We start from the raw sequence: 72,089 nt of genomic DNA on the forward strand, positions 1-72,089 counted from the left end.
TCCTTGACACCTGTGTCCATCACATAACGCAGGACAAGTGCCAGTTGTGCTACATTACCCACGTCTGTCGTTTCGTCCACCATAACAGCGACAAAGGGTGCTTTTTTAATCTCCATTTTGATCTCTTCTCCCATCACTTCAGCAATAGCATAAATCAGGTCGTTTTGTATTTTGCCTGACGTCCCAGTAAACACTTTGTTTGTGGACAGGTGGTAATGCAAGTCTGTGTTGTTCTCAGCAAGCAAAGAAAGAAGCTCCACGTAGTTTCCTCTGTTTCTGGACTCGGCGCTTTCATCGTGTCCCCTAAATGAAAGTTCCTGTTTACCCAAAAACAGGACACAATCAATCAGTCTTTTCAATATTTCCCTATTTTTGTTCACCCTTTCGTTGTGGAGCTCCGTTTCCCGGCGCACTTGTTCGTTGAGCTGTAGATCCACTCGGGTGTCCCCAAAGGTTTTCAAAAGCACCATTGCTTGTAAGTGCCCAGCCGTGCTTTGGTGTCTCGTTGCTGCCTTGGTTAGACAACTCAAGTTTGCAAATCCAGTGTGGCTCCAAACACCAAATCGATCAGTTGCAAATAGCAGGCATTCCCAGCAGTACAATTTGCAGTGCCTCTCGGAGGCTGTGAGCCAGGGGTACCGCTCGTAGTTAGTGATTTGAAAGTGGCGGACAAACCCTTTCCCCCGCTGTGATAGGCTCGCTAGCGTCGGGGTTGGCCGTTCTCTTCTCACGATGTCTAGCTTTTCTTGAAAAGTTCGTCTTGAAAATGGCGTTGTAATTATATCTGCGACCAAATCGATCTCTTCTCCTCCTTCAGCCATTGTGGGTTGAAAAAAAACAGCTTGTAGAAATCTACACAAATTAGCTCATTCAAATTCAAGTTCAGTTTGCTAGCTCTACATAGCTCTGCCTCTCAATAGTGCGTATCCAATCAAAAGACGTGCACGTGCTAACGTCATCGTACGCCTGCTAGCTGGCCCGTTGTCGCCAACTCAAAATCTGATTGGTTAACGCCACAGTTTTGTTTCCGTTCACTTTAATCTACAGGCGCCCGCACTGTTGATTCTGAAGGCCTAAGGGCAGATTTCTTGGACCCTGGCAACACATTATGGCTGAAATATGATTGGATAAAAGCTCTAACATAAAGGCCAACCCTCCAAATCTCGTTCTGAGGCTGGAAGCAGCGCAACCAAGAGGAAAGCTATGAAATGAAGAGAATAGACTACAGGGAATAATTTAATACATATTTGTGGAAAAAATATATCAAAATTTAATTTATATTCTGATGATGTTTAGGCCAGCAGAGAAGGCCTTGCTGGCCCTGACGGCCCACCACTGTATGTACCCCATAACTAACATAATGTGTATGTGTGTGTGTGTGTGTGTGTGTGTGTGTGTGTGTGTGTGACCCTCACCAGGCGGTTGGCCAGCAAGATGGTGCAAGCGGTTGACTCTGCTTCCTGTTGGCACTTCAGCTTTACGGCCCGTCCACACAGCAGCTTTGAAAAAATCTTGAAAATCTTGGAGGTGGGCGTGTCTGAAAGCTTGGGGATTTTTTGCGACCAACAACCAATCACATGAATCTCCCGCCCCCGACATACAAAGCAATAGCAATGTTAAAACGAAATAAACTGGATATAAAATCCCCAAACAGGCGAAAACCTACCAGTTTCACCCACTGTCTCTGCCACCTCCCTCCATACCTGGTTCCTCCGGTTTATATCCCAGTAAATAGTCTGGTCGTAAAAAACCGGGTGATTTGCTTTCGTAATTTCTCGTTTGGAATATGAGGAAATGAACTGCGGTATGTCTCTCCCAGCTTACACACGGTTTTATTGGCTAGCGCTTGTACTGTCAGATTTGCATAAACGGGATTTGATTAGCTGACGCTTCCACCTCAGCTTCAAAAGTTGAACATTGCTCAACTTTTGAATCCTGAAAATCCTGGAAATCCTGGAAATCTTCGCTTTGCTTCCCCACAATGCAGTTTGGCTAAAAGCGAGGCAAAGTGACGTCACCCCATTCAAAGTGAATGGGCAGAGAAGCGTTGGAAGATTTTTTTAAAGCTGCTGTGTGGACGGGCCGTTACGCCTTGTCCACACAGCAGCTTGGAAAAAATCTTGAAAATCTTGGAGGTGGGTGTGTCCAGGGGCGCCGTAAGGGGGTGAAAAGTTAGGACGATTCTAAGGGCGACCGTGACTGAAGGGGGACCCAAAATGTTTAGAAGATTAAGAAAAAAAAATTTAAGTAACCTTTCATCAATCCTCAATAATAAAAATTAATAGAACGTTATATTGATAAAGTACTCACTAAACTTACGATTAATTTAACTTATTTTCTTCCAAAAGTTAATTATCCAAAGCCTCTGTACACCCCCTTCTGTTTACATGTAATGGTTTGGTCCTGCCTCCAAACGCGGTGCGGCACCGGCACTTGCAGAGAGTGAAAACATGTGAGGAGGGATGCTAGTACTTAGCCTACACTTGTGTTGTACCATGTCTCAACGACTCAAAAAGTCAGGCTCTAAGAAAAGAAGAGAAGGGAGAGAAAGACAAGAGAGAGGGACTAAAGGGCGACAGTATGTCACCCAGTTTTACACAAAAAAAGGTGTGGTCCATGAGTGGTGGAAATTATTCTGTTCGCTAATGTTTTGTTTTTACTAAGCTGACATTAAGTAGACTACTGTTAATATCTTTACAGAAAATTCAGAGGTTTTTCATTTCACTGCTCTTTTAGCTGACATTTAAAGGTAGGGTAGGTAATTCACTTCAGAAACACTTTTTGTTATATTCCATGGAATGCTCTTAAAGGCCCAGTGAAGTGCATGTTTTTGCACCAAAATGAAATGGCAGTTTCATTCCTTACATATCATTGTGCCTGTTCATGGCTAAAATAATTTTTAATAATTCATAATTAATGAATTAATGAATTATTAATTTTGCCGTCTGAGCCTAACGGAAGTTGCAGACGATAGTGGCTGTGACGTCACAAGATGTACCCAGTTGCGATTGTAAACATGGCGGAGACTCTGGAAAGTGATACTAGTGTGAGAGAAATGATTGATTTGGACAGCTTTTCGGACAGGATAGATGAGGAAAGTGATCAATTTGGTGCACTTTGAGGGCAACATTAAGAGATTTATGGATACAGCTCTCAACACTCATATGAAACATATATTTCAATAATCAAAAAACATTGGAATGATTTCTTAACCTATTTTATACAACTAATATTACATAGATGGAAATATTTGTTTACATAGATGACCGAACCCACTGAGATAACTTAGGCTACAGTTTACCTCCCTGAGCTGACGTTATCTCTCTCAGTCCCACAGGAGAGCACTCTCCCTCTCCTTATTGTTGAAACAGCTAATCTCCGTTAGCTCCGAGCTAGCACCAGATGCTAACAACAACCCTGTAACTCTGTCAGTCTCTCTTTCTCTCTCTCTCGAATCGACCACTGGCCTTTATTTATCATGATCAATCAAATAATCTACGAAACAATGACACCAGCCAGGCTCACCTTCATCTTTTGGGAACAGAAACATCGCCACTTCGGCAGACTTGACATTACTACAGCCAGCGGCAATGCATCGTTTCCCCTGTGTTTTTCATCCCTCTTTCTTCACTGTCGCCTCCATTGTCAGGTTTTCTCGATTGGCAATCACTTCCAGTCGACTCCGACACACTTTCCAGGAAAATACTAGCTCAAAAACGTTGAGAAATTCGACTTTGAAAAAGAGAAAAAACGAACGGTGGTGAATGTAAACAGTGCAGCGGCGTCCATCTCGTGACGTCACGCAGTAGATCGCAAGCCACGCCCACGAAGGCGAAGGTCGACTGCAGATTTCCCCGGAAAATTCAAAACTCGTCAAATTTGTTGCTATTCCAACATTTTTTGATATGGGTTCCAATGGACAATTTTGGTCATTACTATACGTATTAGCATAACAGATCATGCACAGGTGCACACTTCACTGGGCCTTTAACATCCCAATAACAATGAATATATTAAATGCTTTGACAATAAATACATACAAACATTTCATCTGTGGAAGCCTTGGCGCAGCCTGTAAAAAGCACGACCAATCATCTGAGCCGGCCCGGCTAAAATAATTGGATGGCCTACCTGCCTGTCAGCCTTCCAACTGTGCACAAACTTATATCGTGCCCTCATTGGTCATGTGCGCGTTTGTGTGTGTTGGAGGAGGGGCTCTGTAAGGAAGTCTGAAGGAAGGGGCAGATTTTTTTCGGTTGTGTACTTTCAGATTCTAGCGCACTCGAGCTGGTTTTTCCATTCTTACCTCCTTACCATTAATAAATGCAGGCACATTTTTAGCGCCTATTCATACTAAATCAGTTGTCCCTCCCCCTGGTGCCAGGACCAACAGATCCATCTCTAAGCTCAGCAGCCCTGTCCCCCCATAATGCTGAACCTGAACCAGCTTTTCTCCCAATTGAAGGAGGTGAGCAGCATTGTGTTGAATGACATGCCACTTAACATATTTGAAGGGAGACTATATATATATATATATATATATATATATATATATATATATATATATATATATATATATATATATATATATATATCTATAAAAACTAAAAGCTAACATCTAATTTTAATTATACATTTCAAACACAGTATTTTCCCACATAGCCAATGATCTATATAAAACAAAAAACTGCTTTTAGTCTATTTGGATGATGGACAGTTTGAAGCGTTGAGTGAGTCTGTATTAGGTAAACTACATGTTAATCACCGACATTTTGGTTATGATATTAATACTAGGGCCGGGACTTTAACGCGTTAATTAAGATTAATTAATTACACAAAAATGTACGCGTTAAAAAAATTTACGCATTTTAATCGCACTTATTTTTGCACCGCGGAACGTTTCTCACTGGATGAGTTTCAGGGGTACAGATTATATTGGAGCACCAACTAACGTTCATGACTTCAGACAACAAACCACAGTGAACAATAGTCAAACATGAACGAAGAAGCTGATGAGACCGCTTTGGTTGGCCCCGTGGATGGGACATTTTGTTTTACAAAACGGACGGATGGAAGCATCGATAAGAGCACGGTTGTTTGCAAATTATGCAAAAAGGAATTTGCATATCACCGCAGCACATCAAGCCTCAAGTATCACCTCAATGCAAAACATATAGCAGCTAGCGTGGAAGCTAGCGTGGACGTTAGCCCGACTCGGAGTACAAGGACCCACACCCAATTCGCGTTGATCAAACAGTGGCCTATGCAACAGAGAGATTTTATTTTTCATCAGGATATTGGAAGAATAGGAGGGATTGAGGTCAATCACTGGCACTTTTTATTTTTATTTTAAATGGTACACTTTATGTTGAACTATTTATTATGTTGTTGGTGCAACTGGCACTTTATGTTGAACTGTTTATTGTTTTGGCCAAGGTTATTGAGAGAGTTGGACTGAAATTTATTAGATTTTTTTAAATCAACTGTTGGTAAATCACCAAAGTCTTTTATGGCCTCTGAAGCAACAGAGAGATGTTTTCTAATAGTCAGGGTTTCCAATGTTCTGAATGTACTTGAAAGTATTGTGTTATACTTAAAAAACAAAGTGTTATAGTTTACAGAAGGTCTACCTACCTATAGGCTACCTGAATCTCTGAAATGTACTATATTCCTAAATATGCTATTGCTACACTTTGGCAAAAATTGCACTTTTCTGTTGGTCTTGGTTAAGTACCACCTTGAAAAAAATAAACAATGCTTTGTTGCTTAAGCTTATGTATTCAGTCATAATTCAATGGTATACTAAAATCCATGAGAAAAAAATTGCTTCTCACTGTTCTCAGGTCAAATATTTATATGTGATTAAAAATGCGATTAATTCTGATTAATTAATTACAAAGCCTCTAATTAATTAGATAAAAAATGCTAATCGAGTCCCGGCCCTAATTAATACTAATGTTATTATATTAAAGCAGGGGTGGGGAACGTCCGGCCCCCGGGCCGTATACGGACCGCTAGACCATTTGGTACGGCCCTCGAGGTAATTTATAAACAAAGTGGCCTGTGCCTGGTGGTGGGGCCCAATGTGATATATTTTCATGGGGCCCAAAATCCCTGGCGGCGCCCCTGGGTGTGTCTGAAAGCTTGGGGATTTTTTGCGAGCAATGCGACCAACAACCAATCACATGAATCTCCCGCCCCCAACATACAAAGCAATGGCAATGTTAAAACGAAGTAAACTGGATATAAACTCCCCAAACAGGCGAAAACCTACCAGTTTCACTCACTGTCTCTGCCACCTCCCTCCATGCCTGGTTCCTCCGGTTTGTATCCCGGTAAATAGTTCTGGTCGCAAAGAACCGGGTGATTTGCTACCGTAATTTCTCGTTTGGAATATGAGGAAATGAACTGCGGTCTGGCTCTCCCAGCTTGCACGCGGTTTGATTGGCTAGCGCTTGTACTGTCAGATTTGCATAAACGGGATTTGATTGGCTGATGCTTCCAGCTCAGCTTTGCTCAACTTTTGAATCCTGAAAATCCTGAAAATCCTGGAAATCTTCGCTTCGCTTCCCCACAATGCAGTTCGGCGAAAAGCGAGGCAAAGTGACGTCACTCCCATTCAAAGTCAATGGGCAGAGAAGCGTTGGAAGCGTTGGAAGATTTTTTTTAAGCTGCTGTGTGGACGTACCGTTACTGCCGTGGCTTTCTCAAACTTGGCTGTCAGCTTAGCAAAGTTCTCCTTGAGGAGCTGATGGGACACACACACACACACACACACACACACACACACACACACACACACACACACACACACACACACACACACACACACACACACACACACACACACACACACGGCATACAGAATGGTCAAAAAGCATGTTGGAAGACAGAACATACAGAGCTGGGTATGAAAGGTTCTTTGGAATGTGTGGAAAGAGCAACTTGCAGATAAATGTTGGGTTATGTATGTGATGGTGTGTGTGGTTGAAATTGTGTTACAGATGTAGCACTGAATTTCGGACTCCAGTTTACAGCTTCCTGCCTACGGCCTGCCAAAGACCAGTATAGAGGAATGTTAAGCCCTCCCACTATTTTCCAAGAGGGCGTTGCCAGATTTTCAATTTCAGGTTTTAACCAGGAGAAAATAAATAAATACAGAAAGACAAGTTTCATGGACTTTCAGTTGTGTTTTGAAGAGCATTTGAACACATCAATATTTTAGATCAACTAAAGTATATCTAATCTTGTAATTCAATAATATATAGTCTTTATATATTAAATAATCATAATTATAATGTAAATGTTTACATTACACTTCTTTATTTGTTATGCTCATACTTTAACCTTTACAATCGTTTGCTTTAATATGCAGTATATTTTTGTATTTGCTTCCTCCTGCTCCCTTTCAGACACATACTGTATGATTTATTATTATTATTATTATTAATATGAAGATATTATTAAGATAAGATAAGATGTTACTTTATTGATTGAACATTTTAGTTTAGAATGTGCTGTCCCACGGTAATTCAGAAGGCTCACAGGTCACATTCCGACCATTATTTAAAACAATAGGTGCTTTCACACCTTCTACAGTTTGATTTGTATAGAGGGAGCTCTGTCAGTTTTCGAATTACCCATTTGCTTTCGGGGAGCCCTATTTTTCAGAGCACATCCTGCTACTAAATATGTCACACGCACGCTCTGTTGACTGGCGCAGCAGCGCGGATGCGATCAATTGCTATAAAAACACTCTTCTACTAATACAGACGGTGTCACTATGCCGGCGGATGTGGCCGTTGTGGAAGCCTCTTCAGGCTCCGCATCGGCAGGCCTCTCCCTCGGTGTGGAGCTGTCAAACTCGAACCTAACGCCGCTTACAGCCGGCCAACTAAAAGTTGTTTTCCATTCACGTTGTCATTTTTAGACTCCTTCGCTTCTTTGCTTGTGAATCCAAAAGCTGTGACGCTTTGCTGTTTTCGTTTTGCCATATTTTTTTATTACACAGCCAGAGTTAAAAAAATATCATGAACATTTCAAATACCGCGCCGGCATGACCGCCATAACCATAGCAACGTAAGTAAGAATGCAGCGCCGCCACGTACAGATCGCAACACCCAGACATATTCACAAATATAAAAAAAATATTCAGAAACTGTAATGAACAATAACTATTATTTATTTCAAGAACTGTTATTTACAGAAACTCAACATTTCTAATCTGTGTGACACAAATATGCACGATTGTTTTGGGCTCCCCCTATTTATCTCAAAGTCAGCCATCAAGGGAGCTCCCTCCCTCTTCGGGGGAGCCAAGCTCCCCCTAGCTCCCCCCCATTTCGAACAGTGTCTGTGGCTGAATGGCCAACGATTAGGTGCGGCGCATTTATCATAGGTGATCAGAGCTAACTGCCTGCCGTCAGATTTCATTTAAAAAACAGATCTGATTTTAAGACTATTTCTGCGCTCATAAAGAATGATAAGAATAAGAATAATGCGTATTGAACTGGTTTCATTAATTAGTGAGTTTATTTAATACTAGAACCGCCAATCGGGTCAATTTGTGTGATGTGTGTTGTGTGTGTGCAATGTAACTTTTTTTCAATAAAATATTAAAGTCTCCCAGTCCGTGACTTTTCCTGAAAGTGTGTTATGTAGCACCCTGTTGTTAAAAATGGCATTCTAATAGCGGGATTTGACGGGTTTAGGTAGGCCTATACAAAAACCTCTGGCGGTTCTAGTGTTAAGGTAATTAGGTACAGTAGAAGCCCTTTTTTATCAGTAACGAATTTAGCAGTTGAACATAAAATTCAACTAACTGAGGGTCACTTGCAATGACAGTGTTGTGTCTAACTGTAAGCTTGTCACTCAGAGTAACCTACCGTTAATTTAGCTGCTGGAGAAGAAAGATCAAGGGGGGAGGGGGGGAGAGAGTTGTGGTTGATGGGCCATTAGTTGTGTAAATACACAGCTGAGAGCTGCCGTTTCATTCAGACTGTTTAAAAAACTGTAACAACGGACTATTTTTCTTAGCGGGTGCATGTCAATTTAAATCAATACATACAACTATTTTTTTAATCAATACATACAACTATTTTTTAAATCAATAAAAACATTTTCTAAATCCATAAAAGCATTTAAATTAATATTGGGAGTCATGTCGTTACTTTGTTGAGAATGTGGCCGTGTAATAAGCGGGATAATTTGCAGCGACTTGTTCCTTATGGGGAAAATAACACCCGTCATGTGTGTAGTAGAGGTGTGTGTGGTTAAAACACTTTCATGAAGTGAAGGAATTTCCTTCTATAAAACAGCTGTGGGCAGCAGTGAGTGTCACGGACATGAATTCATAGATCAAGGCAGACTGGTGCACACACTCTCCTGTCCTGCCAGGCGACACACCCGTTCTAAGCCGTGTCCCTCACTCTTAACATCCCAAGCATCCCCACAAGTGTATTATGTTGTTACATCGTTTCAGATGTTATGTTTCAGTTGTGCTCTGTCTATGTTCAGTGATGCAAACTTGTCACCTTTCGGCGAAATTCGCCGTTTTGAATCCAAAATAAGTCGTTTGTGTGATTCATGTAGATCTGCAATAAAAATATGTTTGGGGTATGGGGGGGGCTGGGACCCGGAATAATCTGCGGCCGTGAGCTGTTATGTGCCATCATGACACGCATGGTGTTCTTTTTTTATATATTATAATGAAGTACGAGCTGTGTGCTCGAGTCTTCCTGCCTGTCGGCTCTGCTCATGGATCTATAATAAGGCTCTGCTGCTCCGAAATGATGGTCTAGCTTCAGCAGCTACATTACCTACGGGTGCGTTCGTTAATATTAACTGTGCGTCCGGAGTCACTGTGGCAGAGACTGGACCACTGGTGAACAGCTGTTAGAACGGGCTGTTCAGGTGTTCAGAGCAGAACTCCCTGTCGGAGCGGCAGAGCGTGATGTGAACTGAAAAGTTCTGCTAACGTTAGCTTTAGCCTTCTATTTCTAATAGTTTTTTTCATAGGCTATAAAAAGAGGTGGTATAAGTATATATATATTGTACTTGAGTAAAAGTAGAAGTACTCAGATCTTGTACTTGAGTAAAAGTAGAAGTACTCAGGTCTTGTACTTGAGTAAAAGTAGAAGTACTCAGATCTTGTACTTGAGTACAAGTAGAAGCACACAGATCTTGTACTAGAGTAAAAGTAGAAGTATTCAAATCTTGTACTTGAGTAAAAGTATAAGCACACAGATCTTGTACTAGAGTAAAAGTAGAAGTACACAAATCTTGTACTTGAGTAAAAGTAGAAGCACTCAGGTCTTGTACTTGAGTAAAAGTAGAAGCACACAGATCTTGTACTAGAGTAAAAGTAGAAGTACTCAGGTCTTGTACTTGAGTAAAAGTAGAAGTACTCAGATCTTGTACTTGAGTAAAAGTAATAGTCCCAGAATGTAGGAATACTCTGTTACAGTAAAAGTCCTGCATTCAAAATGTTCCTCAAGTAAAAGTAGAAAAGTATTATCATCAAAATATAGTGAAAGTAGCGACAGTAAAAGTAGTCATTGTGCAGATTGGTCCATTTCAGAATAATAGATATGATATGTTTTATAATGATTGATCATGAAAGTGTTCTCAAAGCTGGTAAAGGTGCAGCTAGTTTGAATGACTTTGTATACTGTAGGGTAGCTTGTGGATTTACTCCAGGTGGAACTAAAGTCTGATTTAACACTTGATTATATTTCACTTAATTAATCCAGATCTGTGAAGTAACTAAAGGTATTAAATACATGTAGTGGAGTCAAAGTACACCATGTACCTCTGAACTGTAGTGGAGTAGAAGAACAAAGTAGCAAAACATTGAAATACTTAAATAAAGTACAAGTATCTCAAAATTGTGCCCAAGTATAGTACTTGTTGAGTTTATGAACTTAGTTACTTTACACCATGTGGCTATAAAGATAAAAAGAATTAAGCCTTGCACAGAGGCACGAAAATACATTTTCAAAATGCTCAACAGTGCTGCCAAAATTATAAACTGACTGCTCCAAAATTTAAAATAAATGCTTTTATATATTTCTATTAGATGTGACTCTTTGGCGTTTCTGTTATTATTAAAACTGCTGCTTTAGTTGTTCTGACTGCTAAAATCCTCTGTCATTCCGTCGGGTGGGGGAGCCGGGGGCTCGGATCCTTGTCAACTTTTTCATACCTGATGAGTTTGCATCCCTGTATGTTAAAAAGCCTCAGTCACCTTAATTCATGTAATAAAAACATCTCAGGTGAGTAACACTCAAAGCTAAATGCGCAATACCATGTTCAGCTATGTTACTATTTATAATGTTATTGTTGTTACATCAGAAGATGTTCATATTGAAATTATTTCTTAACTTACAGTAGGCTATTTTTTACAATGTGTGTTGGAAGGATTTATTAAATTACTATGAATATTGTCATTGTTGAAGGCTTTTAGAGAAGGGTGAACTATAAGCTTGAATTACATAACATTTTATACCTAAAAACATAAAAGCCACAATAAATAAGTCACAATTATTCTAGTTATTTTTACCTCCCGTATTGCTTTCAACCCACCAGCTTTTATGGTGTTGTTACGTCACTAACTGTAAGCTTGTCACATACAGTCTATGGTCACTCAGAGTAACCTACTGTTAATTTAGCTGCTGGAGAAGAAAGATCAGGGGAGGGGAGGGTGGGAGAGAGCTGTGGTTGATGGGCCATTAGTTGTGTAAATACACAGCTGAGAGCTGCCGTTTCATTCAGACTGTTTAAAAAACGGTAACAACGGACTATTTTTCTTAGCGGATGCATGTCAATTTAAATCAATACATACAACTATTTTTTAAATCAATAAAAACATTTTCTAAATCCATAAAAGCATTTCAATTAATATTGGGAGTCATGTCGTTACTTTGTTGAGAATGTGGCCATGTAATAAGCGGGATTATTTGCAGCGACTTGTTCCTTATGGGGAAAATAACACCCTTCATCCAAATGAGGATCCCTCCGCTACAATTTGGGATCCTGATCGACCGACGAAGCTCCATTAAAATATACATATTTTTGGTGAATTACTGAGTTTAGGCACGTTAATAACGTTTTAATGAAGTTGAATACAGTATATTCATATGTGTCAGTGATTTCATGTCAATTCGGTGAACATAAACATAAATGATCGTGGTGAAGATGATGATTAAATTAGAATTACAAATCGAGAGCCGGGCTGCATTTCCTCCCGTTAGTTTTTTTCGAATAACAAAATTATTTTGTTAAATAACAACATGGTGATGTTTTGTAAATGATTAAATGTCTCTTATTTAGCACAGTAGTATGATATCCGTGACATATGGATCTTAACAAAGTTCCGCTGTACATCCAGCATACTGTATCTCACTTTATTTCACATGAGCTCCAGTGTGGAACCCACTGCTTCCCCTGGTGGATCAATGATCCATTGCAGCTGGCTTCATTATAATTACATTTATCTATCACGGGGGCGGTCTCAAGTCAAGCTGGAGGTTTTCCCTTGAGCGAGGGCATATCACCTACCAATCACGGCCCTCGCCTTTCAAACTGTCTGAAATGAATCGCTACATCTACATTTTACTTCCGCATAAAAAAAGCTAAATAACGAAATAACGGCCATCGGCGAGAAATGGAGCTGTGGTGTGAGGAGAACCAGTGGAGAACAGGGCAGCTGTCTTGGTGAGTGACCCGGCGTTAGCTATAGTTAATGTTAGCTAACGTCAGTGACATCACAACATTGTAAAGTTAGCTATCATATATCAGGCTATAACTAAAGTAGTATTGATAATATAGTAACGTTACTGGCAGGACTGTTGATACTGATCCATAACAGAAACTAATGCGCTAATCTAACTAATCTAATCAGCCGTATCTCGCGTTTGTTACGGTACTGTATCTGAGAGGACCCGAACGCAGGACACGGCAGAGTGTTGAAAAAGGGTTTATTAGTGGACGAGGTGCGGGAGTAGAATCCGGCTGGAGTGGCGAGGACTTGGCGGCTGGTGATAGCAACACGGCGGTCGGAGAATGATCCTGGAGCACAAGAAGAAAATAAGTTAGACGCTAAAACATCCAGGGGGGTATACTACGAAGCAGGATTTTCGCTTAGCCGGCTAAATTCAGGGAAAACTCCGGCTTTCCGGTCCTACGAAGCTGGTTCTCTTTTTAGCAGGCTAGATCTCCATGGTAACTTATGCTTAGCGGCTAACCTGGTCCTGACCAGGTTAGGTTACGGGCTAAGAGATCAACTCAGTGAAAGCACTGCCTGCTGACCAATCAGAGCTCCGTGTGCGGAGCGGGGTGCGGAATTTAAAGCAATCAAGTCACATTACAGGAGAAAGGAAATACAGTTTAAACTGCCGTTGCAGGAAAGACGGCCGGCAAAAATCACAGACTGTGTGAACGTGAAATTGAATAGAATATCACCTCCCATCTTCAGCGCAATCTGACTATTATAACATTAGCGTTAAGAAAGCTTAATTAAATATCAGCCACAACATAAATAACCGGATCAAAGTAACAGTACAGTCCGCGGCATATCACATCATAATGTATCATTATTTCCTTATCTGAGTCAGCTTCTTGACCCGTATCTGGCTGTGCAACACTTACAGTGTCACATACTGTATGCAGAAGTATTATTTTAAGCAACACATTACGAAACACCCGAGTCAAATGTAATTAAAGTCAGATCGTGTCTTAGACGGGGCATATCATAAACCTGTTAATGTACGCATTCAAAAACTTTTTCTTGTACCAGCTGTATTCACCTTGCAGGTGCAACGATGTGGCTTTTATCCTGGATAAAGTGTTTGAGTCATGGATGTTTAAAGTTTAACGTCTTCATATTTGTCTTATAAAAAGTTGACTTTTGATTCAGGAAGTAAGACGCGCTGCGCTGTCAGTACGCTTCACCATGTTTGTGATTGGTCGAATGCTCCAAATACCACCCCTTTCATGTGAACGCGCACCTAACTAGATAGGGCACGGCTGGCTTGAGCGATCCACTTGATAACCTGTGTCGTAGTACCGTTTAGCGAGAGCGCGTATGTTTTGGATTAGGCCAACCGGCTAACTCAAACATATCCAGGTTAGGTTGAACCAGCTTCGTAGTACAGGCCCCAGGTATGAGAAAATACCTATAATGCTAAGCAGCCTTGAAGTTATACCACTGTGGTTTTACAACGATCTGGCGGAGAAAGGTTGTGGAGCCTCCGTTGATATGCCGTTGTAAATGGCTTGATGGAAAGCAGGTGTGTAGTCAGGGAGGGTGCACAGCTGATTGCAGCAGGTGAGTGGAGGTTGAGCCGGGAGCCAGGAGTGACAGCCACCACGCACACACAAACAACACAGACAGGGGGAAACAAACAAACACAAAGGAGACGGCTGGAGCAGTACAGCCACCACAGCGTTACCTAATGCAACTCCACACTACGTCTTACGGTGCTGTGTACCGGAGGGGAGAGAGAGAGGAGCGAAGGGGGGGAGAGAGATGTCATACAGTTTCCTGATAAACGTTTTGTTTTGTAATACGGTTTTCTGATAAAAGTTTTGTTTGATAGGCTTCAGCTGTGGAGAGTGCTGCAGGGAGGTGGATGCACCTCGCACCCAGGAACGAAAGCTAGCTCCGGTCCTTTTCCTGTTTGGGAAACTGTGGACTCGATGTCCTGACAGGCTGGAGTTTGTGCAACCTGCACAAACTCCAGCTCACCATGATTAAAAATGGTGAAATGCAATGTAAAATTACCGAAAAAATACCAGCTCACTAAATCACAACCGCTCAAACCAACTACAAACTACTACCGCGGATTGGGCAGAGAAGGAGTCCGAGAAAGTGTGACGTAATATGGCGCGTTTCACGTATGACGTTAAAAAAAGCAGTTTTTAGTAGCAGAGCTCAAAACGGCTCCTTTCCCTCTGAATTTCTGCCCTTATGTCTTGTAAAATATACCAAATCCTGCATTAACTTTTTTAATTGTAATTTTCAGGCAAGGTTAAGCATAAATCTAGTAAAAGAAAAAACCTGCAAATTGCTCTTTAAAGGTCCCACGTCATGCTTTTCCAGTTATTACCCGTCCCCTTGTTTGTTATGAAGGTTTTTCTGCATGTAAACGGTCTGCAAAGTCACAAACCCTCAAAGTACACCCTGTAGCGAGTAAAACTCTGACACAGAAAAGACCTGTCTATGCTGCCTCAGAACGCCTCGTTGGACATGTATCTTTTTCCATTGTTTTCTTCCTGGGTACAGTGACGTGCCCATACCCAAATGGACCCATTGGTCCAAATGGACCAAATGGGGGGTTGCGGGTGCTAGTGGAGCCTCGCAGATGGGGGTGGTGCAGCCCCTTCTCAGCATCCCCCCCTACCCAGCTCACACTGTCCGCTCCTCGCAGCAGCGAGCCGCGCAACGTCCCGCCAACACGACACCCAGACCCCGCGCAGCATTCTCATCTGTTTGTCATTACTGGTTGCTATCGCCATTGTAACACATAATCACTGATGTTCCGCTGTAACGGTGGTGGACTCATCAGAACAGAGTGGGCGAGCTGACCAATCAGAGCACACTGGGCTCAGAGGGGGGTGGGGGGGCAGGAGCTCCAACAAGCCGTGTAGGACAGAGAGTGAATACACATACTATACAGAGATGCTGTATGAGAAACCAATGTGAGTTTGGAAAATTGAACAATGTAAATCTATTCTAGTAGACCCCAACAATGGAATTATGATCAGTAGAAATGGCCATGACATGGGACCAGGCTTGGAATTTCGTCATTTTAGGGGCAAGGCCATTTGGCATTTGGTGTTACACATTTTTTCAGGGTGCAAAGGCCACATGCCAGGGCACAAAGGCCATTGAGGGAAACATTTGGATTTGGAGCTTACAAATAAATAACTTCACTTTTTGATAAGAAAAACACACGAATGACATGGAAAACAAATCACTCTTTTAATATCAATAATGTTAAACATGATATCATCATATAGGCCTATGCCTCCTTAGTATTACCGTATATAAAATAAAATACTCTACTTTGAATAATTAGTGTTTTGGTATGTTTTCCATCTACTACTTCTCCCATTCACAAATCCAAAATCAAATCAAAAAATCTAAAATTCTATTAATATGTAACAAATGTATTCCATTTCAGAGCAGAAGAAACAGCCTTCAAGGGGCAAACTCTGCACCATTCAGCAGTGCACAGTGAAGTGTGTGTGTGTGTGTGTGTGTGTGTGTGTGTGTGTGTGTGTGTGTGTGTGTGTGTGTGTGTGTGTGTGTGTGTGTGTGTGTGTGTGTGTGTGTGTGTGTGTGTGTGTGTGTGTGCGTGCGTGCGTGCGTGCGTGCGTGCGTGCGTGCGAGAGTGTCTTTAATCAACTCCTCACAGCTCTGGTCAGAAACTGGACAAAAGTTAAACATGTTCAAACTGTGTCATGGCAAATACAGTCGCTGCTTTAATTATGTCTTTAGGATGTTGTTGCGAGTGTGGACGGAGCAGCTACAGGTTAGTTTAGCAGCAGGGGACGATCTAGAAAAATATTCATGGGGTGGCAAGAGGGTGGCAGGAGAATTTCAGGGTGGCATCCCCTGGCAGAAGTATATGCTGATTTAATCGCAGTCATATCAATTAATGTTAACTTGGAAAGCCACAATATTGATATTTTAACTCAATATCATTAGGTGACATTATTGTGGCCCATCAGTAAAGCCATAAATATATAAGGTGGCAGACATAATTTAATGAATTTTAACTGAATAAGTTGGTTTCACTCTTAGACCAGCAGGGGTACCAAATCTAGGCAGACTGCTGCAATAAGTACATTAATTAACTGTCTCATCGATGTGTGTCTGTATGAATATGATAATATTAACAATCATATTATTCCTATCAGCTGTCAATCACTGTTATGATTCACATATTCAGTGTTATTATTAAATAAACTATATTTTTTGGGGGAGTTAATGATGAACGTTCCTCAAGATGCTTGCTCACCCTCCTTCAAATTTGAAAGACCAGTAATTACTATAATCATTCAAAAGAATCAAAGGAACAGTTCAGCGCCCCACAACTTCATTGCAAACACTTACAACCTTGACTTTACATCAGAAAGAACAAACATTAAAGAAGTGACTAACTGCATCAATTAGGGTTAAAAAACGTGTATTTAGCTAAAACATATACATCGCTGCAGTTATGATCCAGTGGAAAGTCCTTACCTACTGGCCTAGTTAAATCAAAGTGGTTACCAGTAAGGTCATCATCTTAACAGTTTTTTATGCTCATCGAGTCATCTGTGAGCAGAGCATCAAGTTGGCATGCCTATAACAGCTGAATGTGGCGATTACCATCTTGTTCAGCAAAACGCCACACAAACTTATTAAGATTTAAAGCTATGGTGCGTTTTGATTCAATGCTGAGTACAGCCCAACTTGACAAGCTCTTCTCTGTCATTGTAGACCGCAAACAGTGGCGGCGCCAGAGTATTTGTGTTGGGTAATCTATGGTAGGGCTAACCCATACAGTGGTGTGGCTCAAGTCAGTATTTGCAATGTAATTCACTTAACAGTGAAATGCCACGCGTGAGGTTTAGATTATTTCCCTGTCTTAATCCAAATTGAACTGTATGAATTAAAAAAGGCACATTTCTCTTGTAGTAAATAAAAAGGGTGAACTGGAGCCAATCCTGCAATTTCCCCACAGGTGAAAGAGTTGACGTGCTGAAAACCCAGCCCCTGCAGGGGGGTCTGGGTGGATTCTCCCCCAGGAGATTTTTTGAAATAATAACATAAAATACACATTCTGGTACTCTCTTGAGAAGAAAAATAAACAAATATATTACTCCACGACATATTTAAAAAAATTCATGCCATTTTAGTTTTTTGTTACTTTGTTCTGAAAGCTGAACCTGCTGCTCCTCACAGAGAGAAGAGGCTGTGTGAATGACTTTACTTTGTGGATAAGGGTCGATGTGGATAGCCCCCATTGTTCTGTGTGTCAAAATGAAAGACAGCCCACACACCTATCAATCATCAAACTGTGGGGTCTTACTTCATTACGTGTTGATTTCTATCAACACGTAATGTTGTATCGATGTATATAGATGTACTACAGCAAAAGTATTCTCCGTCGGGACTTCCTGCAACAACACCACGCCGTTATCGTGATTCTGATTGGCCAGAAGATATTGTCAAAGATGTTCTATTGAGAAGACGATCACTACGTGACAAAAGTTTTCAAAACCGTTTCTAGTCTTCGGTATTTCCAGACAAGTGGCTACTGAAATCAATCTTACTAACTGCTGTCTGTGCAATTTACGAGTTGGCAGACTTTATCTTGCTTACTTTAACATCATTGTTCATGGTGGGGCTAAGCCATTTCTTGGTATGGCTGTAGCCTACACCAGCCATACCCTGACCGCAAATATCTCATTCCTTCTGTCTACTTGGATACGGAATGCTTCTCGTTTTGCGCTGTCCTCCCGTTCAAATGAAATCGCCGCCAATCATATTTCAAAGCTCGCGCCAGGGTGGGGGAGGGGTTACAAGGCTGGCGTCTTGTGCTGCATTCACTTGCACTTGGACATTAGAGATTTTCTCTAATAAATGTCCGATGAGCCACAACTTTTCTTTCAAAACAAAGATGCCAACTGGGGTGGCAAGGCATTTTTCTGAGGTGGCAGCTGCCACCCCGTGCCACCCCGTAAAACCGCCACTGTTTAGCAGCCTGATTGATCCATTCAGAAAACGCGCATTTTAAAAAGTTTTTCGCCTGCCGTCTATCTGCAGACTTGTCAAAGCATTAATTCATGATTTTTACTAACCGGTATCAGTATGTAGTTACTTCGGCTTCATTTTGAAACGTGTATTACAATTAAATCACTGTAAAATAGGTTAATTTTGTCGTAGTTGGTTTCCACCACAGTATTTACATGGAAATAAGCCCCGCCCCCTCTCCAGCGCGTCCTGTTTGAATGACAGGAGTAAACACAGCTGACAGCCACGGGGAAACTCCAGGGTGAGAATATTCGCATTGCTTCCGTTGTGAACGCAGCACAATGCAGTTCAGAAAACACTGTTCTGTCGCTTTTAAAGCAACTTAAGATTTTAACAGTATCAGGGCCATGGTGGCCGTAGGACGTACAATTATTTTTGGGGCATAACGGCCAGACCGAGGGGCTACGACAGCCATGGCCGTCATGGCCGCCGTGAAAATCCTACCCTGCATGGGACCTTTAAGTAAAACGTATAATTCCCTTGCAACAGATCTAATTCGCATATGGAAGCAATTAACACAAGGACAAACAGGATTAATGGCAGGAGTTCACGCAGGTTGAGTAGACTAGCATGAGGATGGTTAATCCCCCCCGCTCTGTGCTCAGTGACAGCAGAGCGTCACTCTGAAGGCTGAGGGAAACTATTATTTACAGCTGCTTTTATCAATAGCCTTTTTAGACTTGGTTTTAGATTAATAAACAGTAAAAGTCTTTAATAGCACTCCCACCAACTTTGTATTGATGAAATGAAAATTGTACAGATGTAGCGATTCATTTCAGATAGTTTGAAACACGAGGGCCGTGATTGGTACGTGATCTGCCCTCGCTCAAGGGAAAACCTCCAGCTTGACTTGAGACGGTCCTCGTGATAGATAAATGTAATTATAATGAAGCCAGCTGCAATGGATCATTGATCCACCAGGGGGTGCAGTGGGGTTCCACACTGGAGCTCATGTGAAATAAAGTCAGATACAGTACGCTGGATGTACAGCGGAACTTTGTTAAGATCCATATGTCACGGATATCATACTCTGTGCTAAATAAGAGACATATAATCATTTACAAAACATCACCATGTTGTTATTGAACAAAATAATGTTGTTTTGTAAAAAAAAACTAACGGGAGGAAATGCAGCCCGGCTCTCGATTTTTAATCCTAATTTAATCATCATCTTCACCACGATCATTTATGTTTATGTTAGCCGAATTGACATAAAATCACTGACACATATGAATATACTGTATTCAACTTCATTAAAACGTTATTAACGTGCCTAAACTCAGTAATTCACTAAAAATATTTATATTTTAATGGAGCCCCATCGGCAGATCAGGATCCCAACGCGCAGCGGAGAAATCTTGGTCTGCATGACGGGTGTTATATTCCCCATAAGGAACAACTCGCTGCAAATTATCCCGCTTATTACATGGCCACATTCTCAACAAAGTAACGACATGACTCCCAATATTAATTTAAATGCTTTTATGGATTTAGAAAATGTTTTTATTGATTTAAAAAATAGTTGTATGTATTGATTTAAATTGACATGCATCCGCTAAGAAAAATAGTCCGTTGTTACCGTTTTTTAAACAGTGTGAATGAAACGGCAGCTCTCTCCCCCCTCCCCGCCTGATCTTTCTTCTCCAGCAGCTAAATTAACTGTAGGTTACTCTGAGTGACCATAGACTGTATGTGACAAGCTTTAGTGATGCAAATTAGTCGCTTTTCGGCGCCTCCCGCTTTTTTAACGCTGATTTGGGTGACTTGTGTAATTCGCGGAGAACCGAAGAGTTTTCGTTTTTGGGGGGGGGGGTCCGTCCGCCCGTCCGTCCGTCAGTCCGACTAACGGACAACTTTTCACTTCAAAAAAGAAGAAGAAATCTAGACCGCAAAATAATTAAACAAGCGAGTGCCTGTTTTTCCTGGCCAAGGGCAGGTTCCTTGAACACAACACGAGCATAACGTGTCTTCGCGGAGAGCACCGGAACGCCGCTCCAGCTCTTCAAATATTGCAGTACCCATAAGGAGCCGTACACATACCGCAGTGTTTGCGTGGCTGTCTTTAGTTGTAAGCACAGTGACGATCTGTTGTTATTAGCATCTGGTTAGCTAGCTATGCTAACGAATTTAAAGAACTTTTCTACAACCAGGTGGAAGAGAGCTCTCTCCTGAGAGGCTCAAATAACCTCAGCTCAGTGAGGTTAAGGCACACCTTGATGTGATCATTATTATTAATGAGACATTAGAGACTAAATGAAAAACAGGTATAAAATACTATATGACAGTAACAAAAAAGTTGTTAAAAATAACAAGAATAGAGTTTAAAAGGGGAGTGATTTGTAAAATATCCAAAAAGAAGAATCTGCCTACAGTTCTGTTTCATAATGGGTGTTGAGATGTATCCATAGATCTCTTCATGTTGCTCTCAAAGTGCACCAGATTGATGCTTTTAACTTCAATATTAAAAAAAAAAATCTTCCCGGGGGAGCATGCCCCCGGACCCCACTAGAGGAGGTTAGTTCCCCCCCACTTAAATCATGTTCACATGGATAGGATACTAAATACATTTGCACACATCTTGTGTCCATAAGCAGTTCAATAATTTGTAGGGCCCTCTGAGGATGTTGAAAGGAAAAAGGTTCCCCACCCCTGCTGTAAATAATAATAAAACCCCTTGATTTATAACTTAACATCTCTGTCTCCTATTGATCTGAGTATATTATAAAGAATAGCCAGTTAATTGATGCATTATAGCACAGGCCTTTGTCAGATGGTATATTACGTTGTTTTTTTCCTGCTTCGAATAGTTCTCTCTTTTTTCACCATACGTGTGTTTGCATCCCTGAAGCTTACAGTTAGTGACGTAACTACACCATAAAAGCTGGTGGGTTGAAAGCAATACGGGAGGTAAAAATAACTAGAATAATTGTGATTTATTTATTGTGTCTTTTATGTTTTTAGGTATAAAATGTTATGCAATTCAGGCTTATAGTTCACCCTTCTCTAAAAGCCTTCAACAATGACAATATTCATAGTAATTTAATAAATCCTTCCAACACACATTGTAAAAAATAGCCTACTGTAAGTTAAGAAATCATTCCAATATGTACATCTTCTGATGTAACAACAATAACATTATAAATAGTAACATAGCTGAACATGGTATTGCACATAAGCTTTGAGTGTTACTGACCTGAGATGTTTTTATTACATGAATTAAGGTGACTGAGGCTTTGGGATGCAAACTCATCTGTATGAAAAAGGTGACAAGGATCCGAGCCCCCGGCTCCCCCACCGCACGGAATATCGGCTTTAAAATGAGGAATAACAGAGGATTTCAGCAGTCAGAACAACTAAAGCAGCAGTGTTAATAATAACAGAAACGCCAAAGAGTCACATCTAATAGAAATATATAAAAGCATTTATTTTAAATTGTGTAGCAGTCAGTTTATAATTTTGGCAGCACTGTTGAGCATTTTGAAAATGTATTTTCGTGCCTCTGTGCAAGGCTTAAGTCTTTCTCTCTTTATAGCCACATGGTGTAAAGTAACTAAGTTCATAAACTCAACAAGTACTATACTTGGGCACAATTTTGAGATACTTGTACTTTATTTAAGTATTTCAATGTTTTGCTACTTTGTTCTTCTACCCCACTACAGTTCAGAGGTACATGGTGTACTTCTAATCCCCTCCATCTATTTAATACCTTTAGTTACTTTACAGATGTGGATGAATGATGTGAAATATAATCAAGTGTTAAATCAGACTTTAGTTCCACCTAGAGTAAATCCACAAGCAGTATACAAAGTACAGTACAGTATACAAAGTCATTCAAACTAGCTGCACCTTTACCAGCTTTGAGAACACTTTCATGATCAATCATTATAAAACATATCATATATATTATTCTGAAACGGACCAATCTGCACAATGACTAATTTTACTGTCGCTACTTTCACTATATTGTTATGAGAATACTTTTCTACTTTCACTTGAGGAACATTTTGAATGCAGGACTTTTACTGTAACAGAGTATTCCTACACTCTGGTACTTCTACTTTTACTCAAGTACAAGATCTGAGTACTTCTACTTTTACTCAAGTGCAAGATCTGAGTACTTTTACTTTTACGCAAGTACATGAACTGAGTACTTCTACTTTTACTCAAGTACAAGACCTGAGTACTTCTACGTTTACTCTACAAGATCTGTGTGCTTTTACTTTTACTCTAGTACAAGATCTGAGTACTTCTACTTTTATTCTAGTACAAGATCGGAGTACTTCTACTTCTACTCAAGTACAATATATATATACTTATACCATCTCTGTTTATAGCCTATGAAAAAAACTTTTAGAAATAGAAGGCTAAAGCTAACGTTAGCAGATAGTGACAATGTATGCTAGCTAGCTAGCTCAACGATTCCTTAAATCAGGGGTAGCCAACGCGGTGCCCGCGGGCACTAAGTCGCCCGCAGGGGGGAAATTGGTCGCCCGCGTGCATGTTCTAAAAATAGCACAAGTCACCATGGAGCTCCGTCTAAAAAAATTATTGAATACATTTTTATTTTTAAAATGACAATATTGAATATAACATTTTAAAAGCACACATTCTGTATGTACATATGTAAGTGAAATGGAGATTTGGTGCGTGAAATTGAACTCTGACCCCAGATAGGTTCAGAGTTGAACTCCACGCACCAAATCTCCGTTCCACATTTAGCTGAGACAAGCTAGCATGAGCAGCTACGAACATGGGCGTCATCACCACACCGCAAACAGACAAACACACACACACACACACACACACACACACACACACAGCAGTGGTGAGGATCTCAGCCTGCCACTGACGTTCAACCAGAAAACATCAGCAGTTAGCTGTTAGCAGTTAGCAAACAGAGATCACAGCTCCTCATATCTTTTCAGAAACTGGACAAAAGTTAAACTAGTACAAACCACAGACTGTCTGTGTCATGGCGAATACAGTCGCTGGTTTATTTATGTCTGTAGGCCGTTGTTATGAGTGTGGAATGAGCATATACAACGTTAGCTTAGCCTGGTCGACCCAATCTCCATTCAGAAAACAAGCATTTTAAAAGGTTTTTCGCCTGCCGTCTTGTCTGCAGACTTGTCAAGCATTAATTCATGGTTTTTACTAAGCGGTATCAGTATGTTGTTACTTCGGCATCATTTAGAAACTTGTATTACAATTTAATCACGGTAAAATATGTTCATTTTGTTGTAGTTGTAGCTCCAGAGCCAGCGCGTCTTGTTTGAATGATGCGAGTAAACACAGCTGGCAGCAGCGGTGAAACTCGAGCGATTAGAGCGAAGTCTTGTCCGGTGTGAACGCAGCATTACAACGACCTCTGATAGATCTCGCGAGAATGTGTATAAATATAGATACATTTTCATAACAAAACAATGGGGTTGCTATAGCAATGGTAAATCATTGTTAATAATTATTGTAAGGAATAATTAACATTAACATGTGATCAGACAGTCCTTCACATACAGTAAATTAATATGTATTCTGATTATTATTAATAATAATATTATCGTTAAAGGTGAACCGTGCAATTATGTTATTCAGGAAGTTTGTATCAAACAAGTAGCCCTTCGTATTACTCAGTACCCTTGAAGTAGGCCTCGGTGACAAAAAGGTTGGTGACCCCTGCCTTAAATAATATTGCCACAGAAAAACTTTTTAGTTCGCATCACGCTCTGCCGCTCCGACAGGGAGCTCTGCTCTGAACACCTGAACGGCCCGTTCTAACAGCTGTTCACCAGCGGTCCAGTCTGTGCCACAGTGACTCCGGACGCGCAGTTAATATTAACGAATGCACCCGTAGGTAATGTAGCTGCTGAAGCTAGACCATCATGTCGGAGCAGCAGAGCCTTATTATACATCCATGAGCAGAGCCGACAGGCAGGAAGACTCGAGCACACAGCTCGCACTTCATTATAATATATAAAAAAAGAACACCATGCGTGTCATGATGGCACATAACAGCTCACGGCCGCAGATAACTCCGGGTCCCAGACACCCCCATACCCCAAAAATATTTTTATTGCAGATCTACATGAAATGACAGGAAATCACTGACAAATATGAATATACTGTATTCAACTTCATTAAAACATTATTAACGTGCCTAAACTCAGTAATTCACTAAAAATATTTATATTTTAATGGAGCCTCGTCGGCAGATCAGGATCCCAAAGCGTAGCGGAGGGATCCTGATCTGAAAAATAGTCCGTTTTAAAACCTGAAATTGAAAATCTAGCAACGCCCTCTTGGAAAATAGTGGGAGGGCTTAACATTCCTCTATACTGGTCTTAGGCAGGTCGTAGGCAGGAAGCTGTAAACTGGAGTCTGAAATGAAGTGCTACATCTGTATATCACTACTGGCAGAGCTCATGTATCAACTGTCACTCAAGCACAATACAATAATTCATAGTGTTTGTCTTGTGGCTTAGTCTTTGGCTTATGACCTCTACTTGTTTTACTTTGATTTCTGAGGCACCAAACTGTTGTAGTCGTGCATATCTTCTGGGTTTGATATAGTTGTTCTTGAGGAGGTGAGGACCCAGGAGTGTCAATCCCCCGTACTCTGTAGTATGGGCCCCCCCCAGGGGACGGTGCTGGCACAGTTTCTCTTCCCCCTCAACACTGCAGACTTCACCCGAAACACTGCAACCTGTCACCTGCAGAAGTTCAACAACTCCACCATCGTTGGCCTCATCTCCAACGAGGACGACAGGGAGTACAGGGAGCTAACCTCCAGCTCAATGCAGGGAAGACCATGGAGCTGGTGGTGGATTTCAGACGGCGCCAACACTCCCCCCCGACACCAGTGAACATCCAGGGAGCGGACATTGAGATCGTGAAATCTTACAAATACCTGGGTGTTCATCTGAACAATAAACTGGACTGGACTGATAATTCTGCTGCTCTGTACAAGAAGGGACAGAGTAGAGTCTTTCTGCTGAGGAGACTGAGGTCTTTCGGGGTGCAGGGGGCACTCCTTCAGACCTTCTTTGACTCTGTTGTGGCATCAGCCATTTTCTGTGGTCTGCTGGGGCAGCAGCATCTCGGCTGCTGACAGGAAGTGACTGAACAGACTGGTAAGGAAGGCCAGCTCTGTCTTGAGTAGTCCTCTGGACACTGTGGAGGAGGTGGGAGACAGGAGAATGGCTGGACAATATGTCCCACCCCCTCCAGGACACCCTGTCCTTACTGTGCAGCACCTTCAGTGACAGGCTGCTGCACCCCATCTGTCACACGAGATACCGCAGGTCCTTCCTTCCTGCAGCGGTCAGACTATACAACCAGCACGGCCCCAAGTAGACCCCCCCCCCCCCCTCCCCTACACACACCACAACACAGACTATATCACCCCTTGCTGTTAAACACCAACCAACTATGTGCAATATGTGCAATATATATATGCTGTTAATAACTGTGCAATATATACCTGGCTGCTAATCCTAAGGACTGTTACAGGATGTGTATTTGGTAAATTGTGTAACTTTTTATTTTTATTATATTTTTTATTATAACTTTTTATTTTTTTACTTTAATACTTTGTAATGCATGCATATGTAACATATGTAACAACAAGTTGTCTATGGCTCTTTTTTCTGCTGTAACAATGTACATTTCCCCTCTGTGGGACTAATTAAGGTATTCTGATTCTGATTCATGTCTCAGAAATCATTTTAAGCTATTGCTGAGATTTCTGCCACACGATCATCAAGTTTAACGACTCTCTTTGGTGTTTGTCTCTGGGACTTCAGAGAACAGCAAGTCCTTTATCTAATATTATATCTGGTGGATTTCTGAAATAGATATTAACTTTTCATGTGTATCCTTAGTGTGATGCTCACAGTGATCTTACTCTTGATGGCGGAGAGCTTCCTCTGGGCAGCAGCCAGCTCTGCGTTGGCCTCGCTCAGAGCCTGGCGCTTGGGCTCCACCTCGCAGTAAACCTCGTAGAATTTGACGATGTTTAACCTATTAAGCCCCGAGCCTGTCTTCCAGGTCTCAGGCTCGAAAATGAAATTCCCAGAACAAATCTTTTTTCTCAAAGCAATGATAAACCTGTGAGTTGGATGTAGAAAGGTCAGAATCAATATAGATTGACTTTATAACAGGGGTTTTCAAAGTGTGGGTAGGTGAGCCTCCCCTCAGAGAACATAAGAACAGCCGCGCCCCCCCTCCCAATTATTATTGCTGTTATTATTATTATTATTGTTGTTGTTGCTATAATGCCGGGGTATTCAATTGCATTTCAAAGAGGTCCAGTAAGAGAAAATGTAATTAAATGCTCTGTTTTCGCTGTCTACTTTCCGCCATTTGAAATTACTCCGACTGTTTCTCTCCTCTTGTCTCGTCTCTGTGTGTGTGTGTTTGAATCTATCGTGCTGACTGCACCGATTTGATTGGCTGAGTAGCGTCACCTCCTTAAAACATTAAACAATAACTTTTTTAAACCTTTTTATTTTTATAACATATTGTATAAAACTCCCCCACTACTTGGACCCCTCTAGAATAAGCCCGAATGGTCTCAACCATATTGCATCAGTAACGTGCACTTGTTATTATAACAAGATCGCAAGGACACTGGTAGCGATCGGAAAATTGAGTGTTGTTCAGTTTGTGTGTTGTGGAACATGCGTGTCCGTGCATGAAAATATACCACACACCCAATTACAATTGCATGTTCAATTCACTACCCTGGAAGTTAATACAGTTGTTAAAGTTGGAACAGCCTGTGGACAGCCGTTCTTCCTTGCATGTCAGTCGCCGACACCTTCTTACAGAGCACAGGCACATCTAGCTGCAGCACGACCCGTATATTTCCGCACGCCATGTTCTCAAGAATTTTTTTTTTTTAACATTTTCAACATGGTGGATAAATCCTTATATGCTCCCGGTAACACACTGAACGTCAACTTTGCCTCCTTCTTACACTCACCCCTACTTTAGTGGGAACAATGAGTCTGCGTCTTTGATGCACACAGGAATAAACGCAGATCATACTCTGGCTGCAGCCTTGACCGGTACTTGCTTTTGATCAAAGTCAATGCGGAAAACCTGCACTCACACAGGTAGGTGGAGGTGAAGGGAATGAGCACTATTACAGCCTTTTTGGCGAGGTGGGGGAACTCGGTCTCCACAGACAGCCACAAATGGGCAAGTGTCACTTTACTCGTCTTTTTCTCGTTATTTTGTGTCTCACGCTGCGCCTCCCCTGTAGCTCTCTGGCACCCCCAGGGGAGGCGTGCCTCACACTTTGAAAACCGCTGATATATAACATATAATAAGTACCCTCTATCAAGATTGATTCAAAACAAGTGACATTTGACCTTTTTAGAGAGGTTTAGCACCAAAAAACCCACTTCTGGGGTCATTTGGGTGGATTTTCCATACTTCCGACCCCCTGGCTCGATTTCGGTCAGAGCCAATAGAATCGAGGGGAAGTTCCTAAATCCACCTACACCAAATAAGGAGTGAGAGTGATGCGTAGCCAGAATACCCAAAACAGGAAGCTGTCATACACTCTGCTATCATAGCAGCTAATATGAAAACTCAGTTTTTGACAGAACAATGGAATGATGGATTATCAGTAATCATTTCAAAGTGACAGACACATTGGATTAACCTATGGATAAACCTTCAGCAGCGTTTTTCTCGTTTTAATGCCATTGAACACAACTTTTGATCAGAAACAGCTAAAGGTAAGATATTTCTCCCGTTTTTGCTCCATAAAGCTCTGTGTTGTGATGTCTGTGTTTGCTTCCCCTGTCGCAAGCTCTGATCGCTCAGTGATGATACTAATACCTCTAGAATCTGTTTAATCTCAGTTTGCTAGCTAATATCTTGTTTGTGCAGATCTGATAAGTAATAAAGTATTTATACTGTTATTGTTGTTACATCAGAAGATGTACATATTGAAATGATTTCTTAACTTACAGTAGGCTATTTTTTACAATGTGTGTTGGAAGGATTTATTAAATTACAATGAATATTGTCATTGTTGAAGGCTTTTAGAGAAGGGTGAACTATAAGCCTGAATTACATAACATTTTATACCTAAAAACATAAAAGCCACAATAAATAAGTCACAATTATTGTAGTTATTTTTACCTCCCGTATTGCTTTCAACCCACCAGCTTTTATGATGTTGTTACGTCACTAACTGTAAGCTTGTCACATACAGTCTATGGTCACTCAGAGTAACCTACTGTTAATTTAGCTGCTGGAGAAGAAAGATCAGGGGGGGAGGGTGGGAGAGAGCTGTGGTTGATGGGCCATTAGTTGTGTAAATACACAGCTGAGAGCTGCCGTTTCATTCAGACTGTTTAAAAAACTGTAACAACGGACTATTTTTCTTAGCGGATGCATGTGAATTTAAATCAATACATACAACTATTTTTTAAATCAATAAAAACATTTTCTAAATCCATAAAAGCATTTCAATTAATATTGGGAGTCATGTCGTTACTTTGTTGAGAATGTGGCCATGTAATAAGCGGGATAATTTGCAGCGACTTGTTCTTTATGGGGAAAATAACACCCTTCATCCAGATGAGGATCCCTCCGCTACACTTTGGGATCCTGATCGACCGACGAAACTCCATTAAAATATACATATTTTGGGTGAATTACTGAGTTTAGGCACGTTAATAACGTTTTAATGAAGTTGAATACAGTATATTCATATGTGTCAGTAATTTCATGTCAATTCGGCGAACATGAACATAAATGATCGTGGTGAAGATGATGATTAAATTAGGATTAAAAATTGTGAGCCGGGCTGCATTTCCTTCCGTTCGTTTTTTTCGAATAACAAAATTATTTTGTTAAATAACAACATGTTGATGTTTTGTAAATGATTACATGTCTCTTATTTAGCACAGAGTATGATATCCGTGAAATATGGATCTTAACAAAGTTCCGCTGTACATCCAGAGTACTGTATCTGACTTTATTTCACATGAGCTCCAGTGTGGAACCCCACTGCACCTCCTGGTGGATCAATGATCCATTGCAGCTGGCTTCATTATAAATACATTTATCTATCACGGGGGCGGTCTCAAGTCAAGCTGGAGGCTTTCCCTTGAGCGAGGGCAGATCACGTACCAATCAAAGCCCTCGCGTTTCAAACTGTCCGAAATGAATCGCTCCATCTCTAGGTCACCTTTTAAGTATGTTTCTGTAGTGTGTTTTCATTGATCTTGAAAGGCGCCAACATAGATGTTTTGACTGTGGAGTCAGCTAGTAGTAATATATGTTGTAATTTCAATGGTTACTCACAGTACATTTGGAATGTTTTTTTAACGCTTTTAAGTATCTGAAAATGCTGTTGCCTGATGCTGGAATGAGCATGGTTTTGAATGCTTTTGTTGTGGGGTATTTTCCATGACTTGTAGAATAACACTTCAGTCGAGTACAACACAAAGCTAACGTTCCCTGCCTCTTTGTGTTCTGATACAGAGGTTGAGTTTGTTCTTGCCCAGGTTCCCCTAGGCCTGAGGCCAGCAACATTTACCTTGTATGTGAATTGTGATGCTAAATTGGCTACCCTTATCGTTATCTATTGTGTATGACGTGAGAATGTATAGCTTGATGAAGCAACAGCGAGTTAACAGTCATTTAAAAACAGCTTCATCTCTCAGGCTGCTCAGCAATCATATTCTTGAGATTCCTGAGTCTGAAAGGAAGCTTCTTACCTGTCTGTCAGAGGAGTGATGACTAATCGGGGCATTTTGCTCATGGGCGTCGCAGCCATTATATCAGGGTGGGACAAGTCCCCCCCACTTTTTCAAATGATTAGTTTAGACCCCCCCACTTCTACCATGTGGAAAGTCCGTGAATCGGTCTATCCACTCGCCGCACTTTGTAGAGCGCTGTGTCAGTGCTTCACTATCAAATCCATTCCACTTGCTTATTGAGAGAATGCCCAAATCAATGAAACTCCTTACCATGTTTTCACTGGTACTTTGTACAAAGGCAGATTGTCCCATAGCGAGCGCTTATTCAAGGAGTGTTGTCATAGTTGGACAGCTCAGATCTGTTGTATGAAGCGATGCCGGTAGCGGAGGTAAGGCACACACACCAAGTGTTCAGGACATTGTTAATACAGCGAAAATCAAAACTGACGATCTCTTGGTTTGATATGTTTTCTCCCCCAGACAACATGGACATAAGAAAAAAAATGTCAAAGAAGAGGAAAGTAAGTCTTCAGCTGGTAGCAGTTAATCAGTTAACAGTGATGGCGGCGGCGGCAAAAGGGTCTCACTTCTTGAGAGGAGTTTTGTCTTTATGTCATGATAGAGAGATACAAATACTGAATAGTTTGAGTCTTCAAAATGTCCAATGTCACAGACTGGGACTTACTTTAGAGTCAGTTGTATTTACATTCAGTATGACTTGTTATGATTCAATGTGAAAGAGTATACTGCTCAATAAATAATGATCACTTCACCACCTCTCTTGAAATCTAGGCGCTTGAGAGTGAGTCAGAGGCAGAACACAGGGACAGTGGAGAGAGGTCCATTGCTGAGGTGAGTGATGAAAGGGTAATAACAGTTTAGAGTAAATTGTGATGTGGACTCTTATCCCAGAATGTTAAGGAAATCAGTGGGGATATTGAACAGGAAACATTTCAGTCAAGGGGCATCGTATGACCAATATAGACAGAAGAGCAACATTTATTTGAACATTTAAGTCAATGATACCATTCCTAGGTGAACTTAACATCTGTATGGAGTCAGATCAGTGTCAATATTAATAAATGCTCACAGAAGGATTCACAAATGTATTTTGCGATTTATATATAAATGACTCTCCACAACAATATCTCTCAATGCACTCACAAATATTTATTGTTGTATATAAATGTATAAAAAATGGGCATTTAAACTGCTTTTTATTAATTCAAAGACGGCTCTGAATTAATAATCAAATATGTTTCCTTTCTTTGCTACTGGATGAAATTACAAAATGTACCCATCATTTTCCTCATGCTAGTATAGCCACATAAAAGTATCAAACCACTTGTTAAAATGCACCAGAATTTTTTTGTTTCGTGGGGGGGATCCCCAAATCCCCCGTTAAAAATGTCCCCCCCACATTCACGATGCTTCCTACGCCCATGGTTTTGCCCAGGTATTCATAAGAGTAGAGGAACTGGGCATCACAGATGTTGGAAAAACAATGTTTGTCCGTCTCATCCAAATGGTGTCTCAGCTGGGAGATCCACACAAAGGCCTGAGAGTTCTCCACCTTCAAAAGCAAGTGAAAGGCAGAGGGAGGAACGGCCCGTCCCCACGGCGGCGTGCATTGATTCTTGGCGGTGGGCGTGGCTGATGCTTGGGGGTTAAATGCGACCAAGGCGACCAACAACCAATCACATGAATGTCCCGCCCCGGACATACAAAGCAAAAAAGCCCGGTTCTTCTTCTCCACTATAGCCAAAATGGATGCCAGTTTGGTAGCAAGGGTGGCTTTGATTTATGCACTGTATCGCAGGAGGCGACGTGGTGTGCGTCGCTGTTGGGTACATTCCATAAAGAAAAAACGTCAGGAACGGGGGGAATACCACGTTCTGGTCCAAGAGCTCCGTCTGGATGGCGTACTGTTTCAGCAGTACTTCAGGATGAGCAAAGACCAGTTTGACAAGTTGCTCTGCAAAGTGGGTCCACTGATTACAAAGGCAGACACCAATATGCGTTTGTCAATTGGACCCGCCATCTGCCTACGGTACGTTTTGTGTATTTCTACTTCTTTAATCTGACTCTGTATAGAAAGAGAGAGAATGCATGCCATGGATGAATGATGAATGAAGTCTGCGATTTAATTCCGATGGATAACATGAATTAAGATAGCTAGGTAAACACAGTCTTGCTCCCCCTGTGTACATGGCATATGTGTGGAAAAGTGTGTGTGTGTGTGTGTGTGTGTGTGTGTGTGTGTGTGTGTGTGTGTGTGTGTGTGTGTGTGTGTGTGTGTGTGTGTGTGTGTGTGTGTGTGTGTGTGTGTGTGTGTGTGTGTGTGTGTGTGTGTGTGTGTGTGTGTGTGTGTGTGGTCTGCAATTGTTTTGTTTTTTAATTCATGTGTATTACTTTTTTTCTCAGGTACCTGGCAACCAGTGATTCATACAGGACCATAGCACTCAGCTATCGGGTCGGGCATGCAACAGTGGCTGTCATCGTCATCGTCAGGGAGGTTGCCGTTGCCATCTGGACCGCCCTGGTTGAGGAGACCACGCAGGTACCACAGACGGAGGACTGGAGAGCCATCGCTGCTGGGTTCCAGGAGCGCTGGAACTTTCCAAATTGTGTTGGTGCCATTGATGGGAAGCACGTAGTGATCCAGGCTCCGGCAAATTCTGGGTCCCTGTACTTCAACTATAAGTCCACCCACTCCTTGGTATTGCTGGCTGTCATGGATGCCCAGTACCTCTTCAGGGTAGTGGATGTTGGAGGTTTTGGAAAGAGCAGCGACAGTGGGAGCCTGCGGGAATTCTGCATTTGGAGAGAGCCTCAGAGATGGCAGTCTGCAGCTACCAACTGACACCGTCATCCCAGGAGCAGAGCGGCTGGGCCTTCTTCCCCATGTGTTGTTTGGAGATGAGGCTTTTCCGCTGCTGGACAACCTGCTGCGTCCATCCCCTGGACGTCACCTCACGCGTGAAAGGAGGATGTTCAACTACCGCCTCAGCCTGGCCAGGTTGGTGGTTGAATGTGCGTTTGGCATCCTCTCATCTCAGGGGAGAATGTTCAGGCGTGTCATCACCACCAGCCCGGAGGTAGTAGAGTTGTGTGTGAAGGCCGCCTGTGTGTTGCACAACTTCCTCCGCAGGAAGACGATAGGAAGGACATCACGCACACCTCTTGCAGAGTCCATGGATGAAGCTCCAGCTACTCCAACCCTGCGTGATGCACCAAGGATGGGCTCCAACAATGCCACACGCAGAGCCATCTAACTACGGGAGACCTTCTGCAGCTATTTCAATGAGGAGGGTGCAGTGCCATGGCAGCCGAATGTGGTGTAGGGTCACCATGGCTCTTTTAAGAGCCTCCAAACCAAAAGCTCTTTTAAGAGCTACCCATATTTTCTTTAAAAAGCAAATATTCCAAATGAGCCATTTAAAAATAAAACATTCCTAATAAACATGTTTCTTGAATTGATATTATGATATGACTAACAAACTTTTTCCTTCAGCCCTGTTTTTACTGATCAACCACTCATAATTTCAACAGGTTTTCACATGAACAATTACAGAAGACAGCACATTATATATCGACATACATGAAGCTTCTGGTATGTTGCAACTGACAAACCACATGAACAAGTGCAGACACAGTATAGCCATAACATACTTTAAATAACTTTTATTTATGTAATATTGTGAGTGAAGTGTGTGCAGTGATGAGTGTAAAAACATGTAGTGTGGATCAGTATGTGTGAATAACAAACAAAAACATCAGTCGTCTTCCAACTCCTGCTCTGCCTCATAAATAGCTTTATGGACAATACATCTCACTTTAGCCCTCTTTGCATTTGACAGCCTTCTCATGGAAGGCAAGAGGCTCCAAAAAAAAAACTTGTCCTCGTCTTCCATAACCACTGTTGGGGGTGGTGGAGGACGAGGTTGAGGTTGGGACATACAAAAATGAATTCACTTCTGTTATACACATTCTTGACACAATATTAAACAGTAATATCAACAATAAACATATTTTTAAAGTGATTTCTGTCTTTATAATATTATATAATTTTGAACAGTAATATGAACAATTAACATATATCTTTTGCATTTTTGAAAGCTATTTATAACTTTTTAATATTATATATAATATTCAACAGTAATATTAACAATAAACATATTTTTATTCATATAAACAACAGTCCTTGTAATTTCATTATGTGTGTCTCTTTGTATATACCTGTTCCCTCACTAGTGGGAGGGGTGGGCTTGGTGGCTCCTACACAGTTTATCAATCCTAGGTTTTAGGTTTGTCATTGTCCACTTGCAAACGTCCTCTGAGCTTTGTTTTCAATACCTTCAATGTAGAAAAGCCAGACTCGCTGAGGTATGTGGTGGCAAATGGAAGAAGGGATTTGCGAGCCCTCTCAGCCAGTGCGGGATAGTCTTTTTTTTACATACAGCCAGAACTGTGGGTTTGAAACAGTATGCAAGTTTCCGGAGCCATGAGGCATCTGAAAAACGGTCAGCCAGTAGATGATTTTCAGAAGAGAGGAATTCACTGATCTCCCTTCGCAGTTCAAAAACATGATTCAGCACCGACCCACGGGAAAGCCAGCGCACGTTGGAGTGGAGCAGTAACCCCTCAAACTTTGTGCCCATCTCGTTACACAAAATACGGTTAGCAACAAGTTCCTTGCGATGGAGCATGCAGTGCGTTGCCACTACATTTGGGGCCTTCCGCCTGATCAAAGCTGTCACTCCGCTTTTTTTGCCGGTCATAACCCCACTGCCCCATCTGAACACACACCCACACAACGAGACCAGTCAAGTCCATTTGAGATGATGTACTCATCTAAAACTTGTAAAATGTCTCTTCCAGTGCTTTGCAAAATAATATTTCCTCAACAAAGTTGTCTTCTGAAATAAATCTGCAAGCAATTCTGCAACATTTGCTACATCCGTGCTCTCATCCAGCTGCAGAGAGAAATATTCACTTACTCCAAAAGCTGAGCAAATACTCAGTTTCACTCTCTATAGAGAGGCGAAGTCCCTCCCCTTCCGGGAGCCTCCATGGGACCCCGGAAGCGGAAAATTATACATTGAAGTCAATGGAGAGAGAAAAGTTATCTTTTGATCCCGTTTGAATTGTGCCACGAATGACACATATGATGTTTGTCAATCTTAAACAATCATTTCCATGCAAAAAAAGTCACAGTTTGTCGTAAAAATGCTGAAATATAAGACTATGAATAATACGCAACTAGAAAGACTACAAATCCCAAATGCATTCTGGGTCGCGTAAGTGATGTCATAGGCGATAATGCTCCAAGACTGGTTGTGACTCGCAAAGCAAAGAGGAAGAAGAAGACTGATTTATTCCCTCCAATAAATATAAGAGATTGCTCCAATAAATTCACTTTACAAGATGCCTGTGTGCTTTGTACGAGGTTGTAATCACACCACTTGCTCGTTCTATCGCTTCCCGTCTGATGAAAGGACCAGGAGTCGTTGGACCAAACATATCAGGTAATATACATGTTTTGCATGGAACATAGTCAAGTTAGCTACCTAGCTAGTAGCGAGCATGTTAGTTAGCATTATATTACATTACTTAGCCTTGTCATTTGTATTAGCCTTAACATGAAGTAAACCAAAATGTTAAACAGTAAGAGTAGTCATGATGGTAAGTATTTTGTGAAACATTTGAAGAGTAGCCTATCGCCCCCTCCACCAGGTGCTAAGGGGGCGGGAGGTAGGCTAACGCCACATTAGTATCAGCGATCTTTTCTACTTAATGCTATCTGCACAAATGGTTAACATTGACCATTAAAAGATCAGGCAGTTCAGGGAGAGTCGAAGGAAGGAAGGCAGGCAGCTTTGCATGACATTCTTCTGGACGTGTTTCATTGTGATGATAGTGAGAGTGAGTCAATCTGTTTGTTGGAAAGACAGTAGTTGAGTGATTACTGAGAGAAAATTATTAAAAGAGATAATTATTCAGTGTTGTTACTTTAAAGTGTTGTTACTGACCTTTTTCTCTTTTATTTTCTTTACCTCACCTGTAACTGCTGAGACCCTGAGGAACATGCACACTGGTCTGACCTGCTCTGGTAACCTGATTTCCACTGTACGTAATAGTATTTGGTTATGGTATATTATTTATATACATCAAAGGCACAATGCACCCCTCAGAGACACACATGTATTGAGTGTGATATTTTGCATTGGTCATGTGAAATCATCTTTACACACTAGAAAACTGTAGGAGCGGCAACTTGTTTTGAAATTGAATTTTTAATATCCGATAATAAAGTTGATCTGTTTTCTTTATTCTTCTCTCTTCCCAGCTCCATCCATCACCATTCTCTGTTCCTGCCAGGTCCTGCTTGCTAATCAATGCTCATATTTTTTTTACACAATTACAAATAAAGTCAATGTATTGTATGACATTAAGTTGTGCTTCATTCTGAGTCAATAATAAATTCATTCTGCCTTCAGCTGCAAAATTATTGTGGACTGCACCGACATCCATGTAGCAGCCCCCCCCCCCCCCCCACCCCAGTAAGATGAACCAAGCAAAGCTGACATACTCAACATACAGCTGTGCTCTTAAGTTTACATGAAGAATTTGTGAAATATTGGTAATAACAGGTTTAAATGATTATTAGTAATTAATTACTAGGACTCTCTTGAAAAATAGATTTTTAATCTCAATGAGACCTATCCTGGTTAAATAAAGGTTAAATAAATAAATAAAAAATAAAAATTATATAATTTTCTCATCGTAGATGAGCAGACAGGGAGCAGATGAGAAAAGCAGAATATGCAGCTGCCATTTTCCACATGGAAAAGAGAAAGGGCCAAGTGTATTTGAGTGGACAAAAGAGAAATCCCAAATACGAAAAATAAAATTATACAATTTAGATATGTATACAAATAAATACATATCCTATATACACCATCATGTATAATGATGGTGTATGATGTAGAAGGAAGTGTGGTAGATAACAATTAAATATAGAGTTACATACAGATCCATGTTACAGCAAAAGATGGAATAACTAAGAAGCACACAGTATAATAATAATTACACGCAACAATTAAATAACTGCTCAGCATCTCCACCACAATCCCAATCTGCTGTGTCCGGTTTTCCTCCCCTCTGCATAACACCCCATCACACATACGAAACACAACGCAGAGTCCGAGGGTGTTAAGAGTATGTTTATTTAAATGTCCTCCTCTCTACTGGCCAACACAGGGAGCATATGCTGGGTGTAGAATTGTTCCAGGAGGAGGAGATTTCCATGCCATGCAGGGTCTTTGGGGATGGGGATGATGATCCCCTCCTTCGTGGTCCACAGTAGCAGAGACTCCGGTCTGTGATTTGCAGCTGTTATATAATATACAATACATTTTTTTGAAAAACATTTGATCAAAAAATAAGGATTTGGTCAGGATCTAGAGTCAGTGTGTAGTTTATTAATTAATCAATGCTCTCTACATTAGGAAAACACATACCAGTGTACCAGAGGGAGTCACACACAGCTGTGCCTAGATAACCAAACAAATTGACAACAGGGATGCAAACTCATCAGGTATGAAAAAGGTGACAAGGATCCGAGCCCCCTGACCCCACAGAATATCGGCTTTAAAATGAGGAATAACAGAGGATTTTAGCAGTCAGAACAACTAAAGCAGCAGTGTTAATATTAACAGAAACGCCATAGAGTCACATCTAATAGAAATATATAAAAAGCATTTATTTTAATTGTGTAGCAGTCAGTTTATAATTTTGGCAGCACTGTTGAGCATTTTGAAAATGTATTTTCAGGCCTCTGTGCAAGGCTTAGTCTTTCTATCTTTATAGCCACTGGTGTAAAGTAACTAAGTTCATAAACTCAACAAGTACTATACTTGGGCACAATTTTGAGATACTTGTACTTTACTTAAGTATTTCAATGTTTTGCTACTTTGTACTTCTACTCCACTACAGTTCAGAGGTAAATGGTGTACTTTTACTCCACTACATGTATGTAATACCTTTAGTTACTTTACAGATGTGGATGAATGATGTGAAATATAATCAAGTGTTAAATCAGACTTTAGTTCCACCTGGAGTAAATCCAAAAGCTACCCTGCAGTATACAAAGTCATTCAGACTAGCTGCACCTTTACCAGCTTTGAGAACACTTTCATGATCAATCATTATAAAACGTATCATATTATTCTGAAATGGACCAATCTGCAAAATGACTACTTTTACTGTCGCTACTTTCACTATATTTTGATAATAATACTTTTCTACTTTTACTTGAGGAACATTTGGAATGCAGGACTTTTACTGTAACAGAGTATTCCTACACTCTGGTACTTCTACTTTTACTCAAGTACAAGAACTGAGTACTTCTAATTTTAATCAATTACAAGATATATACTTATACCACCTCTGTTTATAGCCTATGAAAAAAACGATTAGAAAACGAAGGCTAAAGCTAACGTTAGCAGATAGTGACAATGTATGCTAGTTAGCTAGCTCAACGATAATATTGCGACGGGAAAAAAAAACTTTTCAGTGCACATCACGCTCTGCCGCTCCGACAGGGAGCTCTATTGTGAACACCTGAACGGCCCGTTCTAACAGCTGTTCACCAGCGGTCCAGTCTGTGCCACAGGGACTCCGGACGCACAGTTAATATTAACGAACGCACCGTAGGTAATGTAGCTGCTGAAGCTAGACCATCATCGCCGAGCAGCAGAGGCTTATTATACATCATGAGCAGAGCCGACAGGCAGGAAGACTCGAGCACACAGCTCGCGCTTCATTATAATATATATAAAAAAAGCTCGCGGCCGCACATTAATCCGGGTCCCAGACCCCCTCCCATACCCAAAAAATATTTTTATTGCAGATCTACAGGAATCACAAAAACGACCTATTTTGGATTCAAAACGGAGAATTTCGCCGAAAGGTGACAAGTTTGCATCCCTGGACAAGATAACCAAAATCCTTGAATCTACACACAGCAAATAAACTCAAATGACACAACGAGATGTAAAAAGGAGATCACACATATAGTCGATATAGAACTGGCCGCTTCAATCTGAAGAGCAACTAAAACAAAACACGGGAGTGTATCTTGTTCTTGTGAACACTAATGTTATCCACAGCATACACAGACACCACAAAGTTCTTAAGGAGAAAACTAGTTTCTAAAACAAAACACGTTAGTGTACCTTGTTAGCTAGCTGACATTAACCTTAAACATTGCACTCATATTACTCACTGAAACCTTGTAAAGCCGGTCCCGCATGCTGGCTCTTACAGAACCGCTCCCTTTCGTGTATGTACAGCTCTCAACATGCCCAGACTTGTAGTGATTTTCACCTCGTTTTATACTTTTTCGCCTCATTCTGAAAGAAACAGGTGAAATTTACTAACGTGACAGCCATCTTTGTGATGGTGACGCGTATTGTGCGAGACCAGAGACCTGTAGTTCACTGAGCGGTTTCACACAAAAAAAATTGTAACTTCACAGTTTTACGACACATTTTTATTTTTTTGACTTGCAAAATGTTCTTTTAATTTGACAAACATCATATGTGTCATTCGTGGCACAATTCAAACGGGATCGAAAGATGACTTTTCTCTCTCCATTGACGTCAATGTATAATTTTCCGCTTCCGGGGTCCCATGGGTCGGAAGTAGATGGGCGGGACTTCGCCTCTAGCGAAGTCCCTCCCCTTCCGGGAGCCTCCATGGGACCCCGGAAGCGGAAAATTATACATTGAAGTCAATGGAGAGAGAAAAGTTATCTTTTGATCCCGTTTGAATTGTGCCACGAATGACACATATGATGTTTGTCAATCTTAAACAATCATTTCCATGCAAAAAAAGTCACAGTTTGTCGTAAAAATGCTGAAATATAAGACTATGAATAATACGCAACTAGAAAGACTACAAATCCCAAATGCATTCTGGGTCGCGTAAGTGATGTCATAGGCGATAATGCTCCAAGACTGGTTGTGACTCGCAAAGCAAAGAGGAAGAAGAAGACTGATTTATTCCCTCCAATAAATATAAGAGATTGCTCCAATAAATTCACTTTTACAAGATGCCTGTGTGCTTTGTACGAGGTTGTAATCACAAAAGAGATCATACCACTTGCTCGTTCTATCGCTTCCCGTCTGATGAAAGGACCAGGAGTCGTCGGACCAAACATATCAGGTAATATACATGTTTTGCATGGAACATAGTCAAGTTAGCTACCTAGCTAGTAGCGAGCATGTTAGTTAGCATTATATTACATTACTTAGCCTTGTCATTTGTATTAGCCTTAACATGAAGTAAACCAAAATGTTAAACAGTAAGAGTAGTCATGATGGTAAGTATTTTGTGAAACATTTGAAGAGTAGCCTATCGCCCCCTCCACCAGGTGCTAAGGGGGCGGGAGGTAGGCTAACGCCACATTAGTATCAGCGATCTTTTCTACTTAATGCTATCTGCACAAATGGTTAACATTGACCATTAAAAGATCAGGCAGTTCAGGGAGAGTCGAAGGAAGGCAGGCAGCTTTGCATGACATTCTTCTGGACGTGTTTCATTGTGATGATAGTGAGAGTGAGTCAATCTGTTTGTTGGAAAGACAGTAGTTGAGTGATTACTGAGAGAAAATTATTAAAAGAGATAATTATTCAGTGTTGTTACTTTAAAGTGTTGTTACTGACCTTTTTCTCTTTTATTTTCTTTACCTCACCTGTAACTGCTGAGACCCTGAGGAACATGCACACTGGTCTGACCTGCTCTGGCAACCTGATTTCCACTGTACGTAATAGTATTTGGTTATGGTATATTATTTATATACATCAAAGGCACAATGCACCCCTCAGAGACACACATGTATTGAGTGGGATATTTTGCATTGGTCATGTGAAATCATCTTTACATACTAGAAAACTGTAGGAGCGGCAACTTGTTTTGAAATTGAATTTTTAATATCCGATAAAGTTGATCTGTTTTCTTTATTCTTCTTTCTTCCCAGCTCCATCCATCACCATTCTCTGTTCCTGCAGGTCCTGCTTGCTAATCAATATTCATATTTTTTTACACAATTACAAATAAAGTCAATGTATTGTATGACATGAAGTTGTGCTTCATTCTGAGTCAATAATAAATTCATTCTGCCTTCAGCTGCAAAATTATTGTGGACTGCACCGACATCCATGTAGCTGCCCCCCAGTAAGATGAACCAAGCAAAGTTGACATACTCAACATACAGCTGTACTCTTAAGTTTACATGAAGAATTTGTGAAATATTGGTAATAACAGGTTTAAATGATTATTAGTAATTAATTATATAATTTTCTCATCGTAGATGAGCAGACAGGGAGCAGATGAGAAAAGCAGAATATGCAGCTGCCATTTTCCACATGGAAAAGAGAAAGGGCCAAGTGTATTTGAGTGGACAAAAGAGAAATCCCAAATACGAAAAATAAAATTATACAATTTACAGATATGTATACAAATAAATATATATCCTATATACACCATGTATAATGATGGTGTATGATGTAGAAGGAAGTGTGGTAGATAACAAGTAAATATAGAGTTACATACAGATCCATGTTACAGCAAAAGATGGAATAACTAAGAAGCACGCAGTATAATAATAATTACACGCAACAATTAAATAACTGCTCAGCATCTCCACCACAATCCCAATCTGCTGTGTCCTGTTTTCCTCCCCTCTGCATAACACCCCATCACACATACGAAACACAACGCAGAGTCCGAGGGTGTTAAGAGTATGTTTATTTAAATGTCCTCCTCTCTACTGGCCAACACAGGGAGCATATGCTGGGTGTAGAATTGTTCCAGGAGGAGGAGATTTCCATGCCATGCAGGGTCTTTGGGGATGGGGATGATGATCCCCTCCTTCGTGGTCCACAGTAGCAGAGACTCCGGTCTGTGATGTGCAGCTGTTATATAATATACAATACATTTTTTTGAAAAACATTTGATCAAAAAATAAGGATTTGGTCAGGATCTAGAGTCAGTGTGTAGTTTATTAATTAATCAATGCTCTCTACATTAGGAAAACACATACCAGTGTACCAGAGGGAGTCACACACAGCTGTGCCTAGATAACCAAACAAATTGACAACAGGGATGCAAACTCATCAGGTATGAAAAAGGTGACAAGGATCCGAGCCCCCTGACCCCACAGAATATCGGCTTTAAAATGAGGAATAACAGAGGATTTTAGCAGTCAGAACAACTAAAGCAGTAGTGTTAATATTAACAGAAACGCCATAGAGTCACATCTAATAGAAATATATAAAAAGCATTTATTTTAATTGTGTAGCAGTCAGTTTATAATTTTGGCAGCACTGTTGAGCATTTTGAAAATGTATTTTCATGCCTCTGTGCAAGGCTTAGTCTTTCTATCTTTATAGCCACTGGTGTAAAGTAACTAAGTTCATAAACTCAACAAGTACTATACTCGGGCACAATTTTGAGATACTTGTACTTTACTTAAGTATTTCAATGTTTTGCTACTTTGTACTTCTACTCCACTACAGTTCAGAGGTAAATGGTGTACTTTTACTCCACTACATGTATACCTTTAGTTACTTTACAGATGTGGATGAATGATGTGAAATATAATCAAGTGTTAAATCAGACTTTAGTTCCACCTGGAGTAAATCCAAAAGCTACCCTGCAGTATACAAAGTCATTCAAACTAGCTGCACCTTTACCAGCTTTGATAACACTTTAATGATCAGTCATTATAAAACATATCATATTATTCTGAAATGGACCAATCTGCAAAAAAACTACTTTTACTGTCGCTACTTTCACTATATTTTGATAATAATACTTTTCTACTTTTACTTGAGGAACATTTGGAATGCAGGACTTTTACTGTAACAGAGTATTCCTACACTCTGGTACTTCTACTTTTACTCAAGTACAAGAACTGAGTACTTCTACTTTTAATCAATTACAAGATATATACTTATACCACCGCTGTTTATAGCCTATGAAAAAAACGATTAGAAAACGAAGGCTAAAGCTAACGTTAGCAGATAGTGACAATGTATGCTAGTTGGCTAGCTCAACGATAATATTGCGACGGGAAAAAAAAAACTTTTCAGTGCACATCACGCTCTGCCGCTCCGACAGGGAGCTCTACTGTGAACACCTGAACGGCCCGTTCTAACAGCTGTTCACCAGCGGTCCAGTCTGTGCCACAGTGACTCCGGACGCACAGTTAATATTAACGAACGCACCGTAGGTAATGTAGCTGCTGAAGCTAGACCATCATCGCTGAGCAGCAGAGGCTTATTATACATCATGAGCAGAGCCGACAGGCAGGAAGACTCGAGCACACAGCTCGCGCTTCATTATAATATATAAAAAAAAGCTCGCGGCCGCACATTAATCCGGGTCCCAGACCCCCTCCCATACCCCAAAAATATTTTTATTGCAGATCTACAGGAATCACAAAAACGACCTATTTTGGATTCAAAACGGAGAATTTCGCCGAAAGGTGACAAGTTTGCATCCCTGGACAAGATAACCAAAATCCTTGAATCTACACACAGCAAATAAAACTCAAATGACACAACGAGATGTAAAAAGGAGATCACACATATAGTCGATATAGAACTGGCCGCTTCAATCTGAAGAGCAACTAAAACAAATCACGGGAGTGTATCTTGTTCTTGTGAACACTAATGTTATCCACAGCATACACAGACAACACAAAGTTCTTAAGGAGAAAACTAGTTGCTAAAACAAAACACGTTAGTGTACCTTGTTAGCTAGCTGACATTAACCTTAAACATTGCACTCATATTACTCACTGAAACCTTGTAAAGCCGGTCCCGCATGCTGGCTCTTACAGAACCGCTCCCTTTCGTGTATGTACAGCTCTCAACATGCCCAGACTTGTAGTGATTTTCACCTCGTTTTATACTTTTTCGCCTCATTCTGAAAGAAACAGGTGAAATTTACTAACGTGACAGCCATCTTTGTGATGGTGACGCGTATTGTGCGAGACCAGAGACCTGTAGTTCACTGAGCGGTTTCACACAGAAAAAATTGTAACTTCACAGTTTTACGACACATTTTTATTTTTTTGACTTGCAAAATGTTATTTTAATTTGACAAACATCATATGTGTCATTCGTGGCACAATTCAAATGGGATCGAAAGATGACTTTTCTCTCTCCATTGACGTCAATGTATAATTTTCCGCTTCCGGGGTCCCATGGGTCGGAAGTAGATGGGCGGGACTTCGCCTGAGAGGCGAAGTCCCGCCCATCTACTTCCGACCCATGGGACCCCGGAAGCGGAAAATTATACAAACAAATTAAAATAACATTTTGCAAGTCAAAAAAATAAAAATGTGTCTTAAAACTGTGAAGTTACAATTTTTTTTGTGTGAAACCGCTCAGTGAACTACAGGTCTCTGGTCTCGCACAATACGCGTCACCATCACAAAGATGGCTGTCACGTTAGTAAATTTCACCTGTTTCTTTCAGAATGAGGCGAAAAAGTATAAAACGAGGTGAAAATCACTACAAGTCTGGGCATGTTGAGAGCTGTACATACACGAAAGGGAGCGGTTCTGTAAGAGCCAGCATGCGGGACCGGCTTTACAAGGTTTCAGTGAGTAATATGAGTGCAATGTTTAAGGATAATGTCAGCTAGCTAACAAGGTACACTAACGTGTTTTGTTTTAGCAACTAGTTTTCTCCTTAAGAACTTTGTGGTGTCTGTGTATGCTGTGGATAACATTAGTGTTCACAAGAACAAGATACACTCCCGTGTTTTGTTTTAGTTGCTCTTCAGATTGAAGCGGCCAGTTCTATATCGACTATATGTGTGATCTCCTTTTTACATCTCGTTGTGTCATTTGAGTTTATTTGCTGTGTGTAGATTCAAGGATTTTGGTTATCTTGTCCAGGGATGCAAACTTGTCACCTTTCGGCGAAATTCTCCGTTTTGAATCCAAAATAGGTCGTTTTTGTGATTCCTGTAGATCTGCAATACAAATATTTTTGGGGTATGGGAGGGGGTCTGGGACCCGGATTAATGTGCGGCCGCGAGCTTTTTTTTATATATTATAATGAAGCGCGAGCTGTGTGCTCGAGTCTTCCTGCCTGTCGGCTCTGCTCATGATGTATAATAAGCCTCTGCTGCTCGGCGATGATGGTCTCCTTTCAGCAGCTACATTACCTACGGTGCGTTCGTTAATATTAACTGTGCGTCCGGAGTCACTGTGGCACAGACTGGACCGCTGGTGAACAGCTGTTAGAACGGGCCGTTCAGGTGTTCACAGTAGAGCTCCCTGTCGGAGCGGCAGAGCATGATGTGCACTGAAAAGTTTTTTTTTCCCGTCGCAATATTACAGTAGGGCCTGGCTCATTTCGTGGCATCTGCAGGCAGTGGCAAGTACTTCTGGCATCTGCCACAGAGGCCGCTACTCCGTGGTATCTGTGGCAAGTATATGCCACAGATGTGGTATCTGTGGCAAGTATATGCCACAACTTGCCGTGGCAACTATATGCCACAACCATGCCACAACTTGCCGTGGCAAGTATATGCCACAACTTGCCGTGGCAAGTAAATGCCACAAGTTAAGAGAAGGTTTATGGTAGCTGCCACGCGATCTAACATTGTTGACCAGAGGTGGGAAATAGGCTAACTTGTATACTCAAGTAGCCTACTGTACTTGTGATTTAGAAATAGCCTACTTGTGCTATAAGGATAAGGACAACCAAGCGCAAAGCCTACAAGCACTGAAAAGCTGGCAAGGGGAGACGGATGAGCATGACTCAGCGTTCTGTCAAGAACTCGAACAATATAAATTGTTCGCCAGTTTCAAAACGCAATAAAAGGGTGGATAAAAAAGCATGCATTGTGTCTCGATTTTTAATATACTGTCATGATTGTCTTAACGGAATAACATGGTTTGTTTAGATTCACTGATATCAATATCTAATAAGAATAATCTTAAGCATTTAAATAAAAATGTTCAACCAGAATTAAAATATTAAATAACAAAACAGATACAATGACATTAATCTGTTTATTAACAACGAAAATAATACAAATTAAGTACATATGCCTGGATTTAAAATAACACATTTATACATGTGTACAATCAAATATAACTGTCCTTTGCCTCATTTATAAAATATAAATCTTAGCATCTCACTAGCAGTGGCAAATGCAATCAGTTACAGCTGCCCTAAGTCTGTAGCCAAGTCTAATAACACCATTGTACACGTTGCTGTGTCAATACAGATATTTATTTTTTAATTATTTGTCTTTACTAGTAACAATACACCTGGTTATCGTCAGTGCTTGAATTGGAATAAAAAAGGTGCCAGTACTCTAAATCAGCAACAAGTATTTGGCACAAAGTCATAGTATATCCTATAATGCTGGTGGGTTTGTCTCTTTACTGTATATTTTAGAAAGGCTCACTGTACTTAAACAAAATGACTCAGGGTGCATCTGAGATTAGAGGGGGTGCAGTGGTAAAGTGCTAATATTGAAGTTAGATGCATCAATCTGGTGCAATTTGAGAGCAAAATGAAGAGATATATGGATACCTCTCAACATCCATAATGAAACAACTGTAAACAGATTTACTTTTTCTTTATGGATATAAAAGAAAGTAAAGCTTGACTCCTACTGGCTGGTTAAATGACTCCTCGTCCCTGAGGCCACAACCAGTTTTTTGTGCCATTTTGCTGGATTTATTTGCCAATAGTGTCGCTGCACAAAGTGATAGCCCTCTAGTTTAAATCTACTACCCAAAAAGAAACATATGGAGATGGGTTACTATTTAAAAAAAATTGCAAATCTATTTGGGAACAGTGGGGCCGGGCCTCAAATCCTATAGGGGGTCCGGGGGCATGCTCCCCCGGTAAGATTTTTTTTTTAAATGTTGGACTTAAATGCATCAATCTGGTGCATTTTGAGGGGGAAATAAAGAGACTACACCCATATGAAACAAAAATGTATACATTCAAATAATCATAAAATCATAAGTACATGGCCATAACCAATAACATACAATATCCAATATGAAAAAACATTGAAACTTGTTTATTTATTTGTTTTTGGTTCATTTATAGTTGTGAGTGTGTCTGGGCTCCTGAATCGGCCTCTCCTGTCTCCCTCCTCTCCCCCTGCTCCTCTTTGAGGCAACAGCAAAGACTAGTTTTAGCTCTCAACAAGTTTATCTTACCTTTTTTCACCTAGTTAACATTTTGTTTGTATTATTCATGCATATTTTACTAATCACTACCCCCTCAAATGGAAATATGTGTTTACATAAATGGTGACCGAACCGTTTGAGACCCACTGAGATAACTTAAACTAAGTTAACTATCTAAAGACTCAGAGATTAATTTACCTCACCAGAGCTGTAGCTCCTTATATCCGTTAGCGCAGCTAGCTAGCATCATGCTAACAACAATACACGTAACCGGTGCGCGCGCTTTCTCGCTCGCTCGCGCCAGACATACACCAACACACACCCTCCCGAGCTTGAATGACACACAGAGACCAATCGAGGGCATTAGTATGATCTGTATGAAAGTGGCAATGTCTGCAGGCCACGTCATGTAGACAGCCAGTCACCCTCTGTGAGGCAGAGTCAGACCCACATTTGCGCTGCGTTGCGTTTACAATATATACGTATATTGCTGGCGGCTGAGTACCGGCATTTTACTGAGTACCGGCACCTTGCCGGTACTCAGTAAGAAGTGCCGGTACCACATGGGTAAAAATCAGAAGTGCCGGTACTGCGTACCGGTGAGTACCGGCCCAATTCAAGCACTGGTTATCGTAGCAAGCAGTGGAAACTCCCCTCAAGAAGCGACAATTGCCAAGGGCTTGCGTTGCAACGCTCACTTGCCAATATTTCTTTTTTTATTACAATATAGGCCTATGTTTAGCCTACTATCATAGATATAGCACGTTTGTTTATTTTAGCAAACCAAGTAGGCTATTCCAAGTAAAATTGAATATAAATGATAATTTATTATCTTTTTGAAAAATAGAGATCGCACATCAGTCCTGTGATAGTCCAGCGACATTTTACACGATAAATACGAGTTTAAATATCAGCATTTGCCACGGAAGGCGAGTGGCAGCTACCGTAAACCTTCTCTTAACTCTTAACTTGTGGCATTTACTTGCCACGGCAAGTTGTGGCATATATAAGTTGTGGCATATACTTGCCACGGCAAGTTGTGGCATGGTTGTGGCATATACTTGCCACGGCAAGTTGTGGCATCTGTGGCATATACTTGCCACAGATACCACATCTGTGGCATATACTTGCCACAGATACCACGGAGTAGCGGCCTCCGTGGCAGATGCCGGAAGTACTTGCCACTGCCCGCAGATGCCACGAAATGCGCTTGCTGTCTCTCCAATATTATCGTTGAGCTAGCCAACTAGCATACATTGTCACTATCTGCTAACGTTAGCTTTAGCCTTCGTTTTCTAATCGTTTTTTTCATAGGCTATAAACAGCGGTGGTATAAGTATATATCTTGTAATTGATTAAAAGTAGAAGTACTCAGTTCTTGTACTTGAGTAAAAGTAGAAGTACCAGAGTGTAGGAATACTCTGTTACAGTAAAAGTCCTGCATTCCAAATGTTCCTCAAGTAAAAATAGAAAAGTATTATTATCAAAATATAGTGAAAGTAGCGACAGTAAAAGTAGTCATTTTGCAGATTGGTCCATTTCAGAATAATATGATATGTTTTATAATGACTGATCATTAAAGTGTTATCAAAGCTGTTAAAGGTGCAGCTAGTTTGAATGACTTTGTATACTGCAGGCAGGGTAGCTTTTGGATTTACTCCAGGTGGAACTAAAGTCTGATTTAACACTTGATTATATTTCACATCATTCATCCACATCTGTAAAGTAACTAAAGGTATTACATACATGTAGTGGAGTAAAAGTACACCATTTACCTCTGAACTGTAGTGGAGTAGAAGTACAAAGTAGCAAAACATTGAAATACTTAAGTAAAGTACAAGTATCTCAAAATTGTGCCCAAGTATAGTACTTGTTGAGTTTATGAACTTAGTTACTTTACACCAGTGGCTATAAAGATAGAAAGACTAAGCCTTGCACAGAGGCATGAAAATACATTTTCAAAATGCTCAACAGTGCTGCCAAAATTATAAACTGACTGCTCCACAATTAAAATAAATGCTTTTTATATATTTCTATTAGATGTGACTCTATGGCGTTTCTGTTAATATTAACACTGCTGCTTTAGTTGTTCTGACTGCTAAAATCCTCTGTTATTCCTCATTTTAAAGCCGATATTCTGTGGGGTCAGGGGGCTCGGATCCTTGTCACCTTTTTCATACCTGATGAGTTTGCATTCCTGTTGTCAATTTGTTTGGTTATCGAGGTACAGCTGTGTGTGACTCCCTCTGGTACACTGGTATGTGTTTTCCTAATGTAGAGAGCATTGATTAATTAATAAACTACACACTGACTCTAGATCCTGACCAAATCCTTATTTTTTGATCAAATGTTTTTCAAAAAAATGTATTGTATATTATATAACAGCTGCACATCACAGACCGGAGTCTCTGCTACTGTGGACCACGAAGGAGGGGATCATCATCCCCATCCCCAAAGACCCTGCATGGCATGGAAATCTCCTCCTCCTGGAACAATTCTACACCCAGCATATGCTCCCTGTGTTGGCCAGTAGAGAGGAGGACATTTAAATAAACATACTCTTAACACCCTCGGACTCTGCGTTGTGTTTCGTATGTGTGATGGGGTGTTATGCAGAGGGGAGGAAAACAGGACACAGCAGATTGGGATTTTGGTGGAGATGCTGAGCAGTTATTTAATTGTTGCGTGTAATTATTATTATACTGCGTGCTTCTTAGTTATTCCATCTTTTGCTGTAACATGGATCTGTATGTAACTCTATATTTACTTGTTATCTACCACACTTCCTTCTACATCATACACCATCATTATACATGGTGTATATAGGATATATATTTATTTGTATACATATCTGTAAATTGTATAATTTTATTTTTCGTATTTGGGATTTCTCTTTTGTCCACTCAAATACACTTGGCCCTTTCTCTTTTCCATGTGGAAAATGGCAGCTGCATATTCTGCTTTTCTCATCTGCTCCCTGTCTGCTCATCTACGATGAGAAAATTATATAATTAATTACTAATAATCATTTAAACCTGTTATTACCAATATTTCACAAATTCTTCATGTAAACTTAAGAGTACAGCTGTATGTTGAGTATGTCAACTTTGCTTGGTTCATCTTTGCTTGGGGGGCAGCTACATGGATGTCGGTGCAGTCCACAATAATTTTGCAGCTGAAGGCAGAATGAATTTATTATTGACTCAGAATGAAGCACAACTTCATGTCATACAATACATTGACTTTATTTGTAATTGTGTAAAAAAATATGAATATTGATTAGCAAGCAGGACCTGCAGGAACAGAGAATGGTGATGGATGGAGCTGGGAAGAAAGAAGAATAAAGAAAACAGATCAACTTTATTATCGGATATTAAAAATTCAATTTCAAAACAAGTTGCCGCTCCTACAGTTTTCTAGTATGTAAAGATGATTTCACATGACCAATGCAAAATATCCCACTCAATACATGTGTGTCTCTGAGGTGTGCATTGTGCCTTTGATGTATATAAATAATATACCATAACCAAATACTATTACGTACAGTGGAAATCAGGTTGCCAGAGCAGGTCAGACCAGTGTGCATGTTCCTCAGGGTCTCAGCAGTTACAGGTGAGGTAAAGAAAATAAAAGAGAAAAAGGTCAGTAACAACACTTTAAAGTAACAACACTGAATAATTATCTCTTTTAATAATTTTCTCTCAGTAATCACTCAACTACTGTCTTTCCAACAAACAGATTGACTCACTCTCACTATCATCACAATGAAACACGTCCAGAAGAATGTCATGCAAAGCTGCCTGCCTTCCTTCCTTCGACTCTCCCTGAACTTCCTGATCTTTTAATGGTCAATGTTAACCATTTGTGCAGATAGCATTAAGTAGAAAAGATCGCTGATACTAATGTGGCGTTAGCCTACCTCCCGCCCCCTTAGCACCTGGTGGAGGGGGCGATAGGCTACTCTTCAAATGTTTCACAAAATACTTACGATCATGACTACTCTTACTGTTTAACATTTTGGTTTACTTAATGTTAAGGCTAATACAAATGACAAGGCTAAGTAATGTAATATAATGCTAACTAACATGCTCGCTACTAGCTAGGTAGCTAACTTGACTATGTTCCATGCAAAACATGTATATTACCTGATATGTTTGGTCCGACGACTCCTGGTCCTTTCATCAGACGGGAAGCGATAGAACGAGCAAGTGGTATGATCTCTTTTGTGATTACAACCTCGTACAAAGCACACAGGCATCTTGTAAAAGTGAATTTATTGGAGCAATCTCTTATATTTATTGGAGGGAATAAATCAGTCTTCTTCTTCCTCTTTGCTTTGCGAGTCACAACCAGTCTTGGAGCATTATCGCCTATGACATCACTTACGCGACCCAGAATGCATTTGGGATTTGTAGTCTTTCTAGTTGCGTATTATTCATAGTCTTATATTTCAGCATTTTTACGACAAATTGTGACTTTTTTTGGCATGGAAATGATTGTTTAAGATTGACAAACATCATATGTGTCATTCGTGGCACAATTCAAACGGGATCAAAAGATAACTTTTCTCTCTCCATTGACTTCAATGTATAATTTTCCGCTTCCGGGGTCCCATAGAGGCTCCCGGAAGGGGAGGGACTTCGCCTCTCTATAGCGGCAGCTCGATTCTGATTGGCTTGAAGGGCAGTTGTGTGTTTTAAAAACTAAAATATTAAAAGATTGGCATCAAAGGACACATAGATTGATAGATAATCAGTTATTAATAACATCTAAAAATAAATGAAACTTTAAAAACCTTTCAAAGTGGGGGTCCCCCGGGGGATCGGGGCCCCCACTTTGAAAAGCACTGTATTAGATGATTCAATTTATTCAATGTTTTCGTTATATTGTGTATTATTTCAATTCTCTAGTAATATACACCCTTTGCATTGTGAATTTGCATATACTTTCTGATAATGTTTTTTTTTTTTTAATGATATATAGGCCTACTTGCCGCTAATGTACATTTTTTATTATATTTATATCTTGTTGTATTTTGTGTAATATATCCAATGGACTTCAAACAGACTTCAAACGGACCAAACTTTTGGACTTCTTCAAGCCAGGAGGGCTCTGTGTTGGAAAAATGATTTTGATAAAGGACCTTCCGGGTAGTGTTGGTCTGGAAAAGACTGACATACATCACTAAAGGCAAGCTGAAGGACTTCGAACAGCTCTGGGAACAGTATATGAACATTAGAGGGATGGGAATGTTGACTGCCTTTGAAAGGACATTTGTGAAATTCTTCAATTTTTGTATTATATATGTATGCTATTTAGTCTTAGTGTGTGCGTCTGTCTGTCTGTCTGTCAGTCATTCTGTCAGCCACTGCTCTCTGGGTCTGTCCTCGGAGGCCGTCACTGCCTCGCTCAGCTCGTGTCTCACAGTGGAGCGCATGCCGTCCACAACCCGGTTCAGCCACACCTCCACCTACAGTACACACACAAACCAAAGACAGCCATTCAAACAGTGTAGCAAAACAGTTGCAATGTGTGTGACTTGAGCACCAACGGCTCTTTTCGATGCCCCTTAATGATGTCATTAATAAGCATTATAGTGGAAGTTAAATCAGGCAAATAGTATGGGATGTAATGGGAACGTAATGGATTTCTTGGCTTTGATATGCAAAACCCCATGGGCAATGACAGACTCTATCCCATGTCCCTCCCTTAATATGGGCTGTGATATTTATATTTGATGTTTTCATCCGTGAAAAAAGGTTAAGGAAATTCATCATCTATCTACAGAGAGCCATAGTGCCATGGTCAGCAGTAAGTCTAATACAGATATTAAATTAATTCAGCATTCCGCTTATCACACATAAGTTATGGACCATGATTTAAGACACATGAATAAGAGATAGGGCTGTCTGTACCTGTCCGGTGCATTCACAGGGCTGACTGAAGGGGACGTACTCCTCCTCTCTGCTGAACATCCCCACAGTGCTCTGTGCAGGCCTCTCCTCTTCATCTGCATCAAATTGCATCTTAGCCATGTTGTCAAACAGCTTCGACAGATGCTTCTCCACCTGAGCAAACACACAGGCACATTTAGTTGGGCTCTATAGCCTACACTTAGCTCACGTCTTTTTTTACCACTGCGCAAATATATAACGTTTCATTAGCATTTTCATTTATGTAAGTGCAAGACCCATGTTCTGCAGCATGCCTGATGCATTATTTAGGGGCGAGTTGTTCTTAACAGTGATTTATCTCTCCATGATGGAAAGCATTAGACGGTTTCCTAATGATTGAGGTTGAGGCTGGCTGCAAAACTATGAGTGAGACTGCCCCTATGTGGACACTGCAAGTACTACAGCAGTCGACAGCACTCAGCACACTGAACTTAGACTGAAGCATAACATGCATTGTTACCCATCCAATAAGAAGAGGTGAGCCACCTGCTGTGGGTTGGTCCCATTGGACAGGATGTCCAGCAGATCAGCTGAAGAGATGAAGTAAAATCTGGGAAAGGCCAGACGCTTGGTGTCAAGGTTTTCTGACAGAGCTTTTTCACATAGAGACAGCCTACAGAGAAATACAGACTGTGTGTGTGTGTGTGTGTGTGTGTGTGTGTGTGTGTGTGTGTGTGTGTGTGTGTGTGTGTGTGTGTGTGTGTGTGTGTGTGTGTGTGTGTGTGTGTGTGTGTGTGTGTGTGTGTGTGTGTGTTAGACGTCTGAAGCCTGTACTGATAACACTCATTAGAAGTAAAAACAGAGAGAGAGAGTTCTCACCTGCTCTGGATGTCCTCCAGTTTACCAAAGAGACTCACTTTATTAGTGGCCTCCACTACATTGGGCGTTTGATGCACAGCGTTTGCCAGCTCTTTGAAATCAGCATCAATCCCCTCAAAGCGCCTGGAGTCCTGCAGAGGATTTCACAAGGGAGGAATCAGGCTTAATAACAAAGAGCTGGCTTTAAGCACAGCCCCAATGTCTTTGGAGTAAATCAAGAGTTGTTTAATCTAAAAAGACTAAACTTGGAGCCTGCGCTGTAAGACACGTACTGTGACATTCACAGTATTTAACTGGCAACAATTGACAAGTTACTTAAGTAACTTGTCAGTAACTTCGTCGGGCCGAACCATGCCCCTTAGCTGTGATATAATGAGCATATACCACCACGGCCTCTCGTGAGCTATTGCTTAAATATATTGCTTTCCTGCAATGTTAACTATGTTGAAGCACTTATTTTAACTGATATTATACACATTAATTACACTCTCATAAGTATGTAGATAGTATAAGCAATGTACAGAATTTGACAGTTTAATGGTGGAGGTATACACACATATTGATAGATATCTTGTAATGCGCTGTTGAGGAACCTGTGACACAAGTTTTTCATTCATTGCATAACTACACCATAGTTGTGTATATGATATGTCAATAAACCTTTGAAAATCTTGAAATCTTGAAAGGGATGTGCAAAATAGCAATTATATACAGTTTTTAATTAACTATTAGTAGAGAATAACGAGTAATTAATATACTTTATAGAGATCTGCAGATACATGTTTAGTCTTCTCAAGCACCAACTATCAAATATCTCTCCTGATTGTTGGCACTTGACAATCAACTTTCCCTGAATGTTACTCAGGTGTAACTAAAGTCTGCTTTAAGGGTTGTTTATATTTCACATCATTAATCAGAATCTGCAAAGTAACTAAAATAAATGTAGTGGAGTAAAAATACCAGGTTAACCTCTGAATTGTAGAGGAGTAGAATTACAAAGTAACAATGAGCTGTTATGTGGGTATATATTAATGCTGCCCATTATGGATTCAAGCGATTTTCACCCATTTAATAATTACATGTTTTAAATTTGTACACACCAATGTGTGTATCGCCTAAACCTCCAGGGCTGTACACAGTTTAATACTGTCAACTTCAAATTTTTAGAAAAACGAAAACGTCTTTTAAAACTACAATTCCCAGTAGAGACGTACCATAGAGAACATGTTGCGATACACAATAGCCAGCATGTGTAGTTCTGGGGGGGGGCGTTCGAGTCCAGTTTTGAATAGTCTGCCGTGGTTTCGTTCCATTTAAAAGAGCTTGTAGCTCGGCGTAACCTTGGCGCACTGCCACTCCAACATCCAATCCCAGAGCTTGAAGCTTAATCACGGGGTTTGTCGCAAAGCGGACAGGCACAACAATAGCTGGAGATTGTGGGTAGCGTAGTCTCTTTGGTGCTCCACATTTCAGACAAAACAAATTGTTTCTCAGAGTTGAAGGGGAAAAACACAAAAGCATTGTACACAATTTAAACCTATCAATTATGTTTAATTAACAAAGGTAATCTGGTGTTTTAGGGTTGATGAGTAGTGGAGATATCACTGTCAAATCAATCGACAGTAAGGAGAATACTTACTTCCGGGTGTACAATTCTCCGTTATCCAATGGGAATGGATGCTCACATTGCCTTTAAGAGCTGCCGACATAAACGGGTGTGGTGCTTCCCTGAGCGTCAAATACCGCTGCCCATGGGAATACATTGCAATCAGTTGAAAGCTCTTTGCGTCCGTTTATGAAGCTGAAGGAGCCTCGGCGTGTCACAAATGGACGCCACGGGACCCTGACCAAGCGTCGCTCCTGGACGCTTAGGGAGTGAAACTGTGTTGCACAGGCATAGATTGCGCAATAATGTATTGTGCACCTTGGAGGTGCAGTGCAGGCATATTGCCATTCAAGAGATGCGTAGTTCTTTTTGAAAACATGTTTTTCTTCTTGCCTATTTACCTCGTTAACGTAGACAATACTCACATTACATTGACACATGCATTATTTGTGATTAAAATAATGGTTGTTGGTAATGTATTAGCGACCCCCACAGATGTACGATTTCACTGCGTCCGTGGGAGCTCAGGCCCCTCCTTGTGGGAGCTCAGCTCCCATTGGCTCCCACATAACTGGAACCCTGTTCGAGTTATGTGGGAGCCAATGGTCGAGCACTTTGGCTCAACCAAAAATGTGCTATATAAATAAAACTTGATTTGATTTGATTTGCTAACGTACAGAGACAATATTTTTAACAAGAGATGAGCTCGATATATCACTCAACATATACAATCCCTCAGATCTCTCCACAGTTATTCAAAAGGATTTCCAGCATTGCCAGATTTAGCAGCTGGTCTTGGATCAGATGTTGTTCAGACCTGCAGGCTGAAGTTGACGGAGAGGTGCCGGGTCTCGGGGTCCCTGCTGATCAGCGGCAGGCAGAGGTCGTACTGAGAGCTCTCCCTCACGCTCTCTGTCCATGCCTCATACAGGCCACTGGAGTATCTGCAGTACCAAACACAACCAACACAATCAGAAAAACTATTCATACATTTTCCACAGGGTATAACATTGTTCAAATATTGCCATTAAAAGCTGTGGACTGTTATTCCACAAAGCCATGAGTGTGAAAACGGATTGCATTATGGAAATTAACATATTTTTTAAATCTTGTGAAGTTGTAAACAGAATGGAAGGCGAGATTATTTTATCCTTATCAGCAGACAAGGCGTGGGTACAGATAGTGGTAGAGGAGGGTTAGATGTAGGCGGTAGGGGGGTAATGTGAGAATAAATGCTGATTCATCTGAGAGAGACTGGGAACACAGAATATGTCAGGACACAGAACAGCTATATCAATCCGTAAATTGCCACGATTATGATAAAAACTTCAGCGCGCACTGTGTGCTCCTTATTGGATTTCTGCTGTGAGCTTCATTTCCTGATAGTGGCACCGCAGACGCAGAGGCAATCAAAGGCCTGGGTCACGGCCATAAATCACACTGCATTTTGTCTGTGGGGGTAATGAGAGAGCATGCCCGCCCTGTTCCTGAATGCAATATGTATAATAATGGTGGCATTCATTGGAGAGAGCGCCGATGATTATTCCTGCATAACAAGGGCTCTAATTTGTGATGGGAGTAAATTGAGGGCAAATAACTGGTGTTGTTCATCATCGCATTGCTCTGCGGGGGGGGGCATGAAGTAAAGAAGTGCTGGCAAAGCGTAAAGAATGAGTGTGTGTAAGTGCTTCTGTGTTGTGCACTGATATGGATCTCATTCTTAAAATACTTATTAACACACTTCTGTATCATTTTATAATACCATGCATTCCCTAACCTTAAACTTCCACAATGCATACACTGATTCCAACTACTCTCATACTTATAACACTCAAACTTAATCTCTAAAAGGCTTGCAGAAATGATGGTGAACAATTCTCACAATGAAAAGTAAACAGCGGTGTGTAGATTATCATCTTCGAACAATCCCACAATGCAATGCATAATCTTATAGATCACAATATGCAGTCAAGAGGAGACTGTTTCTACACGGACCCTCAATATTGCGGTAAGCGTGTTGTCACTTCCAGTTGTTGTTGTTACATCCGGGTATCCTGTGTGTCTGTTCTGCTGCTGATAGCTTGTATTATCTTAACTTAAATCGATCGTGTTCAAATTCTTGATCACGGCAGCTACCTGACGTTGTAATCACACATTACTACAGCTTAAGCACTCACAACTCCACTTCTCTTAGCGCAGGGGTCTCCAACACGTCGATTGCAAGCTATCGGTAGCTCGCAAGCCCTCAATAAGTAGCTCGCCAAGCAAATCCAAAATGTAAAAAATACATGAAAAAAAAAGGAAATGTAATTAAAAGAATCTACCCTATGCATAAACGAAACCTCAATTATAGCGAACTCTATCTACTTACTACAACTCTATATTGTTAGAAATTAAAATCAATGTTGATATGGCGTAATTTGAATTAAATACACTGTGTTTAATTTAAAGATTCACACATGACTTCCGGTTTTCCGCAAGTGAATTTCGTCATTTCCGGTTAGCATTAGCATGTGGCGAAATGCTACGCTTTCAAAACCGTGAATTGAAGGTAAAATGACATGTGATGTTGTACACTAAACACACTGGGATTAGCACTCATTTATTGACGCTGAATAACGTTTATCAGTCAATGTTTAAATAACGACAGACACCAGAATTATGTAATTTAGCAACAGAAAAGGCAGGAATTGCATTGGACCCACCCCCCGACGATGCCGGCCAATAGGAGAAGACCTCAGATGACAACAGCAAGAGCAAGCCAAGAATCGACCTCTTCTTCTCCTCAACTCGGCTGACCGGACGCATGGGGAGAGAGCCTCCAGCTTGCAATTTCATTTGTACATCACCGCATCTTTTGTGTAATTAAATGCTGTTAACTTTTATAGGTTTCCCTTGACTCTTTTCAGTCGGTCCTGCTCTCAGGGTTCAATAATTACTAACATGTTGGCAACACTGGGTAGACTTTTGGCGCATTTCCACTGCAGCGGGTAGCCCCGTTTAAGCGTACTTAATCGTCCTCAAGCGACCAGGCCAGTTTTTGGTGGCCTTTCCATATAGCGTAGCACCGGCTAGCGGGTACTTTTTCCCTCTTTTTCGGGCCCCATAAAATCGTGGTTCTATCAGGCCAGGGCCAGGGCTGAACTAGTGACGTCAACACTCTCGACTGCTGATTGGTCAGAGAGAATCGCCACAAGATCGCGGAAGAGATCATAGCGTCGCATATACTGTATATCTAGAAGCAAGCTTGCAGCATTTTTATACACAGCATTTTTTTAAACGGAGGAGCAACAAAAATGGCAACGTCAAAGAAAAGCACACCGTGGTCGACCGAGGAGGTGACGACGTTCCTACATCCCATTGGCCAAAAAAAAGCCGATCGCCCCGCCTACACTTCGTTGCTACCCCAGGTCCTAAACTGTAATGGAAATGCGCCACGACCTCGGACGGCCAGCGAGGCAGCCCGAGGCCTGAGCGAGGACGCTTAGGGATGCTTAAATGGGGCTACCCCGCTGCAGTGGAAATGTGCCATTTGAGAGAGGAGAGAGCTGGAAGAGAGAAGAAGTCTACAAACTAACTAGCACCACACCAGGATGCACAGAGGGGAGGACAGGCTACAGACTCACTGCTAGCGTTTGCATACGGCCTAAATGAAAGGTGAGACGGTTACCTGTTTAATTAAAAAACTTTGAAGACCTTTGGCAGGGCTCGACATTATAAATGGCCCGCTGGCCCGGAAGCACTATTTAGACACCCCGGGCCAGCATAACGTGCTTTCCACTTGCCCGCTCGGGCCACTAAAAATATTGCTAAAAATGGTCCTGTGGTATTGGTATTTTGACTAGCAATGTAGTTAAATTGTTTCGTTTATCAACGCTACAACATAGTGCTCCGTGAGTCGGTTGTCGTTGTTGGGTGAAAAGTAAACAGCTGTTTGCTGCGGAGCGCAGCGCGAGCAGGCTCCCGTGAGCGCGCTACTTCACTAGAGACTATCGCGCCACCTAACCATTCGCCAAAAATGTTTTTAATACAAGCGGTAACCGGCCAAGCGCCGGGCAAAAAACAATCTTCAAATAAAAGAAAGTCACCGGAGGAGAAATCCCATTGATTTTTGTCGAGGGAACCAGCAGCTTACTTCCTGGTTTTAGGACGCGTCACTGCACCTCTCAATATGATGCCAATAGAAACAAGGTCTTCTGTCGGCTCTGTACATCAATGCCGACCTATGCTGACAAGTAAGTGAAGAGTAGAAAATATAAAGGTATTGGCTATAGGGAAATGTCCCAGCAGTTTAGGATAATGAAGGGTCTAATCTATTACATAGCCATTACATTTCTAACTCCTAATGACAGGAAGACAGAAAGCGCATTATACAAATAACAATACTCATAATAATAGCAATTTCTTTTTTAACAATGACCACAATATCATTATTTTAATAAACCAAATATGAACAATTGAGAAAAATGAGGAAGAACTGATGATTCAAATGTTGTAGTACAAGTAGTAATGTTGTTAGTGCATAAATTACTATTGCAACAAATGTGTTAATTTTCTTCATTATTAGTCGATTTTTTTGGACGAATGCTCCGGGCCAGTGGTTACAATGGTGGGGCCAGTGATAATACAATTCCACCGGCCCGGAGGGCCAGTGGCATTTTACCCTTAATGTCTACCCCTGCCCATAAGACATTTTACCATAGTGTACCATAGTACGTACCATGGTATACCATGGTACCTCAGATGTTACCATAGTGTACCATAGTACGTACCATGGTACTACCATGGTACCTCAGATGTTACCATGATGCATACCATGGTATAATCCTGGTACATACCGTTGTACCACAGCTGTTACCATGGTACGTACCATGGTACCTCCGATACTATAGTACATGCCGCGGTACCTCAGATAACTGGTACTCCATAGAGTATTCAAATGGTACTACAGACATTACCATGGTATGTATCATGATAATCACTCAAGTCCCATTGTATGCATTTTTTTTTTTTTAAATGTGAATGCAAGTCTTATACCTTGTTTAGTATTTTTCATTGCTGGTTTTAGTTGGTTTCCCTTTAGGTAACATATATTTTCATCTTCTTTTTCAACACATCTTCACATAAAATAGCCAAAGAATTACACTTTAGATAAAAATGTTGTTATTGAATGACACAACTGAGTTCATACAGCGCTTCAATGTGGCGTTTTACTCACATATTTAGAAATATCCATACAGATTTACCCACACTGACACAAACACACATGCATTACAAAATACAGTTAATGATCAAACAGTGAGTTATAAAAAAACAATAATAGCATAAAGAAAAACACATTTAAATCATCATATATGTGCAGACAAATTGAGTCTCAACAGTTTGTGCTAGCCCTCAACATTTAACTTGTCTCAAACACAGGCATTTTCATCACATATAGCTTACCCCCATGTTCAATTGCAATACATTTAGCTATGATGTCCTCACATGTCAATACACACAATTCATTGGAGATCTCTACTTTTACAAGAAATTGGAACAAAGTGGATCTGGACAAATTATACTATTTCATGGTTTGGATCTTCCCCTCCGTCCTCTGATGACCCTCCAGACTGAGAGACAGCAAAAGGCTATAAGATAAGATGGATCTTTATAGGGAACAGGTGTTAGCATGCAGCAACAAAATATATTTAAATGGGAAGGTAGCATTGCGGGTGAAAGTATGTTCATACAGTGAAAATAATGTTAACTATAAGTTATAAAATAACTCCTGATACATTTTGTAAAATATTTGTAACCCAACTTCTTTTGTGTCGGATAAATCTGTATTCTTATCATCATAGAAAACTGTGTTGTCTCTTACTGCTACCTGTAATGTAGCAAAGGTCATGGATTTTAACAGAATACATTTTTTTAAAAAAAAGCAGTGACCAAATAGCAGAGTCATAGTTAAGTCCACCAGTGAGTCCAATTTCTTAAGTCTGTGGATCAGTCAATGCAAAAAACTACCATTTCATGATGTGGATCCTCCCCTTTGTCATCTGATGTCCCGCCAGAATGGTGATCAGCCTGAGTTAAAGCAAAAGGCTACACAATAACTATCCTGATAATATGATAGACCCTCCAGAAAAACGCGGGCAAAAATCCTTGATTATGCAGGCTAAATTCCTTGATTATGCGGGCTAAAATCCTTGATTATGCGGGCTAAATTCCTTGATTATGTGGGCTAAAATCCTTGATTATGCAATTAAACATGCGGGGTTTTTATGTGATTGTATGCGGTGAAATTGCGGGAAGTTGCGAAATATGCGGAAAGTAGCGAAATATGCTAAATATGCGGGAAAAAAGAATAACCATTTTTTTAAATATTGGGCTGTCTTATTTATTCTCTCTCACATACAACCTGCCACTAACGTTAAACCCCTTTACTATTCAATTAAACACATTCAATGTTTATTTATTGTAAAAGCAATTGGGCTATTTTAATCTCATACACACACACACACACACACACACACACACACACACACACACACACACACACACACACACACACACACACACACACACACACACACACACACACACACACACACACACACACACACACACACACACACACACACACACACACACACACACACACACACACACACACACACACACACACACACACACACCCACCACACACACACACACTTCTCCGCCTCATTCTGTTTTCATTTACTCGTTCGTTATCTGACCAGCTTCAATCTTGTAGGCTACTCACTTCGTTTCTTGTAGCCCTCGAAAGGGTTTTGGAGGTTGATGCCTCGGTGAACGTGGGTTGTTTGGCTTTCTTGTCCGCAGCAGCAGAAAGCATTTTCGAATGTTTGAATGAATCACAGTGGGTCGTCACCGTCGATTTTCTCTTATGCTCCAACACACAGTTGCACGGGGTGCAGAATAGTTTCCCCCCACTTTTTGCCCAGTCTTTAGTAGAAATGTTCGTCGGTAAATCAGATGGATTCGATTTTTTCATCTTGGTGTTTTCTGTATCGTGTGAGCCCCACACGTTCAATCTATACAGTGTTGTTTACATTCTGTGATGCGCGAGCTGATGACGTCACGACGAGTTAACTTTTTTTCCCCTCAACTTTGTGTGGAAAAATGCGGGGATTAGATTATGCGGCCTTTTGATAAATATGCTGCCTTTTAAAAATCTGCGCCATTTTGCTGATCCATCCATCCATCTTCTCCCGCTTATCCGTGGTCGGGTCGCGGAGGTAGCAGTTCCAGCAGAGAGCCCCAAACTTTCTTTTCCCTGGCCACATCAACCAGCTCTGACTGGGGGATCCCAAGGCGCTCCCAGGCCAGAGAAGAGATATAATCCCTCCATCTGGTTCTAGGTCTACCCCTTGGTCTCTTCCCAGCTGGATGTGCCTGGAACACCTCCCTAGGGAGGCGCCCAGGTGGCATCCTAACTAGGTGCCCGAACCACCTCAACTGGCTCCTTTCAACGCGAAGGAGGAGCGGTTCAACTCCGAGTCCCTCCCGGATGACCGAACTTCTCACCTTATCCCTAAGGGAGACACCAGCCACCCTGCGGAGAAAACCCATCTCGGCCGCTTGTACCCGCGATCTCGTTCTTTCGGTCATGACCCATCCTTCATGACCATAGGTGAGGGTAGGAACGAAAATGGCCCGGTAGACAGAGAGCTTTGCCTTCTGGCTCAGCTCCCTTTTCGTCACAACGGTGCGGTAAAGAGACTGCAGTACCGCTCCCGCTGCTCCGATTCTCCGACCCATCTCACGCTCCATTGTTCCCTCACTCGAGAACAAGACCCCGAGATACTTGAACTCCTTCACTTGGGGTAAGGACTCATTCCCTACTTGGAGTGGACAGTCCATCGGTTTCCTGCTGAGAACCATGGCCTCAGATTTGGAGGTGCTGATCCTCATCCCAGCCGCTTCACACTCGGTTGCGAACCGATCCAGTGAGTGCTGAAGGTCGCAGACCGATGAAGCCATCAGAACCACATCATCTGCAAAAAGCAGTGGTGCAATCCTTAGGCCACCGAACTGCAGACCCCCTCCCCCACGACTACGCCTCGAAATCCGATCCATGTATATTACAAACAGGATTGGTGACAAAGCGCAGCCCTGGCGGAGGCCAACCCTCACCTGAAATGGGTCCGACTTACTGCCGAGGACCCGGACACAGCTCTCGCTTTGGGAGTACAGAGATTGGATGGCCCTGAGTAGAGACCCCCTCACCCCATACTCCCGCAGCACCTCCCACAGTGACTCCCTGGGAACCCGGTCATACGCCTTCTCCAAGTCTACAAAACACATGTAGACTGGATAAGCATACTCCCAGGCCCCCTCCAGGATCCTTGCGAGAGTAAAAAGCTGATCCGTTGTTCCACGACCGGGACGGAATCCGCATTGTTCCTCCTCAATCTGAGGTTCGACAATCGGCCTGACCCTCCTTTCGAGTACCTTAGAGTAAACTTTCCCGGGGAGGCTGAGTAGTGTGATGCCTCGGTAATTGGCACACACCCTCTGATCCCCCTTTTTGAAAAGGGGAACCACCACTCCGGTCTGCCACTCCTTCGGTACTGTTTCCGACTTCCACGCAACGTTGATGAGACGTGTCAACCATGACAGTCCCTCAACACCCAGATCCTTCAGCATTTCTGGGCGGATCTCATCCACCCCCGGGGCTTTGCCACTGTGAAGTTGTTTGACGACCTCAGTGACCTCCCCCCGGGAGATTGGTGTCGATCCCCCTTCATACTCCAGCTCTGCCTCTAACATAGAGGGCGGAGTTGTCGGGTTCAGGAGTTCCTCAAAGTGCTCCTTCCAACGCCCTAACACTCCATCAGTTGAGGTCAACAACGTCCCATCCTTACTGTACACAGCTTGGATGGTTCCCTGCTTCCCCCTCCTGAGGTGTCGGACAGTTTTCCAGAACAACTTTGGTGCCGCCCGAAAGTCTTTTTCCATGTCTTCTCCGAACTTCTCCCACACCCGCTGCTTTGCCTCGGCCACGGCTGAGGCTGCTGCCCTTCGGGCCTGTCGGTACCTTGCAACTGCCTCGGGAGTCCCCCGAGATAACAAATCCCTGAAGGCCTCCTTCTTCAGTCGGACGGCTTCCCTGACCACCGGTGTCCACCAGGAGGTTCGAGGGTTACCGCCCCTTGAGGCACCTAGGACCTTGAGACCACAGCTCCCCGCCGCGGCTTCGGCAATAGAGGCTTTGAACACCGACCACTCTGGTTCAATGTCCCCAACCTCCACAGGAATGCCCGAAAAGCTCCGCCGGAGGTGTGAGTTGAAGGCCTCCTGAACTTGGGCCTCCTCCAGACGTTCCCAGTTCACCCGAACTACACGTTTGGGCTTACCAGGTCTATCCAGAGGCTTCCCCCGCCACTCGACCCAACTCACCACCAGATGGTGATCAGTTGACAACTCCGCCCCTCTCTTTACCCGAGTGTCCAAAACATACGGCCTCAGGTCCGATGATACGATAACCAAATCGATCATGGACCTTCTGCCTAGGGTGCTCTGGTACCACGTACACTTATGAGCATCCTTATGTTCGAACATGGTGTTTGTTATGGCCAATCCATGACTAGCACAGAAGTCCAGTAACAAACCACCACTCCGGTTCAGATCAGGGGGGCCGTTCCTCCCAATCACTCCCCTCCAAGTGTCTCCATCATTGCCCACATGTGCGTTGAAGTCTCCCAGCAAGATTAAAGAGTCCCCTTCAGGAGCCCCATACAGGACTCTTTCCAGGGTCTCCAAGAAGGCCGTATACTCTGAACTGCTGTTGGGTGCATAAGCACACACAACAGTCAGAGTTTTCCCCCCCATAACCCGCAGGCGTAGGGAGGCAACCCTCTCGTCCACTGGGGTAGACTCCAACAACGAAGCACCCAACCGGGGACTTGTGAGTATCCCCACACCCGCCCGGCGCCTCACACCTTGAGCAACTCCGGAGAAGAATAGAGTCCAACCCCTATCCAGAAGTAAGGTTCCAGAGCCGACGCTGTGCGTAGAGGTGAGCCCAACCAGATCCAACTGGTAACGCTCCACCTCCCGCACAAGCTCCGACTCCTTCCCCCCCAGAGAGGTGACGTTCCACGTCCCCAAAGCCAGCTTCTGTCGCCCGGGTCTGGTCCGTCGAGACCCTCTGCCTTCACTGCCACCCTTCTGGCAGCGCACCCGACCCCATCGCTGTTTCCCGTAGGTGGTGGGCACGCGGGACGGAGAAGCGGAGGTGTTGCCCACGTCGCCTTTTCGGGCTGTGCCCGGCCGGGCTCCGTGGCAAGCCCGGCCACCAGACGCTCGCCGACGAGTCCTCCTTCTGGGCCTGGCTCCAGAAGGGGACCCCGGGCTTTCTCCGGGCCGGGTATCCTCACTTCGTGTGTCGTCTTTCATGAGGTCTTTTGAACCAATCTTAGTCTGGCCCCTTGCCTGAGACCAATTTGCCATGGGAGACCCTACCAGGAACACAAGGTTCCAGACAACACAGCCCCCAGGTTCATCAGGGCACACAAACCTCTCTACCACGGTAAGGTGCTGGTTCTTCAGAGAGCCATTTTGCTGATTATGCGGTAAATTCTGCGATCGCAGAATCGCGTTTTTCTGGAGGGTCTAATATGATTTTAATGAATCTAACACAACCTCATCGTCACTGTAATACATTATACTCTCACCCACCATTCGATCTTCATTTGAAGCTTCATCACTGGATGAGTCAGAGTCTGTCAATTGATAAAATTACACAGACATTTATACACACATTGATTGTGGGCATTTTAATTTGGCATCTCAGCAAAAAGCTAGGGTTGGTTTATACTGTATATGTCTCAGCTTTTTTAGAGTCAATATTGATTTTATATGTTTTATAACGTAATTTACATATTGCCCTACTGCTATCAAAATAGGAATAATAGCAGTATACACGAAGTGAATCTATACCTGTAGGCCTACATCTAAAAAACGTTTCAAAATGTTGTAGTATACTCTGCTATAATTCGTTGAATACAGTAATGTGAGACAAAAACCACCAAATGAAATACGTCTTATATTGGCAGTTCATCCCGTTCGTCCAATGTGAAGAGAAAACCCGTCCTTACCTGTCACAAGTTGTGCCTCCATACGGGTCCTCCGGTACCGTTTTGTAGTCCTGGGAATATCTACCTAAATCTGACAAATATCTTTTGTACATTCTCAGGTTTTCCCTCTTTTTGTGAATGAGAATCAAAATTAAAGAACTTTTTCCAGGCACGGATTATTCTGCCGCTGAGGGTAGCTGGTGAGTGGTGACGTGCGCGTGCCCAACTTTCACCTCGCGCTTCCCGCTTCTCTAGCGTTGCTAGGATACAGACCGCAGTGCCAACTGCAATCTCCGGATTGTAATCACTTTGTTGCCACTACTTAGAGCTACTTTTGAACACAAAAATGTACGGGCTCTATGAATTTAGCAATGATACAATCGAAGTTGGCCGGTTAAATTTAATTGAGGGGGAGTACGATCCTGAATTGGACAAGGAGTATCTTGTCTGGTGGCCCCAAAATGGGAAAAAGATGGCTTGGACTGCGAAAGTGTTATCAACTGGCGGAACGTTTGCATATTTAAATAGATCATACATGTACAGCTTATCATTATTATTATTAACAGTTGTTAGGCCTATGTTTTATTTGTTAATATATAGCAGTGGCGGCTGGTCAATAGAGGTGCTATAGATGAGAGTAACAAATGCGTCACTTCCGGGCAAAAATAACGGCTCCGCCCACTTTTGGGGGAAAACAATGCTGTCAGTTGAACGGCGGTCAATACAAATTCTGAAGTTTTTGCCAATCCGATCAGAAATGTAAGAAAACCGGAGATCTTTGGATCTTCAAAGAGCCCGATTCCAATGGCCAGACAGGCAAACAATTGCATTAAGCCATTAGAAATAGACGATCGGGCTCGATATATGGTTAAATATAGCAGTAGGCTATCGATTTTCATCGATGAGAGTAACATCTACGTCACTTTACGGCCCCGCCCACTTTTGGGGGAAACAATGGCTGTCATTTGAATGGCGATCGAGCCTGAAGCCACAGAGATCTTCTGTTACTGTCCTTTCTTCTTAGAGGAAGTACAGAAACACGTAACTCTGGATTTGTTTTAATGTTTGAGGTGCAATAAACGACATAGCAGCTTTTTGGCATGATAAAACTATTATGTTCCGCCTCACTCATGAGAGTAACAGCTGGAGAAATTACAGCCTCGCCTACTGATTTTAATTTAACCATATATCAAGACCGATTGTCAATTACCAATGATTGAATGTAATTGTTTGCCTGACTGGCCATCGCAAGTGGGCTCTTTGAAGATCCAAAAATCCACGGTTTTAAAAAAAAATTAGTCGGATGGGCAAAAACTTCAGAATTTGTATTGACCGCCATTCAAATGACAGCGTTGTTTTCCCCCAAAAGTGGGCGGGGCCGTAATTTTTGAAGTGACGTAGGTGTTACTCTCATCTATGGAACGTTTTGTATTTATAATAAGTACAATACTGTTTAGTATATCAAATCTAAACCGTTATATGTTTCATTAGAATCATTACCCTCTCTCGTCTGGAAATTAAGCACCCCAGCGCAGCAGCAGCCAACCACTGACTGTTGCTACCCGAAAAATATGACAGCACATTTCAGCCAATCAGCGCCCTCAGATCTGTTAAATGAAAGGCGCTCTATAATCCGTTCTAAAGTTATTATTACAAATAAAAAATAGTGTTTTTTATCGAAGAAAGTGTCGCCCATTGGAAACAGTAATTAGTAAAAATATAATTATATTCTTCAGAAAGATTATATCAAAAAAGCAGCCCTCCATAGTTCATTATCCGTCAGGTATAGCTCTCAGTTTCAAAAAGGTTGCAGACCCCTGGTATAAAATATGCCCCCATCCCCCCCATCTTCCACAGCCCCACCTAAAATATGTTTCACCAGCTGCCAATAATATATAGTTGAAATCACCTGGCTACATAGGTATTATCAGCTAAGTATCATAAGTATACTAATGGGTGTAGCATGACCATATGTTATATTTTCCTATACAGAGTATCATTACATGTTGTCATGTAAGCAGACAATGTGACTCACATACAAATGTTGATGTACCCTATATATTAGGCTTGGGCGGTATGACGGTGTTACGGTATACCAGGGTATTTCGAAATACCGTCGGTATGATTTTCAATACCGTGACGTCACAGACTGTGCGCCAAATCACAGATGCGTTTCATTCTATTACACTGACACGGAGTTTTGATAGGGACGACATTCGTTGTAATGCACAGCACGCGCCAGCAGAGGGCAGGGGAGGGCAGTCCGTCTTTCCCGCTCTCAGAGCTCAGCACAGAGCTGAGCTGAGCAAGATGGCGGCGGCATTTGTCGGCCCCGAACTCGGACAACTAGTAAAAAATAAAAATGCCTCTGCGCCTGTTTGGGACTATTTTGGGGTTTACTCGTCGCCAGTGACTTCATCCAGCACAACGAGAGACAGAGGCACTTCTTTGGGAATGTTTAAGACGGGGTGAGTGAGTGTTGACATTTTTTAATCCTATGCAACTGGTTGATGGTTTTGTAGTGGAGGTCGGACGGTTTTAAAAACGAAAGCATTAACGTGCTAAACATTCACGCGAGTAATCCAATTAATCAAATGGAAATAAGGTTTTTAACACATGCACGGAATAATATTGCCAAACTAGTTAGTGAATATAGCAAACTTTATTCAATAAGTCAAGTATTTACTCCCGGAAAATGTTTATGTATGATGATATATTGTTAACTTAGCTCACAATGGAAACAACGTCGGACATCTACAAACGCTTCCTGTTTCCGATCTCAAAATGTGCCATTTGCACAATGTGTCATGTATGCAGCCCTTGTTTTGCACTTGCGCGCATGTCGCGGCACTTTGCGAGCGTCTACCGGCTCGGGCTGCATTTTACACCGAACATATAATATACCGTTCGAAACATCTATTTGCCGCCGAACGCCACCTCGCTCAAGTCGACCCAAGTCATACCGTCATATACCGTATACCACGGTATGATTTAAGCAAGGTATGACGGTATGAAAAAAATGATACCGCCCAAGCCTACTATATATATATATGGATTGTACAAAGTAATAGGCTGAATATCTTTGTTGCTTCCAATAGATGACAAAGGTGCACTCCTCAAGATGAGGAACCGGCTGGTTGAAGGTAAAGAACCTTTGGAACAATCCGGACCGATGGGAAAAGGCAATAGGGCAAAGAAAAGGAGGCCTTTTCTGGAGGAGGATGACGACGTGGAACAGTCAGAGGTGAGTTATTCAAAATCGAAACACCACCACTTTATGAAGATACACACACAACCACACACAAAAACAAATATTTATATATGTTGTTGTCTGTTCTCAGGAGAGACCAAGCAAAAAACCAAGGCCGGAGTCATCGTCATCCACAGACATTATCCAAACATATAAGGATCTTCAGAAGGTATGTATCTGTTTTATACTAAGTCCAAAGTGCAGTGACCTAAATGTACTGTGCAATACATACCTGGCTGCTAAATCCTCAAAACACAAGTAAATTTATTTAGAACTAACTTTCCACCACTGGCTTTTAGACCTAACCTTTTTTTTTTAATGGTGTGCCAAGAGGTGAACGACAATAGTTACCAGAGGACGTTGGAGGAAAGGGTTGCTGCACTGGAGAGGGAGAATTATTCCCTCAGGAATGCTTTGAGCATCATTGAAGGTATGTTGATTTAACTGTGCTTGAGTAAAAGTAGAAGTACTCAGATCTTGTAGTAAAACTAGAAGTACTCAGATCTTGTTCTTGAGTAAAAGTAGAAGTACTCAGATCTTGTACTTGAGTAAAAGTAATAGTACCAGAGTATAGGAATACTCTGTTACAGTAAAAGTCTGCATTCAAAATGTTCCTCAAGTAAAAGTAGAAAAGTATTATAATCAAAATATAGTGAAAGTAGCAACAGTAAAAGTAGTCATTGTGCAGATTGGTCCATTTCAGAATAATAGATATTATATGTTTTATAATGATTGATCATGAAAGTGTTCTCAAAGCTGGTAAAGGTGCAGCTAGTTTGAATGACTTTGTATACTGCAGGGTAGCTTGTGAATTTACTCCAGGTGGAACGAAAGTCTGATTTAACCCTTGATTATATTTCACATAATTCATCCACATCTGTAAAGTAACTAAAGGTATTAAATGCATGTCGTAAAAGTACAGCATGTACCTCTGAATTGTAGAGGAGTAGAAGTACAAAGTAGCAAAACATTGAAATACTTAAGTAAAGTACAAGTATCTCAAAATTGTACCCAAGTACAGTACTTGTTGAGTTTATGATCTTAGTTACTTTACACCATGTGGCTATAAAGATAGAAAGACTAAGCCTTGCACAGAGGCATGAAAATGCATTTTCAAAATGATCAACAGTGCTGCCAAAATTATAAACTGACTGCTACACAATTTAAAATAAATGCTTTTATATATTTCTATTAGATGTGACTCTTTAGCATTTCTGTTATTATTACAACTGCTGCTTTAGTTGTTCTGACTGCTAAAATCATCTGTTATTCCTAAATTTAAAGCCGATTTTCCGTGGGGTGGTCGGGGGGCTTGGATCCTTGTCACCTTTTTCATACCTGATGAGTTTGCATCCCTGCTGTCTACCTGACTGTCTGTCTGTTTTTGTAATTTGTCTCTTCATCTGTTAATTCCCCTTTTCTTTATTTCTTTCTCTCTTTAGGTGAAGTTAAATCTGTCTTCAAAGAGAAGGCAGAGGCGGAGATCAAGGGTTACATACGCCAGAAACTCTCCAATTCGGCGAAGATCCTCAAAAGGAAAACATTTTTAAAAAATCAATTTGTTCGGCCACGTTAGGCCATTATA

At 41.5% G+C, this 72,089-nt stretch overlaps 1 protein-coding gene and 3 long non-coding RNA genes across 7 annotated transcripts; 3 read left to right on the forward strand and 1 right to left on the reverse strand.

Annotated features, from left to right (window-relative positions):
- The first annotated feature begins 28,456 nt into the window (after positions 1–28,456).
- LOC307022877 (uncharacterized protein) lies at positions 28,457–34,028 on the forward strand. 4 transcript variants are annotated; one of them, XM_079655782.1, is made up of 4 exons: positions 28,457–28,548; positions 31,318–31,377; positions 31,982–32,575; positions 32,950–34,028. In XM_079655782.1, the coding sequence occupies exons 3-4, from the start codon at positions 32,292–32,294 to the stop codon at positions 33,386–33,388; spliced, it is 723 nt and encodes a 240-aa protein (XP_079511908.1). In that variant the 5' UTR covers positions 28,457–28,548; positions 31,318–31,377; positions 31,982–32,291; the 3' UTR covers positions 33,389–34,028. The 4 variants fall into 4 exon arrangements, with proteins under 4 accessions (XP_079511908.1, XP_079511909.1, XP_079511907.1 ...); XM_079655783.1 differs by having other exon boundaries at positions 32,063–32,575; XM_079655781.1 differs by lacking the exon at positions 28,457–28,548 and having other exon boundaries at positions 31,201–31,377.
- A 6,369-nt stretch (positions 34,029–40,397) lies between these two features.
- LOC307022854 lies at positions 40,398–41,669 on the forward strand. Its single transcript, XR_013803492.1, has 2 exons — positions 40,398–41,352; positions 41,570–41,669. It is a non-coding gene; the product is annotated as an uncharacterized lncRNA (long non-coding RNA).
- A 9,322-nt stretch (positions 41,670–50,991) lies between these two features.
- LOC307023106 lies at positions 50,992–52,224 on the reverse strand. The gene is made up of 2 exons (XR_013803599.1): positions 51,312–52,224; positions 50,992–51,091 (listed from the first exon to the last, which is right to left on the reverse strand). It is a non-coding gene; the product is annotated as an uncharacterized lncRNA (long non-coding RNA).
- An 18,138-nt stretch (positions 52,225–70,362) lies between these two features.
- On the forward strand, positions 70,363–72,084 carry LOC307022878. The gene is made up of 4 exons (XR_013803498.1): positions 70,363–70,498; positions 70,596–70,673; positions 70,836–70,934; positions 71,947–72,084. It is a non-coding gene; the product is annotated as an uncharacterized lncRNA (long non-coding RNA).
- Positions 72,085–72,089: the final 5 nt, after the last annotated feature.

Source organism: Notothenia rossii (assembly GCF_949606895.1).
Source record: "Notothenia rossii genome assembly, chromosome: 10".
Classification (NCBI taxonomy): domain Eukaryota; kingdom Metazoa; phylum Chordata; class Actinopteri; order Perciformes; family Nototheniidae; genus Notothenia; species Notothenia rossii.

Bases quoted from the DNA above. Each gene is read 5' to 3' on its own strand.
- LOC307022877 (XM_079655782.1), top strand. From the start codon at position 32,292: ATGGATGCCAGTTTGGTAGCAAGGGTGGCTTTGATTTATGCACTGTAT. The intron at 32,576-32,949 runs GTACGTTTTGTG...TTTTTTTCTCAG, and splicing joins GGACCCGCCATCTGCCTACG to GTACCTGGCAACCAGTGATT.